This window comes from Rhopalosiphum padi, chromosome 4 (assembly GCF_020882245.1).
Source record: "Rhopalosiphum padi isolate XX-2018 chromosome 4, ASM2088224v1, whole genome shotgun sequence".
NCBI classification, from domain to species: Eukaryota; Metazoa; Arthropoda; class Insecta; order Hemiptera; family Aphididae; genus Rhopalosiphum; species Rhopalosiphum padi.
In genome coordinates, this window is record NC_083600.1 from 46,978,914 (window position 1) to 47,051,002 (window position 72,089).

Here is a 72,089-nt window from a genome sequence, read left to right on the forward strand (position 1 = left end):
TTATGGTTTTCTGCTAGGTACAGTTTTGGGACTTTTATTGTTTATTTATTGTATACATAAATTTTAGATATTTGGGACTTGAATGTTCTATTTTCTGTATTGCCAATGACACTACGATTCTAATTCAGTTTAATTAAATTTAATTTAATGCGTAAAGCAACAAAACTTCTTTCATTTATTAATGTATAGTTTAATGTAAACTCTCTGGAAATACATTTTAATTAAACAATATGTAATATCTTTTTTTCCATACAAAAAGTTAACAGTCTTGATATTAATGAACCCGTTAAAACATATGATGACACATATCAAAGATATACATCTGGTAGGTACTCATAATTGTAATATTGTAATTATGTAGAAATATAAGAGCCAACAGGTGCTGAATCAGTGATGTATTTGGGTATCACCATCGATTAGTTTTTAAAATAGAATTTTTTTATAGATTCGTTGATTAAAAATTAAGGAATAAGTTTGGTAGAAATAAAATATTAAACATTATACTTTATCGTCAAAGAATATGAAAACGGTTTTCTGTGCTATTTTACAGGCACTATACGGAATGTGTGTATGGAATGATACCTTCGATAAATATATAGATCAGAACTATAATAAACTCATCACCCAAAATTGTACAATGATATATTAAAATGCAACGTGTTTGGTAAATGTTTATTTAACCTACGACGTAATAATAGTTATAAATTAAATGATTGCCTAATAGCAATATTAAAAAAACCTTATATTAAATATTATACATATATACTGATTTAAATTTACAAGATAATTAAATATAAATTAATTAAAATATAACATTTCCAATGATCTTTTTGACAAATATTATATAGAGTGATACTTATTTTTCCTATTTTAAAATTCGGAATGGATCAATAAATGTTTTGGTTTTAAGATGATGTGTGTATGTGTGTATTTTTATTATGTGTTTGTACTACATCGTTAAAAGTCCTGGACTAAGTATAGTTTGGTTGGTTTTACGTCAAAATCAACTATTAATACAATTATTAAAATAATCTATTATGAACAAAACCATTTATCAATTTTCTCTATAAGTGGATTGCACTCGAGATATTACAGTAACTTATCAATGGAGTATTTATGTTCGTTATGTATACTAACTACTAAGGGTAGGTTAAAAAATGATTATATTAATCATTGGTGACAAGGTAACGAGGAGCCGTAGATCAGCCAAACAAAGAGAAGCAACGATAGGCCGTAAAGTGGAAAAGGCCGCTGCCCGCTGGACAACTGAATTATTGAACTGATTAAGGCGGACGAGCGTTATTGGTGACAATATACTAGCAGGTGGAGGGGACGATACGGCCGGTTCACAAACGTATATCGGCTGGACTTTGGTATCGGTGCACGAACAATATTATAATAACTGATCAATGAAGTATTTATGTCCGTTATGTATACAAAGGAAATGCTAAAAAAAGATTATTAACCATGCTTTTCAAAGTAAAATTCCTCAATATTTTAGTTTCTTATGGTAAATTTATTATTTTTATTAATATTTTCATTATTTTAATGTAGGTGAACATAAAAATGTATAACTGAGTTATGTGTATTGCATTAATTGTAGGCTGCTATATCTTTGTAATTTATTTTTAGTCATAATCTACTATATATCAATCGCTAAAATCGGATTTATGATATATTTTTAAGGTAATTAAATAATTATAATACCCAAATGTGTAATTACAGACAATCAATTTATTTTTACTTTTTAACTATACTAAGATTGTACTTAGTGAATCTTTTTTTTTTTTTTATTGAACAATTTGAATTGAATGCTTTTTATAACATGAAACAAGTAAAGTTTTTATAACAAAAAAAATATTTTAATATTTTATATATAATCTATATATATTTTTTTTAAATTTTCCAAAAATTTTTTTTGTTATTTTCCCTTAAAACTATTTAGCATCCTATGCCTTTTTTACTAGATTGTGTATGGTTTAGTTACTTGCTTAGTTTTAAGTCCATAATATACATATCTAAACTTAAATATACAGAATGACACACTCATCAGTACAAACATATTTTTATGTGTATTATTAAGTTATTTACAAATAACGACAAAAAAACTAAATTTTATTTTGAAAAAATAGATTTTGTTGAAAAATTCTATTCCATTTAATTATATAAAATAGAAATATAACATAAATCTAAATATACAAAAATATATTTTTTTTTTTATTGCATTTTATTTACAAAAATGATTCTTAATTAGGTAATGTATTTTTCTTTGATTGTAAACATGTAATATTTAAAGTTCTTATACTGGATAATAAGGATAAAGGTACTCAATAGAACATAAATTTAATTTAATTATTTAAAAAAAAAAAGTAAAATATGGACTACATATTTCATTAAATAAAACTTTTTCTTGAAAAGAAAGTTTCATTGACACCCGAAATAGTCATCATCACATCATTGCGGTACAGGAAACATCGCCGTAACAACCGCTTCAAATTTTGCTTTATAATAGTTTTTTTGAATCACACCATTTTTTGAATTGTAAAAAATACAATATCTGTTCACTAGGCCTTCTATGGATTGTAATACTAAAAAATTTATTTGAAATAGATTAGTTGAAAATTTACCAAAATAATATCTTAAGAATCGTTTATATACAAATAATATGAACGTAAGGCTTTATCTCAAACTTTGTATTATTGTATTCAATACTTCGTCCGAGCAATAATTCTGGGATCACAGGTAAAGTCAATCACTACATTATTCCGTGGCCAATACTGATTCAAATTATTTGTATATATTTGATTATTACTTGAAAAATATAAATACAAATTATAACAGAACCCAGTTATAATGTTGCAATAAATCATATCATCACAATATGTACAGTGGATTCCGCTTAATGTGGGCACGTTGGGACCAACTCTGTTTTCCCACATTAGGGGTTGCTCATAAAAACCGCAATTGTTTTAAAAAAATATTTAATAAAATATTCAAGTGAAACTACCTCTAAAAGTTGATCGGGGGTTATTTTGGGCTCAAAATTAGTTTATGATATATTTCAATAAATATTATACTTAAAAATCTATACTTATTTTTAAAATATTCCGGACAAAAAGTACTACAAGATAGTATTTTTGTTTACCTAAGATTTTTCATCCGAAGTTCACAATTTTACCGCAAGGTAGATGTACCTTACATCAAAACTATTCGCCTTTTTGTGTCGAAACTGGCGGTGTATGTAGTAACGTTGTAACATTGTTTTCAACAATAGAAACTACGAAAAACTTATTTGTGCCGTTTTTCTACAATATACAGAAAAGGGTTTTACGGTTTAAATGGTAATGCTTTTTATTACTTTCGATAAACACAATCTCATAGATAGGTATGACGAAACCCGATAAAATTAGTCGTTTTTAAATACATATGTGTATATTCTAACACTATGATAAAATAAAAATTGCCTATATAAACTGAATCGAGTGTCCATATTTTTAACTTTGTTAATATACATTTTTATTGGGACCAGACCATTTTGCACATATTAAGCGGATGCCCATATTAACCTGTGGGCACCGGTTATCCACTATACTACATTTAGCCATAGGTAATATTTTGGTTGTAACAGTTTATAATGCTACACAATTATACATACATGGTTCATTTTTTATAGAATTGATATTAGCTTTGTAATCCTCTGCCATAGCTGTTAAAAATAAAAAAAGTTATGATAATTATCTAAGTATTTAATGGTATAAATATTGTATATAAGTATACAACTAAACAAATATCTGGAAAATTGATATACGGGATAATAGCAACAAATAAATATCTAGATATAAAAAGGAGGTGATATAATTGAAGTTTGTCCATATAAAAATAACAACATAATCACATATTTTACAATTATACCAATACCACTATTCAAAACTATATAGTTGATTGCATTTTTAGACTTTATTATTATAAATTTAAACAATTACACCGTAATACGCATACTTAATTGATCAATCATACATTTTAATCCATATTATTTACATGATCTTTACGAAATAAAAAACCTAAACTTCCATATAAATCTTGCCTATGTATTTACCTGCAGTCAATGACAATACATATAAGGATTCCTATACATAGCATAGTTTTCCAAATATTATAACTCTTATTGAGATTAGCATTTTTCAATGTATTCCTATAAATATCATTAAAAATGATTCCTACAGTCAAAAATCTAAAACATGTAATTCAATATCGCAAAAAAGTTATTTTATAGGCTTATTAAAATTAATTTAAAAAAAATAGATGCAATCTATCTCTATAAGTAAATATTGACAATCATTATTTTAAAAACACTTTTGCAGTTGAAAAATTATAAAATGTGAAATCTTTATATCCGGGGCTTGATTGTGAATAGAATACGAAGTTTCTCAGAAATAATTTGAATAATTATCTTGATAATATTTTTTCCAACTGATTGACACGTACGTTAATAACAATAATATTAATGTACAATATCATATAATAAATATGAGTATAATAAATACATGTATACATAACACAACAAATGATGATATAATTGCGAATAAAAATTTAACCAACCTACCATAAAACTCATAGTATAATAAATTTACGAATAGTAATATTAAAAACAATATACTTAGTAATAGGCTGACAGATCGCCAAAGATCACAAAAGATTTTTGTATGTCATTGATTTGATATTTAACGCTATACCATCATTGTGACTCACTCAAGTAAATATATTTTATAATTAAACAATTACAATTTAAACATGAGTGTTTGTGAGATGATTTATTTATACAAATCAAAATATTCTGCTATTTAATAGAATTTATTTTATATTTTACATACGTTTTAAATAGATGAAATAAATTCAAAATTCAAATGCATATTATTTTTTAGATATATCAAAGTACAAAACGCACTTTAATAGTTATAACTTATAAAATATATATTTTATACACACTTAAATTAAAAACGTACGTACCCCATACTACTCCAACTAGAAAAGAAAAATTATAAACTGTCATTTTAATGTGATATTATAATATGTGTGTGATTCTAACATAAATCAAGTATAGAAAATAAACGAAATGTACACACACACACACTTTTAAAATGTTCTGTATAATACTAATTGTAAAGATTCATAATCATTATAAAAGTTATATCACACATATTTCATAAATTTAGCTAGAAATATCCATATATGTTTTAAGTTTATAAATAGATATTACACTTACTTGTAAACTCTAGGAATAAAATCAATAACATACTAATTAATACATTGTGTTAATATAATATGTATATATTAATATATTTATAACATATTATATATTATATATTTAATAATATAGACAATTTAAATATAATTATGTTCTAGTTTAAGATCAAAGTTGCAATCTATTTTTTAAATTATTTGTTAAAAAATATAACTAAATACGCACGTTGTATTTCTGTAATAATATATAAAAAGTAATATATAATTGTTACAAAATATTTATGATTTTTCTATTATAAGGTAAATTATTACTATTGTATTAATAATAATGTATAAAAATCGAGGTCATCAATATTAATACAATTCATGAACTATAAAAATTTCATAATATTCAGTAATTCCGTAGGAAAGTTACTTAAACTTCAAACTTTATAATATCTTCTTTTAAATTAAATACAGAATACACAAATATTAATTAGTAATTAAGAAGTTCTACGGTAGAAATATTTGGTTTTTAATAATTTTTTTTCAATCAGTGAGAACATTTTTAAACAGCATATATTTGTATGTTTCCAGAGAAGCATGCAAATTTGGTAATGCAGCAATTCAAAATATTGAACCGTCAAATAAATATTAAAATATATTACATAATGAATATATAAAAATAATTTTTGGTAATCTCTGATTTATTTAACCATTTTAATATTATAATTTAGAACCAAACAGTTCTAATTAAGATCATAATTAAAAAATAACGGTATTTAGGTGTAAACAGTGATTTGGTGAACTAATTAAATAATAAATATTGATTTGAAAATTATTACTGGCTGCAGGTAGTCCTGAAAAAAAGTTATTATACATTTTAATAATAAATTTATATTAAATATATAGAATGAATTAAGGTGTTTTATAAATTATCGTAATTTAAAAATATTTAGTATGAGATAATTTTTAAAATTTAGCGATTTATTAGTTTTAATTAATCGGTACAGTTTAATTTATAAATTATAGCTACATAATATTTTATCGGTATCAGTGCTGAATGATAAAAGAGTAAACCGATGATTCGGTGTACCGTAATGTATTTATCAGAATATTGAGAAAGAAGCATTTTTACTATTTCAATCAATGAAATAAAAACCACATAATATTTTCTCATATCAAATAAAACATTGTAGGCCATATGTCTTGCAAAATATCATAAATTTATACGAAAAAAAAAAATATAATAACACATACCTGGGGCAACTGCAGGCAATAATTTTTAAGTTAATTTTTAATATGTACAAAATATATACTTTATACAGAGTTGTTATTTTATTGAAAAATAAACATTTTATAAAATGTATTATAGTTTTTTAAAATATTTTTTTACATAATTTTCTTTTGAAATACATGATCTAAAAATTAAATTTTTGGAATTACAGCAGTCATATTTAATCTTATATTTTGGAGAGATACACTATTTGGAGTATTTCGATGCATCAAAATAGATAATCGAGCGAGTATTTGTTGAGTAGAGTGAAATGGTACAGGATACATTGTAAAATATTGTTCTATTACTCTGCAAACTTTAATTTGAAATACATAATGTACCGGAGCTCAAAACTTAATGCGTTTGCATATTTTATTGGGATATAGGTAGGAGAAATAGTATTCGATACTTATTTATTTTTCGATAAAAATATTTCAAATTTCAAATTTTTTATCGCATATTTTAGGTTTTATTTTCTTCGTATCATAATAAAATATGTATATGAAAATAGGTTTAATCTTTTTTATTACTGCATATTATATAATTTTTAAATTTAATTAATAAGATAAACGAAATCATAATATGATATAATTTATAATTTACTCGTCTGAAAATCGATTTTAAAGTATCAAAAGACAGTTGAAATAAAACTTATTAATAATATGTTGTTTTATTCTCTGGAAATTATGTAAAAAAATATTTTCTAAAACAATATTGTACATACGAAAAAAATTATAAAATACTAATAATATTTACTTACAACTCATTTTTGCTAAAAAAATATAATTTAAATATTGTTAATAATAATGAATGATATGTATAAGGATTTATGAATTAGCTAAATTTCAAAATATTCAGTTATTCCTTAGTAGAGATACATTCACTGCAGACTGAGTGGAGACAATAATATGTTTAAATTTTACTATGAGAGATGAATTTATTGATGTTACAACAATGTGTACGTTCTTTATTGATTATACTATTTTTTGTATCTATCAACTGTTACACAAAGAATTATTTTAATATTCAATAATTTGAAAATGTATAAAAGGTTCCATTTAATTTTTTCATACAGTTATTAAGACACAAATTCTAGCATAAATTAAAAAAATTGTTATGAATTTTATAACCTGCTGATTTTAATATTGTAGTTTAAAATATAACAGTTCTATTTATTTTAAATAATTGCATATTGGATAACAAAAAAAATCAGCTTTGTCGAAAATTGATATTGCGTAAATATTTTTATTTATCCACTTCATGTTTAATACAGTGAAACCTATATAAAGCGGACAATTGGTTTATATTGAAATATTAATTTATTATTTATTTTATAATATACAATATTTATGTAGTAAAAAGGTGAGTATAAAAATATTTTATGATTATGCACAATTAAAAAAATCAGTAATCTCTTTTTGTGTACATTTTATCTGCTCTTCATAATGAATTTGCAAATTGACTACCATTAAAAATGTGATCTCATCTTCTTACCTAACACATAACCGAACCAATTGTCATTTTTCAAATAGGAAAACCATTAAGATAAGATTATATATAAAAAAAAAGGTATAAAATAAAAATATAGTATTTTTATTACTTAAACATTTTCGATATGTACATGTAATATTGTGTTAATTGATGGGAGGTCATTTTTAATTTTAGTACCAATTTGTAGTGTCCACGTCTACTATTAGGAGTGTCCACTATTAAAAGGTTAAATTTTCTAATATAAACATACAGTTTTGCGGGGAATTTAAAAGTGTCCACTATGAAGAAGGGTTCACTATTGAGAGGTTTCACTGTAATACAAAGTATTTAAAAAAATAAAACTTATTAAGAAATTTAAACAGATACGTCCGAATGGACCGACTGTATCGGTAATTAAAAAGGCGTACGTCTAGTTTTTATTTATTTTTTAAAATTAGGCGAAAGTAGCGTCGCTATCGCGTCGGCCGGGCTTATGCAAGTGAGCCGATGAGGGCGATAATTCTCGGGTGTGTCCGGATGAATTTGTCCGATCCAATTTACAAATGTGGGCTTTAAGAAAGGGACACAATTGAAAGGCATGGAGTTGATCACCGGCAGCGCGTAGCTTAAGCAAGCGGCTACTTGACCGGCGAACCGAACTCGGCAGACGGCGCAACATATATCGATTACTTAGACCGTTTTATATCGTAGGACGACTGTTCCGTTACAAAATATGTTGTTTTATTCACTAGAAACTATGTAATAAACAATTTCTACAACAAAATTATACATACAAATTAAATTTATTAAGAAAATACTAATAATATTTACGTACCTTTAATAATATTGCCTAATAAAAAGTAATTACAATTGCAAATGAGTTATCAATAATAAAATAACTATTAAGAATAATTAAGATTTATGAATTATCTAAAATTTTCAAATATTCAGTTATTTCTTAGTAGAGCTACATTCACTTCAAACTGGGTGGAGTCAATATTCTTGTATAGCAATCCGAGCGATGAATATATTGATATAGGAACGATGTGTAAGTTTTTTATTTATTATATTGTTTTTTTGTAATTCTAATTAATAAATTAAATTAAATTAAAATAACACGTACCATTGAAATCTGCAGACAATAATTTTTGGTTAATTTTTAATATGTAAAAAATATATACTTTGTACTCAATAATTATTTTATTAAAAAACAATTATAATTTAAATTGTATTAAACTTTATAAAACTTTTTTTGTTTTGTTTAGGTATATAATTTTTTGTGAAAGTAACATATTTAAGTTATATTTTTTAAATAACAATGTAATATTTTAATATTATATTCTGAAGCAGAATATTTTTCAGGGTATTTCGATAAATCGAAATTGATTACTGGACGTGAATTCGATGAGTAGAGTGAAGTAGTACATGATAACCTGTAAATTGTTGGTCTACTACTTAGCAGACATCATTTTAAAATGCATATTATTACCATCTGATAAGATGATCAAGATTAATGGTGTTGTAGGGTGCACAAAATGCAAACTTAAAAAATTACAATCAGTGAGAGCAAAAAGAATATGAATATTATACAAAATATATGACTTTTTAAATATCGTGAAGATAAACAAATACGCACGTACCTATAGCGTCCGAGAAGCCCAATTCGAAACAAATCGATATCGAGATTACAATGATAATAATTTCAACAAGACTACCTAATAGTTAAGTTCAAATTTTTAAATATTTAGTTATTTCTTAGTAGAGCTACATTCACTTCAAACTGAGTGGAGACAATATTCTTGTATAGCAATCCGAGCGATGAATATATTGACATAGGAACGATGTGAAAGTTTTTTATTTACTATATTGTTTTTTTTGTGTCTAAAATCACTTTTTATTATATTATATAAAAAATGTTATATTTATAAGTTTGTGACTAGTTTCTATTTGAAAATTGGGTCGGTAAAGTCGCTTGTCGGTACATTATAGAAAACGGTTATGGAAAGACAAAAAACGATTTTCTTATTTTTTTGTAGTTTAATAACGAATAACCATACGTTTTACTAAATATTTATAATAGAATTTCCTATAAATGATAATATTTTCAATAAAAAAAATCCTTTAAAATATTAACATACAAATAAACTGTTATATATTGTTTTAAGTAATTATGATTTTAAATATTTCTGTTGAAAAATATTATTATATCAGTCAAAAATTTAAAAACGTATCAAAAGTCCGTTTTAATTTTTTTATACTGCTATTCAGAAATCAGTTCGATCATAAATATAAAAAAAAAGTTATGAAGTTTATAACTTCCCGATATTAATATTGTAGTTTAAAATCGAATACTCCTTTTTAGATCAAATGATTTCATGTTGAATGACAAAAAAAATTAGCGTTGTTAAAAATTGACGTTGTGTAAATATTCTCATTTATCCATTGTTGTTTCATTAATTTTAACTACAAACTTTACTGGCTAGATAACTGCATGTAGTAAATAAAATAGGACAGAACAAATTATCTAAAGGTAAACAAATTACTGCAAATTCATATCATTTTTTAAAAGTACACGATTAATTCTAATTAATAAATAAAATAAAATAAAAATAACACGTACCTCGGACATCTGCAGACAATAATTTTTGGTTAATTTTTAATATGTAAAAAATATATATTTTGTACTGAATAATTATTTAATTAAAAAACAATCATTATTTAAAATGTATTAAACTTTATAAACCTTTTTTTTTTTTTTGTTTAGGTACATCATTTTTTGTGAAAATAACATATTTAAGTTATATTTTTTATATAACGATATAATATTTTAATATTATATTCTGAAGCAGAAAATTTTTCAGGGTATTTCGATAAATCGAAATTGATTACTGGACGTGTATTCGATGAGTAGAGTGAAGTAGTACATGATAACTTGTAAAATGTTGGTCTACTACTTAGCAGACATCATTTTAAAATGCATATTATTACCATCTGATATGATGATCAAGATTGATGGTGTTGTATGGTTCACAACATGCGAACTTTAAAAATTACAATCAGTGAGAGCAAAAAGAATATGAATATTATACAAAATATACGACTTTTTAAATATCGTGAAGATAAACAAATATGCACGTGCCTATAGCGTCCGAGAAGAGCAATTCAAAACAAATCGATATCGAGATCACAATGATAATAATTTCAACAAGACTACCTAATAGTTAATTTAAAATTTTATAAATTGGTTTCTTCGTTTAGCCTATACAAAAAAAAAAACTGGATTTAAAAAAAAATCAAATTCACAATTTTTTTTTTTAAGCACACCCATTTTGTTAATGTACATTTGAAATTTTATAAAAAAAAAATAGAATAATACTAATAATATTAAATTTACGTACCACTAACCAGATCTAAAAAAATTTAATAATAATCAATATATTAATTAGTTATAATAACCAATAACTTTTGAAATGTATTAAAAATTATGATTTATTATCGTTTCAAAATATTCTGTAATTTTATATAGCAAATCTGATCAAACTTCACACAATAATATTTTTTTTTAAATTAAAAAAAAAAATGTCAGTTAAGAATCAATAAGTTCTACGGTGGAGTCATTTGCTTGTTAAATTATTATTTTTTGCTTGGTTAGAACTTTTTAAATGTATATTTCTAGAGAAATAAGATCTGGTATTTCAATAATTAATAATTTTATATTGAACTCTTTAAAAGGATTTCGTTATTTACATAATGAATATAAGGTATTTCTAATATATTTTACTATGTAGATAATACCTAAAGGAATTGACACTGTGGTTATTAGAACCAAAAAATTATAATTAGATTACAATAATATAATAGCTGAGTTAAATATCAATTAAAAAAATACACATGTACATACTTAGGTTATCTACAAAAATAACGTAATATAATTGTTAGCGATGATGTAATAAATGAAAAAAACAATAAACTTAAAATGTACATAATAGATAAGACAAGATGTTTTATAAATATATTATCTACCGAATTTTAATTGTGTATATGGTTTTAATAATTTTTTTTTACTCTTAATATATTAAAAAAGTTCAAAAGGGTATTGTCCAACTAAGAAATTCATGATTTTGATCTTTTATTATAAGTAAGTACCATATTCCTACTGGATGCAATTCATTTTACTACAGTTCTATTATGTATCAGTTTCCAATGTGGTAGTATTGCGTTACTGGCCATAAACTCTACTCCATATTTGTGTCTACCATTTTCCAATTCATTATAGAAATTCATGCGATTCTCAGATTACCGTATAGTTATCGTAGTACTACAACAGGGAATATGTACTTTCGTATTTAGTCTGTAACACTTTCATAGCACCCTATTTAAATAAATGTCTAGTATTACATATACAGTATTTAATAAATTAACAATATTGAACCAGAAAAATTACTAAATATTACATTATTAACTAAAAAAATATATTATATAACTCTTTGCTGACTTAAACACATTTTAATATATATATATAACTTATTTGAATTAGCATTGTACTTTAGAACCAAACAGATTTATTTAGATCCGGTGATTTATTGTTTTCTAAGATCATTTATCATTTTTTTCGAGAACTAGCGTTACGTAAATATCCCAATGTCTTCGTCGTTGTAAGGTTAAATTTCATCCCAAATTATTTCAGCTAAAATCAATGTAATAAACTTCAGCAATTTTATAAAAAAAAAAATCCCAGAATGTTGCAGTTAGAAGAATTTTTCTGTACCGAAAAATAAAATATAAAACACACATTTTTCAAAACGATTCACTTATATTCTAAATTTTTAGGCCTTGTTCAAGTGAAATATCTTTATTATATACAAAATAAAGAAATAATACTTACATCGCCTATCTGAGGACAATAATATTTAAGATAATTTTTAATGTGTACAAATATAATATTATATTCTACAGACAATGTAGTCCTGCCCAGTCATGTGACCCATAACTTATACATAAATAATCCTGTTGGAGGTAGATTATGTTGAGCCACTGATAACCAGTTTTGTTGACATAATGGATAGATTTATCTAGATTCTAGAATATTGAGACTTTTAGATAGATTCTTATTTATTTTTATTAAATCAATGATATCATTTTTAAAAATTTAAATTAAAATGTATTAATTAATAATTAATAATTTTGTGCCTTTTATTTTAAGTAAACATCTGTTATTATAATTATAATTTAAAAGCTTTTCTATGTTTTAATTCTTATAAATATATCTTCATTGTAAAAATCACGTAATGATATTCATCAAGAGAAAAAAAAATGGAAAAACAAAAAATAAATATTTACCAATCTCATCTAAAAAAATTAAGTATAAAGTTAATATCAAAGTATTAATAAAATTGTAATATTATATAAAACTAAATTTACAATAGTGTTCAAAATGAAGAACTAAATTCTGAACGTTAAAAAAATACATACCAAATACCACTAAAAAAAAAAAAGTTTATGGATATATTAAAATGATTTAAGCAATTCGAAATAGTGAAATTACTATTTTGAACTTTAAAATATAAAAATGGCTCAAGACCAGCATATCTGTTTTTTAAATTTATGTAGTTTACTGTTTTTGATAAGTGATTATTATTTATAAAATTTCTAACGAGAAACGTATCAAATAAAAATATTTATATAATATATTATTTATATAATGCGCAATGCAATGATTTATAACAAAGAAATTACGCACCAAATAATTCAGCTAAATAAAATAAAAACATAATGTAGGTATGATTAATTCATTTTTATGGTTAATATAATTTATTGAAATAAACCTTATTAAACAATATTATTGAAATTTAACTTACGTGATAAATCTATTAAAAAAAATTAAAATATTTTATTATCAATACCATAATAACATAATAAAAATATAACTTATCATAATATACATTATAGTTATAATATATAATATCGAATAGAAACATGCCATCTAGCAGAGATAGTATTAAAAATATATTATTTTATTGATGAATTAAATACATAAGATGCAATAAACGGGTGACACAAAAAATTCGGATTTTGTAACAACTTTATCTACGGTATGTCAAATACTAAGACTTATGGAAACACGCCACTACAAAGTGACACGTATATATATATATATATATACAGGGTGCTTCTTTTATCATAAAAACTCATTATTTCAAAAAGTATTCATGTTTTGAAAATATTTTTTTATATAGTTTCAAATTGTTAAAAAAAAATACGTTTTTATTAAAAAATTATATTTTTAAATATTTTTACCCTTATAATTTTTTAAGTTTTTTACTTTTTTGAATGACAACATAGTGTTTAAATTTCATATTCCAAAGCAGAAAAATTTTCTGAGTATTTTGATACACAAAATTTAAATTTAGTGTGAGTAGTTTATGAGTTATACTTATTTAATGATTATTTGTGTGGAGTGTTGTGGTACGGGGTTACCCCGCAAAATGTTTATCCACTACTCCGATTGTCTAAACTTTAAATAAGTATAACTCATAAACTACTCACCCTAAATTCAAATTTTATGTATCAAAATATTCAGAAAATTCTTCTTCTTTGGAATATGAAATTAAAACATTATGTTGTCATTCAAAAAAGTAAAAAACTTAAAAAATTATAAGGATAAAAAATATTTAAAAATATAAATTTTTAATAAAAACGTTGTCTTTTAACAACTTGAAACTATGTAAAAAAATATTTTCAAAAACATTAATACTTTTTGAAATAATGAGTATTATTTTATAAAAGAATCATCCTGTATATTATATTGCCAATATGGACTGTCTATGTACAGAATCTAATTGACACTATAAATTATAATACACCAATCCCAATCAAAGATATAAATGTAGACGAGAAGTGATAAAAATATTTACTAAACAATAATACAATATATAAATATGAGATGGAATATAAAACTATTTTTTGCTGCGTTAATCGGTAATCCTTTTCCTTCATCTGAATTTATGTACTAGATATTCTCAAGATTTTTAACCGTCACGTATCGAGGTCAAATGACAATAACTTTATTTAAAATTTCTATTTCAATTTCAGTTACGAATGCAAGATATACATCACAACAGTAGCACTTAATACTCTCAATTTATAATTAAAATCAATAAATCAAAGTATAAAAATTTTAAAAATTTACTTGGCCTTTCTTCATCACCTATAAAAAAAAATATATAATTTCTTATTAATAGAAACATTCTATTACACCAGTATTTTTTTATGAATGATTATATTAAATAAATTTAAACTAATTAGACACGTCGATATAAAATGTATATGAAAAACAAATACTCACTAAATGCAGCATCTATAAAATTAAAGAGTCATGTATAACTTTTAAAATAATTATTACTAATAGTGAAAATAAATTAACGTTATACCGTTATAAGAGTATACAACTATAAAAAGTGTGTCGACATCAAAAATATAGACCCAAACCGAACTATATCAGAACATTTTAACATATCATGTCAAATATTTCTCGAATTAATTATTTTGAATATTTTTGAATTTCAAAAGCTCATAAAAATTATTTATGTTATTCAGTTGATTTTTATTTTATATAAACTTGTAGGTATAAACAGAATTTCTCATCTAATTCTAATTACAACATTGTATTTTGTGTTATCACCGAAAATACAAGTTTTTAAGAGTTCCAAGTTTAAATGCCTAGAAAAAAATATTGTCACTAAATAATGTTGATCTTTTTTAATTCATAAATTAATCACTCGTTTGAATCTTGTATTCAGTTTTTTAGGAGGTACAAACTAAATCCAATCTGCTATAAAAATACTCCCAAATTTATATCTTACAACCAAACACACATTCTTGTAAAATAGCAATAATGCAAATACGTTGAATTTAAAATTAATAAACAAGCATAAAATAACAGCGTATTGATTAAAAATGAAAAGGCAATAGAAAAAACTATAGAAAACATTTCTTTTGTTTATTATTTTTTGCGTTAGAAATTTGTATGGAATTTGAACTATGCTGGAATGGATTAATTATAAATTTTCACTCTATTTTTCTATTCGATATAAATTCGATTTTTATAATTTAAACTAGATTCGTCTTTTAAACTCAAACTAAACGCCTTAATTTCAAACCGATTTTCGGACATTGAATAGTTCTATTCACTTCTAATGACTATCATACATGTTTGTTACCAATAGTCAAAGAATAATGTTGTAGTAAATGTCAACAATTTTAAACTCTCTAAGTAATGTAGATTATGATGTGGCTTTATATAAATTAAAAATCGAAAATAGTTTATGGTTAAAAACATTATTTTAATTAACTATGAAAAATTACACACATTATATTAATATTTAATTAAAAAGTGTCATGAAATCTGAAACGGTTTAAAGACTACTTGTTCGTTATTTGTCACAGTTGATGAATTTAATATTTATTAGCTTAAATAGTAAAGTTACGATTAAAAACAGAAAACTCTAAAATATGTATAACATTTTATTTTTAAAAATTTTTGTCGATTTATATTTTCTCAAATTCGGTAATCTACTTCATCGATAAATTTTAAAACTTACAATCTTTTAACCGTTACAGAATTACAAAAATCCTATTTAACTTGTTGAATAAATAAAACTTAATTAAAAAAAGAGAAAAAATCACAGACAATACATACTTATAGTGTCTAAAAAAATACAGATAAAAATTATTATTTTCAACTCTTGAAATATGTGTGCCCCTTCAATACTTTTTTTGTCCAATAATATATGTAAATATTTATTTGAACTCAAACGGCACATTTTTATCATATTATGTCGAAAAAAATTTTATATTCTCGAATCAAATATTTTAAATATTTTTGAATGTCAAAAGCTCATAAAAATAAATTATTTGGTTGATTTTTATATTATATATCTTGTAAAACTTGTAGTTATAAACAGAATTTTTCATCTAATTCTAAAAAATAAATTATATTTTGTGTTATCCTGAAATTAAAAGTTTTTTTAAAGTTCTTAGTTTAAATGCAGAAATAAAAAATTAAGACTAAAACAAGTTTATAATTTTTAATTCAGAAATTAATCACTCGTTTGAATATTGTACTCAGTTTTTTAGGAGGTACAAACTAAATCCAATCTGCTATAAAAATACTCCCAAATTTATATCTTACAACCAAACACACATTCTTGTAAAATAGCAATAATGCAAATACGTTGAATTTAAAATTAATAAACAAGCATAAAATAACAGCGTATTGATTAAAAATGAAAAGGCAATAGAAAAAACTATAGAAAACATTTCTTTTGTTTATTATTTTTTGCGTTAGAAATTTGTATGGAATTTGAACTATGCTGGAATGGATTAATTATAAATTTTCACTCTATTTTTCTATTCGATATAAATTCGATTTTTATAATTTAAACTAGATTCGTCTTTTAAACTCAAACTAAACGCCTTAATTTCAAACCGATTTTCGGACATTGAATAGTTCTATTCACTTCTAATGACTATCATACATGTTTGTTACCAATAGTCAAAGAATAATGTTGTAGTAAATGTCAACAATTTTAAACTCTCTAAGTAATGTAGATTATGATGTGGCTTTATATAAATTAAAAATCGAAAATAGTTTATGGTTAAAAACATTATTTTAATTAACTATGAAAAATTACACACATTATATTAATATTTAATTAAAAAGTGTCATGAAATCTGAAACGGTTTAAAGACTACTTGTTCGTTATTTGTCACAGTTGATGAATTTAATATTTATTAGCTTAAATAGTAAAGTTACGATTAAAAACAGAAAACTCTAAAATATGTATAACATTTTATTTTTAAAAATTTTTGTCGATTTATATTTTCTCAAATTCGGTAATCTACTTCATCGATAAATTTTAAAACTTACAATCTTTTAACCGTTACAGAATTACAAAAATCCTATTTAACTTGTTGAATAAATAAAACTTAATTAAAAAAAGAGAAAAAATCACAGACAATACATACTTATAGTGTCTAAAAAAATACAGATAAAAATTATTATTTTCAACTCTTGAAATATGTGTGCCCCTTCAATACTTTTTTTGTCCAATAATATATGTAAATATTTATTTGAACTCAAACGGCACATTTTTATCATATTATGTCGAAAAAAATTTTATATTCTCGAATCAAATATTTTAAATATTTTTGAATGTCAAAAGCTCATAAAAATAAATTATTTGGTTGATTTTTATATTATATATCTTGTAAAACTTGTAGTTATAAACAGAATTTTTCATCTAATTCTAAAAAATAAATTATATTTTGTGTTATCCTGAAATTAAAAGTTTTTTTAAAGTTCTTAGTTTAAATGCAGAAATAAAAAATTAAGACTAAAACAAGTTTATAATTTTTAATTCAGAAATTAATCACTCGTTTGAATATTGTACTCAGTTTTTTAGGAGGTACAAACTAAATCCAATCTGCTATAAAAATACTCCCAAATTTATATCTTACAACCAAACACACATTCTTGTAAAATAGCAATAATGCAAATACGTTGAATTTAAAATTAATAAACAAGCATAAAATAACAGCGTATTGATTAAAAATGAAAAGGCAATAGAAAAAACTATAGAAAACATTTCTTTTGTTTATTATTTTTTGCGTTAGAAATTTGTATGGAATTTGAACTATGCTGGAATGGATTAATTATAAATTTTCACTCTATTTTTCTATTCGATATAAATTCGATTTTTATAATTTAAACTAGATTCGTCTTTTAAACTCAAACTAAACGCCTTAATTTCAAACCGATTTTCGGACATTGAATAGTTCTATTCACTTCTAATGACTATCATACATGTTTGTTACCAATAGTCAAAGAATAATGTTGTAGTAAATGTCAACAATTTTAAACTCTCTAAGTAATGTAGATTATGATGTGGCTTTATATAAATTAAAAATCGAAAATAGTTTATGGTTAAAAACATTATTTTAATTAACTATGAAAAATTACACACATTATATTAATATTTAATTAAAAAGTGTCATGAAATCTGAAACGGTTTAAAGACTACTTGTTCGTTATTTGTCACAGTTGATGAATTTAATATTTATTAGCTTAAATAGTAAAGTTACGATTAAAAACAGAAAACTCTAAAATATGTATAACATTTTATTTTTAAAAATTTTTGTCGATTTATATTTTCTCAAATTCGGTAATCTACTTCATCGATAAATCTTAAAACTTACAATCTTTAAACCATTACAGAATTACAAAAATCCTATTTAACTTGTTGAATAAATAAAACTTAATTAAAAAAAGAGAAAAAATCACAGACAATACATACCTATAGTGTCTAAAAAAATACAGATAAAAATTATTATTTTCAACTCTTGAAATATGTGTGCCCCTTCAATACTTTTTTTGTCCAATAATATATGCAAATATTTATTTGAACTCAAACGGCACATTTTTATCATATTATGTCGAAAAAAAATTTTATATTCTCGAATCAAATATTTTAAATATTTTTGAATGTCAAAAGCTCATAAAAATAAATTATTTGGTTGATTTTTATATTATATATCTTGTAAAACTTGTAGTTATAAACAGAATTTTTCATCTAATTCTAAAAAATAAATTATATTTTGTGTTATCCTGAAATTAAAAGTTTTTTTAAAGTTCTTAGTTTAAATGCAGAAATAAAAAATTAAGACTAAAACAAGTTTATAATTTTTAATTCAGAAATTAATCACTCGTTTGAATATTGTACTCAGTTTTTTAGGAGGTACAAACTAAATCCAATCTGCTATAAAAATACTCCCAAATTTATATCTTACAACCAAACACACATTCTTGTAAAATAGCAATAATGCAAATACGTTGAATTTAAAATTAATAAACAAGCATAAAATAACAGCGTATTGATTAAAAATGAAAAGGCAATAGAAAAAACTATAGAAAACATTTCTTTTGTTTATTATTTTTTGCGTTAGAAATTTGTATGGAATTTGAACTATGCTGGAATGGATTAATTATAAATTTTCACTCTATTTTTCTATTCGATATAAATTCGATTTTTATAATTTAAACTAGATTCGTCTTTTAAACTCAAACTAAACGCCTTAATTTCAAACCGATTTTCGGACATTGAATAGTTCTATTCACTTCTAATGACTATCATACATGTTTGTTACCAATAGTCAAAGAATAATGTTGTAGTAAATGTCAACAATTTTAAACTCTCTAAGTAATGTAGATTATGATGTGGCTTTATATAAATTAAAAATCGAAAATAGTTTATGGTTAAAAACATTATTTTAATTAACTATGAAAAATTACACACATTATATTAATATTTAATTAAAAAGTGTCATGAAATCTGAAACGGTTTAAAGACTACTTGTTCGTTATTTGTCACAGTTGATGAATTTAATATTTATTAGCTTAAATAGTAAAGTTACGATTAAAAACAGAAAACTCTAAAATATGTATAACATTTTATTTTTAAAAATTTTTGTCGATTTATATTTTCTCAAATTCGGTAATCTACTTCATCGATAAATCTTAAAACTTACAATCTTTAAACCATTACAGAATTACAAAAATCCTATTTAACTTGTTGAATAAATAAAACTTAATTAAAAAAAGAGAAAAAATCACAGACAATACATACTTATAGTGTCTAAAAAAATACAGATAAAAATTATTATTTTCAACTCTTGAAATATGTGTGCCCCTTCAATACTTTTTTTGTCCAATAATATATGCAAATATTTATTTGAACTCAAACGGCACATTTTTATCATATTATGTCGAAAAAAATTTTTATATTCTCGAATCAAATATTTTAAATATTTTTGAATGTCAAAAGCTCATAAAAATAAATTATTTGGTTGATTTTTATATTATATATCTTGTAAAACTTGTAGTTATAAACAGAATTTTTCATCTAATTCTAAAAAATAAATTATATTTTGTGTTATCCTGAAATTAAAAGTTTTTTTAAAGTTCTTAGTTTAAATGCAGAAATAAAAAATTAAGACTAAAACAAGTTTATAATTTTTAATTCAGAAATTAATCACTCGTTTGAATATTGTACTCAGTTTTTTAGGAGGTACAAACTAAATCCAATCTGCTATAAAAATACTCCCAAATTTATATCTTACAACCAAACACACATTCTTGTAAAATAGCAATAATGCAAATACGTTGAATTTAAAATTAATAAACAAGCATAAAATAACAGCGTATTGATTAAAAATGAAAAGGCAATAGAAAAAACTATAGAAAACATTTCTTTTGTTTATTATTTTTTGCGTTAGAAATTTGTATGGAATTTGAACTATGCTGGAATGGATTAATTATAAATTTTCACTCTATTTTTCTATTCGATATAAATTCGATTTTTATAATTTAAACTAGATTCGTCTTTTAAACTCAAACTAAACGCCTTAATTTCAAACCGATTTTCGGACATTGAATAGTTCTATTCACTTCTAATGACTATCATACATGTTTGTTACCAATAGTCAAAGAATAATGTTGTAGTAAATGTCAACAATTTTAAACTCTCTAAGTAATGTAGATTATGATGTGGCTTTATATAAATTAAAAATCGAAAATAGTTTATGGTTAAAAACATTATTTTAATTAACTATGAAAAATTACACACATTATATTAATATTTAATTAAAAAGTGTCATGAAATCTGAAACGGTTTAAAGACTACTTGTTCGTTATTTGTCACAGTTGATGAATTTAATATTTATTAGCTTAAATAGTAAAGTTACGATTAAAAACAGAAAACTCTAAAATATGTATAACGTTATTTTTAAAAATTTTTGTCGATTTATATTTTCTCAAATTCGGTAATCTACTTCATCGATAAATTTTAAAACTTACAATCTTTAAACCATTACAGAATTACAAAAATCCTATTTAACTTGTTGAATAAATAAAACTTAATTAAAAAAAGAGAAAAAATCACAGACAATACATACCTATAGTGTCTAAAAAAATACAGATAAAAATTATTATTTTCAACTCTGGAAATATGTGTGCCCCTTCAATACTTTTTTTTGTCCAATTATATATGTAAATATTCATTTGAGTCGTGTGATCGGACATTTCAAATAATTACCTTAAAGTCGGGTTGGTGTTTTTCGATGCAAGAGTGAGCGCAACGCCTACTTTCATGTCATAGCATTTCGGAAATTAGCGAAAATATACCGAAATCGATGGTGGGTCATTATTTTCAAATACTATTTTATTATTTTACTTATAATTTAAATATTTAGCCCTTTACAAATTTTTTAACCACTAAATTTTTGAATAAACGTTTTTACATAATTTTTTTTATAAATGCATATAACAACTTTTTTTGGAGAATATTTAAGTAATTTTTACAACATCTCAGCATATATTTTAGGGGATATTTAATAGTTTTTTAGAGCATATAAATCCTAACCCTATAGTCATTAATAACGAAACTGAACTGCTTTATAGAGATTGGTACGAGATATATGCGAATTTATCCATCAAGTAATGATCAATTCTTCCCGAACGATCCCAAGTGACCTTACCCGACGTCTAAAGCGTAGCTGGTGTTGTGAGTTACTAATCGACTTAACACTCTCACCCATATAATGAAGTACTATTATTAAATAGTTTCTTCAATTAAGACAACCAGGCCTTTTTTTTTATCTAAATCCCACCTATTTTGCTTGTTGTAAACAATTTGTATACCAATTGTAAAAACAAAAAAATGTGTTGATCATATTTAATCGGACTGATCTGAGAATGGACTGCAATGATTTCGTTTCATACGCTACCCGTATGCGTGTCCCCTAACTGATTAATCGTAAACGATCGTCAATGAAACTAAATTAATTTCACAAAATCATGGAAATTCACTATGTGGAAATGAAATTATAAGAACGAACCACCATGACGAAAAGACGCATGCTTTAACTACATTTATAAACTCCGTAAAAATTGATCATTTTCCCTTAGCATTTGCTAAATCTATATATACATATAAATATATATATATAAATGTATAAAATAATTTCAACTATGTTAAATTTCCTTCAAAAAAAGATTTAAATAAACTAAATATTACTACATCATACATTAAAATTACTTACTACCTAATCCAGCAATATATACTAGTATATCTGTTAAATTTTAAAAATATTTCAATTCAATATTTATAAAAAAAACTATACTCGAGTATCATGGAAAATTGATTAATAAAACGTTTCAAAAATAATAAATTCACTAATCTTGTTTTAACGATAATTACGATAATAAATATAAAGTGCTGAGCTTACTTTTGATTCATTAATTATCTAGATTCAATTTCCTATCAGAAACTAACCTTACAATTGAACATCAATCACATTTTCAACTTTTTATTTTTTAAAGAAACACATTAGTAAAAACAGAAAACACATCGTTGTAAAATCAATACTTCTCTCTCTCCTTTCTGAATCTAATATACCATACATTATTTTGTCTGTTTTTAGGTTATGCATTTAACTAGTATATACTAAAATACACTTAATTTAAATTATATTTTTTTAGAAATATTTGATTTTTTCGGTATAAACAATAAATGTGTTAAAAAATTAATACGGACAGTAATCAATAAATTGCACACTTTATTCAACATATATTATTAATCTATAAAAATTTAAAAAAAAATTGTCCATTTTATGAATTCGACAAGTTAACTTCAAAATAGAAAATAACGTCAACGAACAACACGATAAATCCGAGAACTATGATTTTGTGAACGTTTCATTTAAGATATCCGTCAGAAGTCTTGACCATCATTGAAGGATACACAATATAATAAATATTATTAACGTTTTAATACTTAATATTAAGACTATTTTAACTTTTAAGTTACCATATGTATACTAATAATAAGTTAAAATATATTACATTTACAAGCAGCTGAAAAAAGTAATAAAATGTGTAGTACAGATGATAATAATATACATTTTTTCACATAAGACTAGAAATAATTCAACTATCTATCCGATTAATATGAATAAACTTGTTTGACTTAAGTCAGATTCAATAACATTTTGATGTGTCAAACATAATTTGTATATAATACAATAATAGAAAAAAACTTAATTATAAGCAAAAAAAAAAAAATTATTATACACAAAGACATTTTAGCATACCAGCATCATCCGGTACAAAATAATCTATAATAGCTCTATTCATTTCTAAAATTACAAGAATTTATATAAGTTATGTACATATATAATTATTATTATTAAATATCGATAAATATGAACATACCAATAAGATCCATGCGAATTAATTTAAAGCGATATGATTCTCGAAAAGCAGTTGTTGGAATAACCAAAATTGCGAGAACCACAACTGTAATAGTTATAAAAAAATGCTTAGTAAAATGCATTTCAATTATTTGGTACGCACAACGAATATAAATTATGTGAACACTTTAAAAAATGAATTGATAATAAAAATAATTCTCAAGTTATTTTATAACTGATTCCTTCATAACCCACCACGCAATACAAAATAAATAAACAATTTACAAATATTTAACAACAAATATGCTATTACGCCAACAACTATTCTTTATTTCTTATTAATTGTTGATATTATATTGCGTAAATGTTATATTAACCTAGTTTCGACGAATTTATCGTTGTTGTGTCGTTACAAAAGTTACAACAATCGATTGTTTGTATAATTATTACAATATGGTATTCTTAATATAATTTTTAAATCATACTATTTCGTTTTGCTAGTAAATTCATATGTATATTTTTTATGTGAACAAAATTTAATATATTTATAGTATGTATTCACATGTTATACAATAAATAAATTTGATGAGATTTGACTAACAGAAGGGAGAATTCACCCAATGAAGGCATACCGGGGAAAGTGAAGTTAATGAGTTTTGTCCCAACAAAATTTTTCGTACACTATTTTTGTTCCAATGATAAAGTGTGGTACACGAATTGTGTCCCCCAACTGTTTTATGATGTTTTACACATTAAATTGCATGCAAATAAATTCAAAATCAATATTTTATACAAGAATAAAATATGTATAAAATGTATAAAAAAGGTATTATTTAAGTTCTTGTCTACATGAATATTTCATATTAACACTTTCAGACCCAAAAAAGGTATTGAGGAGGAAATAAAATATTTTTATATAATAAACTGACTATACCTATAACACAGTTTGTCTATCAGATTAGTTTTTTTTTAATCTATTAAATTAACTAAGTGTAACCATAGAAAAATTAAGGTACTCAATTCTTGTAATTCGAAAAAAAAAAGGACATAATAATTCAGTATTTGAGACACTACTCGTCTGAAGCCATTTAAAGCTTAATACAATACGCCCTTTACTTGTAGAATTGGACAACAGAAAGATTTTTACAGTAAGAATTAGAATAAATCTAAAATATAAAATTCGAGATATCGACTGTAAATCGTCGTCAAAAAACCTTCCCCAATCCTAGGATTTTCAAAATTTTGAATATTCCGTCTTGGTTATTGTCGCGTTCTACGTCTTTCATCAATACTATTTTCCTCTACGATCCACGATTAATATCTTAATATCTTATTTTTTCGTGTAAATGAAACACTAAGAAACTGTAAAAGCTAATATTTTAGCGTTCTGATAGGTACAGTCTTAGTACTTTTATTGTTTATTATATACATAAATGACCTTCTTTGTTTAGATCTTAACTGCTCTATATTCCGTATCACCGATGACACTCGGGTTCTAATTCAGATTAACTCAATATTATTTAAATGCATTAAGCAACACAATTCTGTCACCTATTAAATATTCGTTGAATGCAATCTCTTTGGAAATAAGTTTTATAAAACACGTTATATATCTTTTTCCGTATTAAAAGTTAAAAGTCTTGTTTATGTTTTGTCTATGATTTCGCAGCCAAGCCGAATTGCGGTGTATTGGATCGTCATCTGTCTTGAGTCACTAAGGATGACGAGTGGTTAAGTTTTGTTGGTTTAGGGAGAAGTAATTATTGGATATTTCGTTGACGAATTTCTGTTGTATAATTTTGAGATATCAGCAAGAAACTCGTTAGTCAAGCGGTTTGGTACCTGACTCACATTTTTTAACACATGTGTAAACAATCACATGGTTATATTTAGTAATAAAATACTGCAAACTGGGTTAACACGTTTAGTGTGCAATGACTCAAATGTATTAATTATACTCTTAATAACGTCATATTTCAATGTATAAAAAAATATACTTTTTTTATTATCTAAGTAAAAAAATTTTATTGGAGATATCCCATGCTAAAGAAGTACTAACAAATCTGAATTTTTATAAATATGGAAGTGTCAGAGCTTCGACCATAATTATTCTACCCATCAAAAAATTTACAATGTTCATACATAAAAGAAATATAATACTGAGTTTGGGAAAAAAAATCCGTTTAATATAGTTTTAGGTGGTTGGGAGAAAATTGTTACGATGTTGGTTATCTAAAAAAAAATTTTCCATTTTTTATCGATTGATTTTTTGTAACTAGTTAGAGCTTTATGTTTAAGGTTTTTATCAATAATAAGACATGTTTGGCTTATAAATCTTTAATATAATTATAGTCAAAATAATACTTGTATTGTGCACTGATAGAATTTTAATATTAATAACACGTAATATCACTGTATCAATAACCTCAACAAACTATAATTATAAATACAGTGAAACCTCCTCTAAATAACGAACACCTTTAAATGCTTGACACTAACTTTTGATTTTAATATCGTAAATTTGCGGAATTATAAAATGCATTAACATACAAAATGACTTCCTGTCAAAATACGAAACAATCTAAAGTAGCTATGGGTCACCAATTGGCGGACCTTGGACACTTATATTATCACGAACCCTTATCCGTGGAGTATGTTTAAAAATTATAGATTCTAAAGAAATCTATATTTTTAATATATGTTTTAATTTTTATATTATTAATTTTTTTTATCTTTTTACCTTTGAATTTTTTTAAATACATAAAAAATAATTAAATTTATTATGTACCTATGTATATGACATTAGTATAAATCAATTTAATTATAATTTCACTTTTTTTTTTCCTTATTTATTCCTCTAAATACCTTTCAAATAAAGGACGATATTTCAGCGACTTAGGGTGTCCAGTATTTAGAGGTTTCATTGTATTATTATCAGATTTATTATTTAGGTCCTTTTAATTATTTTTAGGCCCATTATAATTTAAATACCTACAACATTTCTAAACTTTATTCAGACAAGTCTATAATTGATTTAGATCACCATGGAGTTAAAATTAACTTGGATATAATTAGCAGTGGATATTGAACATATTGAATAATAACATAAATATAAAATTAATACTAAATGCAATTACAATGAGTGGTGTACTTTTTTTGTTATTAAGTTTTGGATAGCCGAGCATAATAGTGACCAAAACTATAGAATATTACCATAATATTATGCCGTATTTTTTTGAAATAGAATTTTCTTTTGTTAATTTAAAAGTACCTAACTGATTTAAAAATTTCATTTTTCCATATTACAAATGAACAATGAATTATTCTAAATCGTCAGGTTTGTGTAAATGCAACACTAAGTAAACTTGGATAGCTTATATTAATGTGTTCTGCTAGGTACATTATTGGGACTGTATTGTTTATATAAATGACCTTATTTATATGGGACTTGAATGCTCTTTTTTCTGTATCGTCAATGACACTACGATTCTAATTTAGTTTAACTAAATTTAATTTAATCCTTAAAGCAACAATAATTCTTTCATCTATTAATGATTTGTTCAATGTAAACTTTCTGGAAATATATTTTAATAAAACATGTAATATGCTCTTTTCCATACAAATGTTAACTGTCTTGATATGAATGAACCCGTTAAAATACACGATGACACATGTCAAGTGATATACATCTGGTGAGTATAGGATAGCTAAATTTTTAATATAGGTGTAAATAATATTACATAGTTATATTTAGCAAATAAATATTGCAAACTGGGTTATCACGTTGATTGCGTAATGAAGCTAATTTATTCATACTCTTAAAATCGTTATATTTCAATTTCTAAAAAAAAAATAAACTTATTTTTTAATATCAAAATAAAATAATATTATTTTAAAATCAATAGTATACAATTATATTATGTTCAAATAAAATATTTTCGTCAAAAATGTACTCCACTAACTGCGATGGTATTTAATAGTTGTAATTTTTCTATATGGGACATATACTGCTGTATATTATGTACTTTTTACATAATAATATGTGTAAATGGTTGTATTTTTAAATTTAGTAACTAATATTGCAAACTAGGTTTATTACTCTACAACCCACGACTAATATCTATTATTTATATTATATAATTTTTATTTAAAATAATGGCATTACATATTTTATTATGTACATAATAATATTTTATTATTTTATTTATAATAACTGCCCTATTTATACATATATTATATTATATGTATATGTGTTTACCTATGTAGATGGGCATCAAAGATTTTTTTATTCAAAATTGGTGGTCTACACAACTAAAATGGTCAGGAACCAATGATATAGATAATGAAGAATATACCAAATCTATTGGTTAAGATAGCTCAAAAAATTTTGGTTTCAATTTCTAGTTATATCACCCACATCCTACTATTTACCATTTTTTGGACGTACAGAATGGATTTCAAACAGAACCTTTGATTAAAATTAAAATTTACCAATAAACATCTTAAAAAACGAAATTCTTCTAAGATTAAAAAGCAGTTGGAACTTTTCAACAAATATACTAAGACTACAGACAAAATAGAATTGACAAAAATGGCTTAGTTTCATCATTGAGCTAAAAGTATAAAAGAAAAGTGAGTAATCTATGTATCATAAGTAGCTAGGTATTTTATTTCAAAAATTATGTTATATTAGAAAAATAGTACATACTAAAGGAAATTTTACTTATTTAATATACATGGAGTTTGTTTTACGTATATACATTTATTTATCATTATAATATTAGTAACGCTAATTACAATTTGAATAAGGTGAACAATGGCATAAATTCAAAATTTAGATTACATTATGCATTTTTATTTAGTTTTTTTTTAATTTCATTTAACGCAAATTACAAACTTCAAAAGTGGCACAAATTATCAAAATACATTTTTAGATGTGGCGCAAATGACATGTGTATTTTTTTTTTTGGTTGTTTTTGGCGTAAATTACATAGCTATAACACGATTCCGCAAAATTTCCACCGAATTACATAAGCCCAATAAGATTCGTTGCGTGCACCAGAGCAGGTGTGGCGAACCTTTTTAGGGTCAGTTTCCAAATTTTTCCAGTACAGTTTTTGAAAATTTTTCACGTGCCCAAAGGAAATTGTATTTTCTACGAATAAAAAAAAGTTACAGATTTATTATATATTATTTTATTGTGTAGGCATACATTTTTTATAATTATAATTTTTAAAATTTATTTGTTTGAATTCCTTATAATAGTTTTTATCAAAACTCTACAAATAGCTTAATTTTTAGTATTTTCAATTTTTTCAACATTCCACCTTCGTCACCCGTGCTATAGGTTTGCCACCTCAGGTTTAGGTTGTGGTAATTATTGGAAATTTCGTTCACGGATTTAGGTTGTATAATTTTAAGCTCTCAACGAAAAACTTGTAAGTCAAGCGGTTTGCTACCTGACTCACATTTTTTAATACATGTGTAAACAATCACATGGTTATATTTAGTAATAAAATACTGTAAATTGGGTTAACACGTTTTGTGTGTAATGACTCAAATTTATTTATACTCTTAATGACCTCATCTTTCAATATATTAAAAATATATACATATTTTTATTAGCTAAATAAAAAGTTCTAATTGGAGATATTTCTGCAAAAGGAATACTTAAGAAATCTTTATTTCTTTAAATTTGAAAAGGCCAGTTTCTGCTATAATATTATTCTTTTTGGACCCATTTCGCCGAAAACCCATCTCGCCGAAACCTATCTCGCCGAAGCATAGTAAAATAGAATTTTGTTTCATTACAATATTAATTTAAAATATATAGTCAAATAAAATGGTGAAATAGGATGTAAATACAATACAATTACTATCCCAACTTTACGCGCAAACGCAATGAAACAGTTGAAGGACCACTCGACTGGTTAAAACCGAGAATTATCGACAACTGAGAATAAAACTAAAAAAATGATCGGGATAGACAACTCATATGCCACACTCAAGTGACGAGACACAATAGACAACCTAGCACTACACGACGACGACAATTTCTCAGGAATTCTAGTACTCTGGTACCAGTCCCGACATCGGGCCAACAATCGAGTTTCATGGTGATTTGGTAATCGGCGGTTTGGTGACGAAGACAGGATGAGGAACTGATGAATAATTTTATAGGGCATAGGTACTCACTAATATGGATGATGTTAATATGTTACTGACGATGATATTCGGCACTCAATGTTTTGAATGGTTGCAGTCATCGAACAATGTCATCGACTAACGGAGTTGTTGAAATAATTACAACATCGATTTCAAGTTGACGTAATATGTCATAAGAAATTCCTTAAAAAAAACGACAGAGTTCTCGTGGAAAAATGACGATACAATATATATATATATATATATAAACAGGATTGTTGACTACAGTAGCCAACGAATGGCAACGAACGATATATATTATGCATAATTTATGATACCTATATTGAAGTTAGAGAAATCTCATGCAAAAGAAGTGCTAAGAAATCTGTATTTTTATATATTTGAGAGTGTCAGCTGATTTAGTCGTATCCACGTGTATGGTTTCGCAGCAATGCTAAATGGCTGTTTATTGGATCGTCATCTGTCTTGAATTAATTAAGATCAACAATTTGTTAAGTTTCGTTGGTTTAGGAGGAGATAATTATTGGATATTTTGTCTACGGATTTTCGTTGTATAATTTTGAGCTCTCAGCGAGGAACTCTTCAGTCAATTGGTTAGCTACCTAGCCTATATTATTTTAACACATGTGTTAACAATTATTTAGTTATATTTATCGAAAAAATACTGGAATCTGGGTTAACAGGTTGACTGCTTAATGGCGCAAATTTATTTATACTCTTAATGACCTCATCTTTCAATATATTAAAAATATATACATCTTTTCGTTTAGGCAAATTAATTAATAAATTATACAGAGATATATACAGGGTATGATAGTGAAGTAACATACTTATAACTATTTATAACTTTTTAAAAATTAATTTTAACAACACACAAAAAATCAATATATCACGTAAAAATACTAAAGAAAAACAAGACTATACATTAAAATCATGGGAAGTATATCAAACCGGAAAATAAACAATAATCGATTATAATAAAAAAAAAATGGGAATGAGATACCATGCTTATTATTAATTATTATAATTAGTTAGGATTTTAAATACATTATATTATTACGATAATTTGTATAAGAATATAATACATTTTATTAAACAAATGGACATATGAGAGACACCATGCTAATAAAAAAAAAATTAGTTAAGATAATAACAATATAATACATTTTTAACCATACCAGTAAAGTTAACTGAGAGTCCGAAGTCTCTAAAAATATGAAGGAAAACGTATTATTTTAAACACATTTTTATAAAAATATATTTATATAACTCACTCAAACAATGTATTAAATAAATTAGTGTCCCGTGTAAATTTCGATATGTGTAAATTCGCCCAAACTATATGTTATTTTGAGTCATTCGTCCAAATGAAAATCACCCGAAAAAGATTCCTTTAATATAATTTTAGGTGGTAGGGGGGGAATTGTTACGATGTTAGTTATCCAGAAAAAGATTTCCATTTTTTATTAATAGATTTTCTGTTGCTGGTTAGAACACGATGTACATATGAGGTTTTTATCAATAATTAGACATGTTTGGCTTATTTTATATCTTAAATATAATGATATTCAAAATAATACTTGTAATGTGCACTGAAAGAATTTTATTATTAATAACACGTTAATAAAAATAGTACATACTAAACGAAAATTTACTTATTTAATATACATGGAGTTACACCTTTAAATGCTTGACACTAACTTTTGATTTTAATACCGTACATTTGCGGAATTATAAAATGCATTAACATACAAAATGACTTCCTGTCAAAATACGAAACAATCTAAAGTAGCTATGGGTCACCAATTGGCGGACCTTGGACACTTATATTATCACGAACCCTTATCCGTGGAGTATGTTTTAAAATTATAGATTCTAAAGAAATCTATATTTTTAATATATGTTTTAATTTTTATATTATTAATTTTTTTTATCTTTTTACCTTTGAATTTTTTAAAATACATAAAAAATAATTAAATTTATTATGTACCTATGTATATGACATTAGTATAAATCAATTTAATTATAATTTCACTTTTTTTTTTCCTTATTTATTCCTCTAAATACCTTTCAAATAAAGGACGATATTTCAGCGACTTAGGGTGTCCAGTATTTAGAGGTTTCATTGTATTATTATCAGATTTATTATTTAGGTCCTTTTAATTATTTTTAGGCCCATTATAATTTAAATACCTACAACATTTCTAAACTTTATTCAGACAAGTCTATAATTGATTTAGATCACCATGGAGTTAAAATTAACTTGGATATAATTAGCAGTGGATATTGAACATATTGAATAATAACATAAATATAAAATTAATACTAAATGCAATTACAATGAGTGGTGTACTTTTTTTGTTATTAAGTTTTGGATAGCCGAGCATAATAGTGACCAAAACTATAGAATATTACCATAATATTATGCCGTATTTTTTTGAAATAGAATTTTCTTTTGTTAATTTAAAAGTACCTAACTGATTTAAAAATTTCATTTTTCCATATTACAAATGAACAATGAATTATTCTAAATCGTCAGGTTTGTGTAAATGCAACACTAAGTAACTTGGATAGCTTATATTAATGTGTTCTGCTAGGTACATTATTGGGACTGTATTGTTTATATAAATTACCTTATTTATATGGGACTTGAATGCTCTTTTTTCTGTATCGTCAATGACACTACGATTCTAATTTAGTTTAACTAAATTTAATTTAATCCTTAAAGCAACAATAATTCTTTCATCTATTAATGATTTGTTCAATGTAAACTTTCTGGAAATATATTTTAATAAAACATGTAATATGCTCTTTTCCATACAAATGTTAACAGTAGGATGAAATAGTATGTTCTGGATCACCTCCCCCTTAAATTTTACATGTAAAAAGATAGCAAAAAATTATAGCCAATTCGTAGTACACGCACCTCCCAAGCACCTCCGAAACTAGCAATAATTACTCAATATAGGCAACCCGTAACACACATTGACCTAATTGAATCACAACCGCTACCTGATCCGACACGTAACCGACATATATTTTACCCCTTCCACATAAAATACATTACCCCCCTTATTTCCCCTTCGAAAAAAAAAATATAATATTCTGGTGAAAATTTGTATTAACTAAATCACACACTTGACTGACATATATTTTTCCCCTTACCAATATTACCACCCTTTTTATTTAGACACACACGCACACGCACACACACACATAATATACCTACATTAATATACGATTATACGAATAGACACCCACCAAAGCATATTATGCTTTTTACATTATATCTCACCTACATACGCTTTTCACATAAATATCACCTACATATACACATATTCACGTTTATAATACATATGCATACCTACATATATACAACCTTACATATTATACAGTTTACATATCAATAAGACATAGGTATCGCACAGCATACGTTACATATAGTACACAAGTTATACATAGTACACACTTATAAATACCTTGACCATACATCAGAATTTAATATAGTATAATACATAATCTATTTATATAATTACACACACACACAGTGGCGCCGAAACCATAAGTCAAGGGTGGCGATTGCCACCCTTCTTTTAATGGGTGGGTGTCTGAGCCACTGAAGAATGAGGTTGATAACTTGATTATAATTTATAATAATATATAAAGTATAAGCTAATGTTCTATAATTTAGCTTATTAATTATTATAAAGATAAAAACAGTATATACGCCGTATGGTATACACGTAGTATACGTCATACACTAGTCCATTGACTATTATATATTTATTATATATTTATATTATTATATTATATGTTTTGTAAAGGGGGGGGGTGGTGGTGCGTATAAATTTTAACCAACCAATGGCCCACCTTGTTAAAATATGGTTCGACGCCACTGCACACACACACACACACACACACACACATAGTCACAATTACGCACATTCCAATCTATACCTGTCGCCCTTTCCCGACGCTGTTGACCACCGCATTATACGTTTGTTTGACAACAGACCTGTAGAGACATGTCCGAGTATTGTCGGTGATTACTAGCAAGAAATTAGTGCATATAGCAAAATTTAATTAGTCCGTGTACTGCCGTCTATATGTATTGTCGTCCGAGTTCTAAAGTGATTTTAAGTGTATTCAAATATTTTTAAAAGTATCATCTTGATACACCATAGTTCGTTTTTCGTCCGTTAGTTTACTATTGTACTCCGTGGCTATTAAATCGTTTAGATTTCACTGTTATTCACACTTGACTGACATATATTTTTCCCCTTACCAATATTACCACCCTTTTTATTTAGACACACACGCACACGCACACACACACACACACACATAATATACCTACATTAATATACGATTATACGAATAGACACCCACCAAAGCATATTATGCTTTTTACATTATATCTCACCTACATACGCTTTTCACATAAATATCACCTACATATACACATATTCACGTTTATAATACATATGCATACCTACATATATACAACCTTACATATTATACAGTTTACATATCAATAAGACATAGGTATCGCACAGCATACGTTACATATAGTACACAAGTTATACATAGTACACACTTATAAATACCTTGACCATACATCAGAATTCAATATAGTATAATATATAATCTATTTATATAATTACACACACACACACACACACACACACACACATAGTCACAATTACGCACATTCCAATCTATACCTGTCGCCCTTTCCCGACGCTGTTGACCACCGCATTATACGTTTGTTTGACAACAGACCTGTAGAGACATGTCCGAGTATTGTAGGTGATTACTAGCAAGAAATTAGTGCATATAGCAAAATTTAATTAGTCCGTGTACTGCCGTCTATATGTATTGTCGTCCGAGTTCTAAAGTGTTTTTTAAGTGTATTCAAATATTTTTAAAAGTATCATCTTGATACACCATAGTTCGTTTTTCGTCCGTTAGTTCTACTATTGTACTCCGTGGCTATTAAATCGTTTAGATTTCACTGTTATTTAAAATACATTATATTTTACTATATTTCATTACTCATCTATTCGTTGAAGGGTAAAGTATTGTTTCGCGAGTTCGACTAGTGTTCTTCAGTATTTAACGTAATCATGTTCTCATGTAGTATATGCGATAAGACCTTTACTAGGATCTGCAGTCTACACAGACATGCCAAGTCACATGATGTACCTGTTAAGATTTCTTGCAGTATATGCTCAGAAATATTTACACGAAGAGATAACCTCATCAGACATAGCAAGGATAAACATCGTAAGTATTTTTAAATACAATAAACAAATTTATTAGATACAATATATATATATATAAAACCAAGACTATGTTTATTTATAATTTCTAATTATTACATAAATACAATTATATATTACTATAATATACGTTTTAATGTAATATATAATTAAGGTGTTAAACAGAGTTTAATTTGTTCGGCGGATTATTTTTCAGGTACAAATATCGTATTTCAACAACAACCAACCATAACCAAGCGAGAAATTCAAGATTTTTTTAAACCAGCTGAAAACATTTACGATTATAATGGTAAATATACGATTCATAACTTTAGATAAATATAATATACATAACTTACTTATATTAATTTATAAAAAAAAAAACACTTCATGTAGGAATATAACTTTATCGATTAATTAAAATAAATATTGCTTTATACCTTTTAAAATATTTAAAAATAAAAAATGCTATTAGTTTTTTCTTCAAAATCGCATAAGACAATACATATACAAATGTAATTGTCTTAGTGAAAATACATCAAAACATACGGAAATATCATCACTTCTTAGTAAAAAATAGGAAAAAATATCATAATTTAGATAAAATCCTGTACAATTATCATAGTTAACCCTGTTAAGAGCATACATAAGTATTAAGAATGTTCGTAAAATTGTTGAATAATTCTGATAAATGTAATAATATCTTAAATTCATTGAAAATATTTTCAAACGATTATTTTCATAACGTTATTAAAAACATACACAAATAATTTTAATTTATTATATATATTTTTAAGTATAGACATAGATATTTTGATAAATATATTTGACCATATACGTACATAATAATACAATATGAATATCTTATTTTTCTATGAAAAACATATACACATTTAATATAATACCAATAAAAACATAAATAGGCATACTATTTATCTAAAGATCTTAATAAACTATTACGAACGCCAGCGTATATACATCTTACTATTGTTTCATGCCACACAAAAGAACGTTGTGTATTATTACTATAACTGAGAGCTCTATATCATAGTTGTTTTTTCTCTTACATATATATAATGTATATATATACATGTATGTAATACTAGAACTTGACACCTACCTCATTTTATTAATGTTTATTTTTAAAAAAATCGTATTTTCTATATTATGATAAACATACCACAATCATTTTTTTTTAAATTCTTAATTTTTCTTCAGATATTTTTACTAAAAAACGTTTATATTTATAACAACAATTTATCTTTTTACACATCTTTTCTACTCATTTAAAACTTTTATAGATTTTCAACATGTAACATGCATTTCTATAATGTTTAGCAATACAATAGTAATCTTTTTTTTTTCAGTCCAATCTCACAATGGTCTTAAGCGTGCACATCATGTGGAAAATTCAAACGAAGCAGTAAATGCTAAAAAAACACGTATGAGCATCGTCAAGACACGAGGATTCATTAAGACAGGCACATCGTCATCGAATAAAATCAATTGGTTTTACGTGAAAAATACAGATAATTTGACCAACTATAGAACATTTTTAGAGTCAATAAAAAAAGACTTAATAGAACTACTCAAATCATTATCAACAAAACAACCAATCAAATATAATCTTAAACTAGAAGCATCATATGAACGCCCGAACGTAGAAAATTCAGCAGAGAATAGAGCATTTAAGACCTCAGCCAAGGAAATGTTTATGGATACAGATATTGAAGCTAAAATCACTCTAGATTTTGCCAATCTTTTATTTGAAGAAGAAATTTATACTTCTAAAGGAAGTGGATTTACGTTACAATCAATAGATGGTTTACTGTTGGGAGTATATAATTATACGCCTATGGGTGGTTCGTCTTATATTCCGCTACCAGAAGACATAAAAAATAAAAAAGCAATTATCAACCCTCAAAACTCAGACCAACAGTGCTTCAAGTGGGCAATCCTAGCAAGACACGTTTCAGGCAATAACAAAAATCTTGTGGCTGAAAATTATACTTCACTCGAAGAAACATATAACTTTTCCGACTTAACATTTCCGACACCCATCACAGAAATAAAAACATTTGAAAAAACTAACACGAAAATATCAGTCAACGTTTTTGGATTAAAAAAAGAAAAAAATAAGAAACATATTGTTTATCCACTTAAGGTTGTGGATGAAGAAAAAAAAGATCATTTCGATCTCCTGCTAATTACCGACGGAGATAAAAGCCACTACACCTATATCTCTAATTTTTCGAGGCTTGTGAGATCACAAAAAACATCACACACCGAAAATGTTGTATTTTGCAAACGCTGCTTCACATCATTTGATAATCAACCCAGGAAAAATGTACTAAGCGGACAAGCAGCACTTGATCAACACACTCGGATATGTGGAGCATACAAACCAATTTTACCTAAGATGCCTGAGCCCGACACATTGTTACAGTTCGATGGGTGGAGTAACGCTCAAAGACATCCGTTCGCGATATATACCGATTTCGAGGCACTCATTGTTAAATGCGAAGAAAGTAAAGGCAAGAAAACAACAGCTATCCAAAAACACGAGCCGATGAGCTATGGGGTATTCGTGAAGGCTACAGAAAACGTCCCCATCGATTTGCTTAAGAAATATGAGATACTAACATCACCTATTATTTATCGCGGAAGCGAGTCACATCAGGATGTAGCCAAGCGTTTTGTTAATGAAGTGACAGAGATCGCGAGAAAAGTTCAAGATTTACTTACAACAAATAAACCCGTCATAATGACAGAAAAAGAGCAAATAGCACATGTTTCGAAAAGTACATGCAATCTATGTGAATGTAATTTTTCTGTTAAAAACCAAAAGGTGGCAGATCACTGTCATCTATCGGGAAAATTTAGGCAAACTTTATGCAATACTTGCAACCTGAAACTCCAAAAACCTAACTTTGTTCCATGCTTTCTACACAATTTATCTAATTACGATGCTCATTTCATCGTGACCGAACTCGGAAATGACACTAAATCAATCTCGGTAATACCAAATAGTGAAGAAAAATACATTTCATTTTCAAAACACGTTACCAACAACTTTTCAATTCGATTCATAGACTCTTGTAGATTCATGGCATCAAAGTTATCAACACTCGCAGAAAATTTAATAACACCTGGGTTCGAGAAGTTTAGAGAAACAGCAAAAACATTCGTACCCAAAGATATGAATCTCGTCACACGTAAAGGTGTTTACCCTTATGAATTTACCGATAGTTGGGACAAGTTAGATAAAACGAGTTTACCTCAAAAAGAAGATTTTTATAGTACATTAACGGAATCACATATAGATGATAAGGAATACGAACACGCAGTGACAGTATGGAACCATTTCAATTGCAAAAACCTAGGAGAATATAGCGATCTTTATCTTAAAATCGATGTTTTATTGCTGGCTGATGTGTTCGAGAATTTCAGAGACATGTGCATTTTGACATACAATTTGGACCCTGTATACTACTATACAGCTCCAGGTTTTAGTTTTGATTGTATGTTAAAATATACTAACGTCAAATTAGAATTACTATCTGACTTTGACATGCACTTATTTTTCGAAAATTCAATCCGCGGTGGCCTCACACAAGCAAGTATGAGGTACGCCAAAGCTAATAATGAAAAAACCCAAGATTATGACCCAACAAAGCCCAAATCATGGCTAGTTTATCAAGATTGTAACAATTTGTACGGTTGGGCAATGTCACAATACATGCCATATGGTGACTTTAAATGGGTCGAACCGAAGTTAGACGGATTGGATGCTTTATCACCTACCTCAGAAATTGGGAGAGTGTATGAGGTAGATATATCATACCCTAATGATCTCCATGACTTGCACAACGACCTTCCATTTCTTCCCGAGAATAAATTTCCTCCTGACTCAAATTTATTTATACTCTTAATGACCTCATCTTTCAATATATTAAAAATATATACATATTTTTATTAGCTAAATAAAAAGTTCTAATTGGAGATATTTCTGCAAAAGGAATACTTAAGAAATCTTTATTTCTTTAAATTTGAAAAGGCCAGTTTCTGCCATAATATTATTCTTTTTGGACCCATTTCGCCGAAAACCCATCTCGCCGAAACCTATCTCGCCGAAGCATAGTAAAATAGAATTTTGTTTCATTACAATATTAATTTAAAATATATAGTCAAATAAAATGGTGAAATAGGATGTAAATACAATACAATTACTATCCCAACTTTACGCGCAAACGCAATGAAACAGTTGAAGGACCACTCGACTGGTTAAAACCGAGAATTATCGACAACTGAGAATAAAACTAAAAAAATGATCGGGATAGACAACTCATATGCCACACTCAAGTGACGAGACACAATAGACAACCTAGCACTACACGACGACGACAATTTCTCAGGAATTCTAGTACTCTGGTACCAGTCCCGACATCGGGCCAACAATCGAGTTTCATGGTGATTTGGTAATCGGCGGTTTGGTGACGAAGACAGGATGAGGAACTGATGAATAATTTTATAGGGCATAGGTACTCACTAATATGGATGATGTTAATATGTTACTGACGATGATATTCGGCACTCAATGTTTTGAATGGTTGCAGTCATCGAACAATGTCATCGACTAACGGAGTTGTTGAAATAATTACAACATCGATTTCAAGTTGACGTAATATGTCATAAGAAATTCCTTAAAAAAAACGACAGAGTTCTCGTGGAAAAATGACGATACAATATATATATATATATATAAACAGGATTGTTGACTACAGTAGCCAACGAATGGCAACGAACGATATATATTATGAAAACAAAACAAGTGAATTCAAATGTAATAACAAATAACAATATTAAGGGCGTTTCAATTAATTTATTATTATTATAAAGAACACACAACTTGTTGATATATTTTGATATAAGATTTTTTCATTAATTTTTATAATGAATAAATACCATTTCTACCTATCCGAGAATAGTAATTTACATTTTATTGAATCAACAATGTAAAATAAAATAAAAATTAAGAAAACCTGATATTAAATTACGTTATTTATGCACTTGCATTGTGCACTGATAGAATTTTAATATTGATGACACTTATCACTTTATCAACAATCTCAACAGATTATGATCATTAATATTATTGTCAGTATTAATATTTAGGATTGTTAAACAATTTTAGGCCAAGTATAATTTAAATTTTAAATACAATATACATTTATATTCTATACATTCTTCAGATAAGTGTATTTAGACCATTATGGAGATTAATATATAACTAATGGTCTACCTTTCACAATTATCTAATATAAAAAAATATAATCATATTGACTCAGCGATTAAAAAATAAGGAGTATATTTGGTAGATTTAAGATTAAATAAAATTTCATCACCAAACAATATAAAAATGATTTTCTTTGCTATTTCACAGTCTTTATACGTAATGTGTCTATGAGGTTGTACCTTCAATAAATATTTAGGTTTGCTCAGAACTACAATAAACTCATCACTAAGGATAGTATTATGCAACCTTTTCATTTAAATATTGATATACTATATTGCATAATTTATGATACCTATATTGAAGTTAGAGAAATCTCATGCAAAAGAAGTACTAAGAAATCTGTATTTTTATACATTTGAGAGTGTCAGCTGATTTAGTCGTATCCACGTGTATGGTTTCGCAGCAATGCTGAATGGCTGTTTATTGGATCGTCATCTGTCTTGAATTAATTAAGATCAACAATTTGTTAAGTTTCGTTGGTTTAGGGGGAGATAATTATTGGATATTTTGTCTACGGATTTTCGTTGTATAATTTTGAGCTCTCAGCGAGGATCTCTTCAGTCAATTGGTTAGCTACCTAGCCTATATTATTTTAACACATGTGTAAACAATTATTTAGTTATATTTATCGAAAAAATACTGGAATCTGAGTTAACAGGTTGACTGCTTAATGGCGCAAATTTATTTATACTCTTAATGACCTCATCTTTCAATATATTAAAAATATATACATCTTTCATATACATCAAATCATGGGAAGTATATCAAACCGGAAAATAAACAATAATCGATTATAATAAAAAAAAAAATGGGAATGAGATACCATGCTTATTATTAATTATTATAATTAGTTAGGATTTTTAATACATTATATTATTACGATAATTTGTATAAGAATATAATACATTTTATTATACAAATGGACATATGAGAGACACCATGCTAATAAAAAAAAATTTAGTTAAGATAATAACAATATAATACATTTTTAACCATACCAGTAAAGTTAACTGAGAGTCCGAAGTCTCTAAAAATAGGAAGGAAAACGTATTATTTTAAACACATTTTTATAAACATATATTTATATAACTCATTCAAACAATGTATTAAATAAATTAGTGTCCCGTGTAAATTTCGATATGTGTAAATTCGCCCAAACTATATGTTATTTTGGGTCATTCGTCCATATGAAAACCACCCGAGAAAGATCCCTTTAATATAATTTTAGGTGGTAGGGGGGGAATTGTTACGATGTTAGTTATCCAGAAAAAGATTTCCATTTTTTATTAATAGATTTTCTGTTGCTGGTTAGAACACGATGTACATATGAGGTTTTTATCAATAATTAGACATGTTTGGCTTATTTTATATCTTAAATATAATGATATTCAAAATAATACTTGTAATGTGCACTGAAAGAATTTTATTATTAATAACACGTTAATAAAAATAGTACATACTAAACGAAAATTTACTTATTTAATATACATGGAGTTACACCTTTAAATGCTTGACAATAACTTTTGATTTTAATACCGTACATTTGCGGAATTATAAAATGCATTAACATACAAAATGACTTCCTGTCAAAATACGAAACAATCTAAAGTAGCTATGGGTCACCAATTGGCGGACCTTGGACACTTATATTATCACGAACCCTTATCCGTGGAGTATGTTTTAAAATTATAGATTCTAAAGAAATCTATATTTTTAATATATGTTTTAATTTTTATATTATTAATTTTTTTTATCTTTTTACCTTTGAATTTTTTAAAATACATAAAAAATAATTAAATTTATTATGTACCTATGTATATGACATTAGTATAAATCAATTTAATTATAATTTCACTTTTTTTTTTTCCTTATTTATTCCTCTAAATACCTTTCAAATAAAGGACGATATTTCAGCGACTTAGGGTGTCCAGTATTTAGAGGTTTCATTGTATTATTATCAGATTTATTATTTAGGCCCTTTTAATTATTTTTAGGCCCATTATAATTTAAATACCTACAACATTTCTAAACTTTATTCAGACAAGTCTATAATTGATTTAGATCACCATGGAGTTAAAATTAACTGGGATATAATTAGCAGTGGATATTGAACATATTGAATAATAACAAAAACGTAAAAATAAATACTAAGTACAATTTCAATGAGTGGTGTACTTTTTATGTACTATTATGCTGATTTTTTTTTAAATATAATTTTCTCTCGTTAATTTAAAAGAACCTAACCGATTTCAAATTTTTTTTCTATATGACAAATAAACAATTAATTTTTCTAAATTGTTAGGTTCGTGTAAATAATGTACTAAGAAACTTAAATAGTTTATATTATGGTTTTCTGCTAGGTACAGTTTTGGGACTTTTATTGTTTATTTATTGTATACATAAATTTTAGATATTTGGGACTTGAATGTTCTATTTTCTGTATTGCCAATGACACTACGATTCTAATTCAGTTTAATTAAATTTAATTTAATGCGTAAAGCAACAAAATTTCTTTCATTTATTAATGTATAGTTTAATGTAAACTCTCTGGAAATACATTTTAATTAAACAATATGTAATATCTTTTTTTCCATACAAAAAGTTAACAGTCTTGATATTAATGAACCCGTTAAAACATATGATGACACATATCAAAGATATACATCTGGTAGGTACTCATAATTGTAATATTGTAATTATGTAGAAATATAAGAGCCAACAGGTGCTGAATCAGTGATGTATTTGGGTATCACCATCGATTAGTTTTTAAAATAGAATTTTTTTATAGATTCGTTGATTAAAAATTAAGGAATAAGTTTGGTAGAAATAAAATATTAAACATTATACTTTATCGTCAAAGAATATGAAAACGGTTTTCTGTGCTATTTTACAGGCACTATACGGAATGTGTGTATGGAATGATACCTTCGATAAATATATAGATCAGAACTATAATAAACTCATCACCCAAAATTGTACAATGATATATTAAAATGCAACGTGTTTGGTAAATGTTTATTTAACCTACGACGTAATAATAGTTATAAATTAAATGATTGCCTAATAGCAATATTAAAAAAACCTTATATTAAATATTATACATATATACTGATTTAAATTTACAAGATAATTAAATATAAATTAATTAAAATATAACATTTCCAATGATCTTTTTGACAAATATTATATAGAGTGATACTTATTTTTCCTATTTTAAAATTCGGAATGGATCAATAAATGTTTTGGTTTTAAGATGATGTGTGTATGTGTGTATTTTTATTATGTGTTTGTACTACATCGTTAAAAGTCCTGGACTAAGTATAGTTTGGTTGGTTTTACGTCAAAATCAACTATTAATACAATTATTAAAATAATCTATTATGAACAAAACCATTTATCAATTTTCTCTATAAGTGGATTGCACTCGAGATATTACAGTAACTTATCAATGGAGTATTTATGTTCGTTATGTATACTAACTACTAAGGGTAGGTTAAAAAATGATTATATTAATCATTGGTGACAAGGTAACGAGGAGCCGTAGATCAGCCAAACAAAGAGAAGCAACGATAGGCCGTAAAGTGGAAAAGGCCGCTGCCCGCTGGACAACTGAATTATTGAACTGATTAAGGCGGACGAGCGTTATTGGTGACAATATACTAGCAGGTGGAGGGGACGATACGGCCGGTTCACAAACGTATATCGGCTGGACTTTGGTATCGGTGCACGAACAATATTATAATAACTGATCAATGAAGTATTTATGTCCGTTATGTATACAAAGGAAATGCTAAAAAAAGATTATTAACCATGCTTTTCAAAGTAAAATTCCTCAATATTTTAGTTTCTTATGGTAAATTTATTATTTTTATTAATATTTTCATTATTTTAATGTAGGTGAACATAAAAATGTATAACTGAGTTATGTGTATTGCATTAATTGTAGGCTGCTATATCTTTGTAATTTATTTTTAGTCATAATCTACTATATATCAATCGCTAAAATCGGATTTATGATATATTTTTAAGGTAATTAAATAATTATAATACCCAAATGTGTAATTACAGACAATCAATTTATTTTTACTTTTTAACTATACTAAGATTGTACTTAGTGAATCTTTTTTTTTTTTTATTGAACAATTTGAATTGAATGCTTTTTATAACATGAAACAAGTAAAGTTTTTATAACAAAAAAAATATTTTAATATTTTATATATAATCTATATATATTTTTTTTAAATTTTCCAAAAATTTTTTTTGTTATTTTCCCTTAAAACTGTATGATATACTTTACTTTTATATTATTTTATTTTATTATTTGCTATGTATGGCTGTGGGACGCTATTTTAGTATTTGGTAATCGTCGCGGGCTTATCGCACCGACGACCGAGCGATCCCACATCCACTTTTATATATATATATTATATTGTATGTACGGCGTGTGTGCGCGGGGTGACCCGACGTAATATTCTATAAATATTATTTGTCAATTATTATTTTATAATATCTTTTACTGTCGTAGTGTCGTAGTCAGTTAGTTCTCCGCCGCACTGCTAACATGTCTTGTTAAAGTAGAATAAAGAGACGCACATTGATGTGTTACTGCATTTCGTATGAACCTTCTTTTTTTTTATTTACTCCATCGGCCTTCCAAGAGTTTTGACTCTTACAGTTTTCAGAAGTGGGATTCACGAAATGCCAATGTTAACACGGAATGCGAGTAAACATTGTGCGACTACCACAGAATGTAATGATTTGAATGTTAATGAATTGGAGGAATCGAACGAAATGAATGTACCGGAAGTAAATTTATTGGAAGAAAATAATAAATCGAATGAAACTGACAATATGAATGAAGAGAATGGATGTACGTCAAACCCTCCCACGTGTTCAGTAGATACGAACACTTTAATCGATACACTCGTAAAACAAAACAGTATGCTTATGGAACTATTGAAAGGACAACAAAACAGTAATAAACCATCGAACGACATAACTATCGCACCAGATCTGAACAAGTCGATACCGGTATTCAATGGATTGTGTACGGGTTCACAAGCTCTCGATTGGTTACGGACGGTAAACAGTGTTGCAAATTTGCACCGTTGGCCAGATAATTTCAAACTTCAATCTGTGCGGGCCAATTTAGAAGGCGCGGCTCGACACTGGTTTGCATCTCGAGAAATAGAACATTGGTCAGATTTTGAGAGACAATTTCATAAAACTTTTATTGGTGTGGTTATGATTGGCGACCGTTGGAAGGAAATGTCGCGGCGCGTTCAGTTACGAAACGAAAATATACGTGAGTACTACCACGAAAAAGTATTTTTATGTCGTCAAGTCGGTATGTCGTTTTATGAAAGTAAAATTCAGATACTGGAAGGGTTATATTCGAAAGACTTAAGTGTGTATTTGCTCGGACGTAATCATGTGGATGAAGATGATTTATTAAGCGATATAGTCGAGTACGAACGGCTCGATATATCCCGTTCTACACGTGTTCGGCAAATACCAAGCGTTAAAGAAAGTGTGTCACAAAAATCGACTACACTGCATGGTCCAAACAATGTCGTGTCTATTAAACAAGAAGATACGAAAATGACCGTAGAACGAAAGGACGAATCGTCGCGTTTATGTTATAATTGCGGCTCAAAATTGCATTTATCACCGCAGTGCCCAAAACCTAGACGCGAAAAGGGAGCATGTTACGAATGCGGGTCGACGACGCATCAACGAGGTTCGTGCCCAGCACTCAAGCGTAGGAATGACGAGGGGAAGAAAGAAAAATCGGCCAGTTTGATGAGTATCGACGTCGCACGAGACCACCAGGATCCGCTCGACGAGTATTCAGCACCGTACGAGGTACAATGCCAATTCAACGTTCCGGTGGAGGAGTCCGAGTTTTGCTGCATTTCCGTCAATGCTGTAGTCGACACGGGAAGCCCGATCAGTTTGATCAAGAGTGAGTTGGTTCCAAGTAAATTATATACTACGCAAATGGTGAGTAAAAATAACTTTTATGGTATTAACGGCGCGAAGTTAAATGTATGCGGTATATTTGATACGAATGTAATAATTAATAATGATGTTGAAATGTATTTAAAATTTTATGTAGTGTCTAATTGTACTATGAATGCGAATGCTATTCTGGGAAGGGACTTTTTAAATAAACCGGGATACAAAATTGAATTTAAAAATAATATTGTAGACATAGCACAATTAAATACGGGAAATTCGGACGCAACCGATATTAATTTTAAAGAAATATTGTGTATTGATTACGACGATTGTGCGATTAAAAATAATGATAATAAATTGAACGTAAACCCAGTATTAAGTTTAGAATTGAGGAACGCATTTAATGAGTTATATAGTGTTGATTATATTTCGAATAAGAACACACGGGACGAGGACAATAATTTAGACTTTGATATGAAAATAATTCTTAAGCATGAGCAGCCTATTTCATTTCGTCCCCGACGTCTTTCGTATAGCGAACAACGTGATCTACGTGTTATCATTGACGAATTATTGGCCGAAGGTATTATAAGAGAGAGCAACAGTCCGTATAGCAGTCCTATTGTGTTAGTTCGGAAAAAATCTGGAGATTATCGATTATGTGTAGATTATAGGGAGTTAAACAAAATCACGATTAAAGACAATTTCCCGACTCCGCTGATTGACGATCAGTTGGACAGACTAAAAAATAAAAAAATATTCACGTCTATTGATTTAAAAAACGGTTTCCACCATGTCCGTATGAATGAAAAGTCCGTACAGTATACGTCTTTTGTTACACCTTTAGGACAGTACGAGTATTTAAGGATGCCATTTGGCTTAACAAATTCCCCACGAGTGTTTAATCGATTTATTCAATTCATTTTCCGTGAATTAATTGGCCGGGGGGAACTAATGGTATATCTAGACGATTTATTAATAGCGTCAGGTACACCTAGGGCAAACGGACAGGTCGAAATCGTAAACAAGTCTATTGTGCCTATGCTCGCTAAACTAGCGGATGCCGTAAATAAATGGGATCGAGTGTTATATAAGGCTGAATTTGCTATTAATAATACAATACACAGGTCCACGGGGAAAAGTCCAAGCGTGTTATTATTCGGAATTAATCAAGTAGGTGAAGTCAACGACGAGGTACGTAGAACATTGGAAGACGCGGTAACTGAGAACACGGTTGATTTTGAGAGCATGAGATTAGAGGCCGCAAATCGTATTATTAAGACCCAGGAAGCGAATAAAATACAATATGATGCGAAACATAAGGAAGCGACTAGGTATAAAGAAAACGACTACGTAATGATCACTAATACGGACGTGACAGTGGGGCGTAATAAAAAATTGATTCCAAAGTTTCGAGGGCCGTATGTCATAAAGAAAGTTCTAGATCGAGATAGATACGTGGTGAGCGACATTGAAGGGTATCAGGTCACACAACGTCCATATGAAGGTATCGTAGGACCGGATCGTATGAAAAAGTGGGTTAAATAAATTCAATTAATTATTTGTATTATGTTTTCTTTTTTTTTAGTATTATAATACTATATTTTATGTGTATTATACATTAATATTGTTTTGGTTGTATCATTTTTTTTAATTATTATGTAAACATGTTCGAGACGAACAAGTGTCAGAATTGGCCGAACTGTATGATATACTTTACTTTTATATTATTTTATTTTATTATTTGCTATGTATGGCTGTGGGACGCTATTTTAGTATTTGGTAATCGTCGCGGGCTTATCGCACCGACGACCGAGCGATCCCACATCCACTTTTATATATATATATTATATTGTATGTACGGCGTGTGTGCGCGGGGTGACCCGACGTAATATTCTATAAATATTATTTGTCAATTATTATTTTATAATATCTTTTACTGTCGTAGTGTCGTAGTCAGTTAGTTCTCCGCCGCACTGCTAACATGTCTTGTTAAAGTAGAATAAAGAGACGCACATTGATGTGTTACTGTATTTCGTATGAACCTTCTTTTTTTTTATTTACTCCATCGGCCTTCCAAGAGTTTTGACTCTTACAAAACTATTTAGCATCCTATGCCTTTTTTACTAGATTGTGTATGGTTTAGTTACTTGCTTAGTTTTAAGTCCATAATATACATATCTAAACTTAAATATACAGAATGACACACTCATCAGTACAAACATATTTTTATGTGTATTATTAAGTTATTTACAAATAACGACAAAAAAACTAAATTTTATTTTGAAAAAATAGATTTTGTTGAAAAATTCTATTCCATTTAATTATATAAAATAGAAATATAACATAAATCTAAATATACAAAAATATATATTTTTTTTTTTATTGCATTATATTTACAAAAATGATTCTTAATTAGGTAATGTATTTTTCTTTGATTGTAAACATGTAATATTTAAAGTTCTTATACTGGATAATAAGGATAAAGGTACTCAATAGAACATAAATTTAATTTAATTATTTAAAAAAAAAAAGTAAAATCTGGACTACATATTTCATTAAATAAAACTTTTTCTTGAAAAGAAAGTTTCATTGACACCCGAAATAGTCATCATCACATCATTGCTGTACAGGAAACATCGCCGTAACAACCGTTTCAAATTTTTGTTTATAATATCTTTGTCGAGTAGCATGATTTATTGAATTGTAAAAAATACAATATCTGTTCACTAGGCCTTCTATGTATTGTACTGCTAAAAAATTTATTTGGAATAGATTAGCTGAAAATTTATCGACATAATATCTTAAGAATCGTTTATATACAAATAATATGAACGTAAGGCTTTATCTCAAACTTTGTATTATTGTATTCAATACTTCGTCCGAGCAATAATTCTGGGATCACAGGTAAAGTCAATCACTACATTATTCCGTGGCCAATACTGATTCAAATTATTTGTATATATTTGATTATTACTTGAAAAATATAAATACAAATTATAACAGAACCCAGTTATAATGTTGCAATAAATCATATCATCACAATATGTACAGTGGATTCCGCTTAATGTGGGCACGTTGGGACCAACTCTGTTTTCCCACATTAAGCGGTTGCTCATAAAAACCGAAATTTTTTTAAAAAAATATTTAATAAAATATTCAAGTGAAACTACCCCTAAAAGTTGATCGGGGGTTATTTTGGGCTCAAAATTAGTTTATGGTATATTTCAATAAGTATTATACTTAAAAATCTATACTTATTTTTAAAATATTCCGGACAAAAAGTACTACAAGATAGTATTTTTGTTTACCTAAGATTTTTCATCCGAAGTTCACAATTCTACCGCAAGGTAGATGTACCTTACATCAAAACTATTCGCCTTTTTGTGTCGAAACTGGCAGTGTATGTAGTAACGTTGTAACTTTGTTTTCAACAATAGAAACTACGAAAAACTAATTTGTGCCGTTTTTCTACAATATACAGAAAAGGGTTTTTACGGTTTAAATGGTAATGCTTTTTATTACTTTCGATAAACACAATCTCATAGATAGGTATGACGAAACCCGATAAAATTAGTCGTTTTTAAATACATATGTGTATATTCTAACACTATGATAAAATAAAAATTGCCTATATAAACTGAATCGAGTGTCCATATTTTTAACTTTGTTAATATACATTTATATTGGGACCAGACCATTTTGCACATATTAAGCGGATGCCCATATTAACCTGTGGGCACCGGTTATCCACTATACTACATTTAGCCATAGGTAATATTTTGGTTGTAACAGTTTATAATGCTACACAATTATACATACATGGTTCAATTTTTATAGAATTGATATTAGCTTTGTAATCCTCTGCCATAGCTGTTAAAAATAAAAAAAGTTATGATAATTATCTAATTATTTAATGGTTTAAATATTGTATATAAGTATATAACTAAACAAATATCTGGAAAATTGATATACGGGATAATAGCAACAAATAAATATCTAGACATAAAAAGGAGGTGATATAATTGAAGTTTGTCCATATAAAAATAACAACATAATCACATATTTTACAATTATACCAATACCACTATTCAAAACTATATAGTTGATTGCATTTTTAGACTTTATTATTATAAATTTAAACAATTACACCGTAATACGCATATTTAATTGATAAATCATACATTTTAATCCATATTATTTATATGATCTCTTAGAAATAAAAAACCTAAACTTCCATATAAATCTTGCCTATGTATTTACCTGCAGTCAATGACAATATAAGGATTCCTATACATAGCATAGTTTTCCTAATATTATAACTAGGGCTCGGATTTCAATGCATTTGCATCTTTTTTTTGGGATATCTTACGCGATGCTTTCTAAGCTACAAATATGTTTCAAGTACTTCGCAATCTAACCACAATAATTTTTTGGGGCAGTTTTTTGCTTTTTTTGAATTATTAGTGGATTTCATCATTTTTGGGGTATTTTTTGACGGTTTTAATGCATTTTTTAATTTTTTAGGACATTTTTGACCTATTTGTCGTATTATGACTAAAAAATTGACCTCATTGAAATATAAGTACTACAGAGTAGTATAGTACTACGTAATAAAAATTATTTTCATTTTGAACTATTTTAACTAATTTAACATCAGGTTTTCCGGTTTTTACAATCTTTATGTCACACCATCCAATTAGCCGATATTATTGCACACAACTAAACTTTTATCGGATTATTTTCTTATCGAGTGATAATATTATATCGGTGGTGCGCGTGGCCGATTGTCGGACGCTTTCAGTCGTGTTACATATTACGTCGAAGGTACTTACTGCAGGTGTATTTTACATGTTACATATTATTTTATGTATATTATTTAATTCGCATTTTATATTTGTATAAACGAAAATTAAAATGCCTAAAGTAAAGATGCCATATTCGGACCGACTTCGTGGATACGTAAGAGAATATGGTAGTGATGTGTTTTCTACAGATGGTCAAATTTTACTTTGTAAAATATGTGAGGTGAAAGTTGCCGCTGGAAAAAAGTTTACAATTACTCAACATGTATCACGAGATAAGCACAAACAAGGATTACAACGACAAATTTCAGGTACACAAATTCAAAATTTATTAACATTATAAAAATCACCATTCTTTGAAGACTTAACTAATGCATTTCTATCTGCGAATATACCACTGTATAAATTGAATCAACCAACTTTTCGTGAATTTTTAGAAAAATATACAAATAAAAAAATACCAGACGAATCTACTTTAAGAAAAAATTACGTTTGTCAAATGTATGAAAACACACTTATAAAAATTAGACAGTATATACAAAATAAAAATATTTGGATCTCTATAGACGAAACGACTGATGTAGAAGGGCGTTACGTAGCAAACGTTATAGTTGGAACTTTAGAAGTAGATACGCCCGGAAAAGTATTTTTACTATATAGCGATGTTTTAGAAAAAGCGAACCATAGTATAATCGCAAAATTATTTGATAGAACGCTTTAACATTTACGCTTTAATTTTGTGGCCAACAGGAGTAAAACATGACAAGGTATTACATTTTTTGAGTGACGCGACTCCATATATGGTCAAGGCTGGACAATCTTTAAGTTCCTTGTATTCCAAAATGATCCATGTTACTTGTTTGGCATATGGTTTACATTGAGTATCGAAAGAAATACGGGGTCAATTTCAGAAGTGGATCAGTTTATTTAAAATGCAAAGAAAATTTTCTTAAAAGCGCCATCCAGAATGGATACATTTAAAACTATGGCTCCTGGTATTCCTTTGCCCCCTCAACCTATAGTTACGCGATGGAGTACATGGTTAACTGCAGCATTATATTATTGTGAGCACTTTCCGATTATTGAAGCCATTATAAACCAATTTGATAAAGGAGATGCAATTTCAATTGCGAAATGTCAACAATTACTTAGCGGAGATATAAATTTAAAGAATAAATTAATATACATTAAATCAAACTTTAGTAACCTTCCAGTTGCGATAACTAAGCTAGAAACATCAGGATTTTAAGAGAGTCTATAAATATTGTAGCTACGATTAAAAATATTATAAGAAAATCACCAGGTCAAATTGGAATAAACGTAAATTTAAAATTTGACAGCATTTTAAAGAAAAAAAAAAATTAATAATAAATTTTTATTATTATAAAAATAATCAAATAGAAAAAATATGTCAAATATTAGAAGGAGAAGAAGATATTAATCCAGAAAATATTATTCCAGAAGACTTAACACCTAACGATCTGAAATTTTTCAAGTTTGCTCCCATCAACTCAGTTGATGTAGAGAGGTCATTTTCAATATATAAAAACTTATAGGGCAGACAACCGTCAATCATTAAAATTCCAAAACATTAAAGAAATTCTTATTGTACAATGCAATGCAAATATAATTTAATTTTTAATTTTAATTTTTTTTTGTACATTGTCATTTTTTGATATTTTTAGGGCATTTTTTAGAGTTTTTAGGTCATAAATGCATTTTTGAAAGGGCATTTTAATCCGAGCCCTAATTATAACTCTTATTGAGATTAGCATTTTTCAATGTATTCCTATAAATATCATTAAAAATGATTCCTACAGCCAAAATTAATAAGCTTATTAAAATGAATTTAAAAAAAATAGATGCAATCTATCTCTATGAGCAAATATTTGACAATCATTATTTTAAAAACACTTTTGCAGTTGAAAAATCATAAAATGTGAAATCTTTATATCCGGGGCTTGATTGTGAATAGAATACGAAGTTTCTCAGAAATAATTTGAATAATTATCTTGATAATATTTTTTATAATAAATATGAGTATAATAAAAACATTTATACATAACACAACAAATGATGATATAATTACGAATAAAAATTTAACCAACCTACCATAAAACTCATAGTATAATAAATTTACGAATAGTAATATTAAAAACAATATACTTAGTAATAGGCTGAAAGATCGCCAAAGATCACAAAAGATTTTTGTATGTCATTGATTTGATATTTAACGCTATACCATCATTGTGACTCACTCAAGTAAATATATTTTATAATTAAACAATTACAATTTAAACATGAGTGTTTGTGAGATGATTTATTTATACAAATCAAAATATTCTGCTATTTAATAGAATTTATTTTATATTTTACATACGTTTTAAATAGATGAAATAAATTCAAAATTCAAATGCATATTATTTTTTAGATATATCAAAGTACAAAACGCACTTTAATAGTTATAACTTATAAAATATATATTTTATACACACTTAAATTAAAAACGTACGTACCCCATGCTACTCCAACTAGAAAAGAAAAATTATAAACTGTCATTTTAATGTGATATTATAATATGTGTGTGATTCTAACATAAATCAAGTATAGAAAATAAACGAAATGTACACACACACACACTTTTAAAATGTTCTGTATAATACTAATTGTAAAGATTCAACATGTTTTGTTAATGTTAATTTATTTACCAAGTTAATGATAAAAATATTCGTTCATAATTATGTGTGTCAATTTCTTATTGACGGGTTTTATAGCCGTGGTTATCAAGAAAGTTATTATAAATCTAAAAAGGATACCAAGTAATCATTATAAAAGTTATATCACACATATTTCATAAATTTAGCTAGAAATATCCATATATGTTTTAAGTTTATAAATATATATTACACTTACTTGTAAACTCTAGGAATAAAATCAATAACATACTAATTAATATATTGTGTTAATATATTATGTATATATTAATATATTTATAATATATTCTATATTATATATTTAATAATATAGACAATTTACATATAATTATGTTCTACTAAGTATAGTAAATACTTAATATTGTTTTTGTAAAAATATATCAATTTGCTGATATTTACAAAGATTAATCAATAACGTTTATGAGACATTCTTAATTTTTAAACTCTGAGTTGGGTTATGAAAGTATTAGGTATTTACTCAATTACCTTCAGTTAAAAGTATAGTTTTCAACAAAAATGTAAAATATATTATATACAATATTAAAATGAAGAGTTAGATGGTTAAATGTTGACAATCCTCATCGTTTTTTTCAAGTAGTTCATGAGCAGCATAATTTATGTTAGATATTGAATCTTAAAATGCATAATAATTATAAGTAGAAAAAAAAGGAACTTTGAAATTTATGTAACATAGGAGATTTCGACAGTCTGCTTTACTCGAGAATAACGTATACTAAGAAAACCTAAATTTGTGTTTAAGTGATAAAGAAATTAACATTTTAACAAGATTTTTCTCTCTAGAGATGTAACGATATAGCAGTTAAATTGTTATCAACCATATTGAATGATGGATTATTATACGATGCCCCATCCCAAAATTTAAGATCAAAGTTGCAATCTATTTTTTAAATTATTTGTTAAAAAATAAAACTAAATACGCACGTTGTATTTCTGTAATAATATATAAAAAGTAATAAATAATTGTTACAAAATATTTATGATTTTTCTATTATAAGGTAAATTATTACTATTGTATTAATAATTATGTATAAAAATCGAGGTCATCAATATTAATACAATTCATGAACTATAAAAATTTCATAATATTCAGTAATTCCGTAGGAAAGTTACTTAAACTTCAAACTTTATAATATCTTCTTTTAAATTAAATACAGAATACACAAATATTAATTAGTAATTAAGAAGTTCTACGGTAGAAATATTTGGTTTTTAATAATTTTTTTTCAATCAGTGAGAACATTTTTAAACAGCATATATTTGTATGTTTCCAGAGAAGCGTGCAAATTTGGTAATGCAGCAATTCAAAATATTGAACCGTCAAATAAATATTAAAATATATTACATAATGAATATATAAAAATAATTTTTGGTAATCTCTGATTTATTTAACCATTTTAATATTATAATTTAGAACCAAACAGTTCTAATTAAGATCATAATTAAAAAATAACGGTATTTAGGTATAAACAGTGATTTGGTGAACTAATTAAATAATAAATATTGATTTGAAAAATAATTACTGGCTGCAGGTAGTCCTGAAAAAAAGTTATTATAAATTTTAATAATAAATTTATATTAAATATATAGAATGAATTAAGGTGTTTTATAAATTATCGTAATTTAAAAATATTTAGTATGAGATAATTTTTAAAATTTAGCGACTTATTAGTTTTAATTAATCGGTACAGTTTAATTTATAAATTATAGCTACATAATATTTTATCGGTATCAGTGCTGAATGATAAAAGAGTAAACCGATGATTCGGTGTACCGTAATGTATTTATCAGAATATTGAGAAAGAAGCATTTTTACTATTTCAATCAATGAAATAAAAACCACATAATATTTTCTCATATCAAATAAAACATTGTAGGCCATATGTCTTGCAAAATATCATAAATTTATACGAAAAAAAAAAATATAATAACACATACCTGGGGCAACTGCAGGCAATAATTTTTAAGTTAATTTTTAATATGTACAAAATATATACTTTATACAGAGTTGTTATTTTATTGAAAAATAAACATTTTATAAAATGTATTATAGTTTTTTAAAATATTTTTTTACATAATTTTCTTTTGAAATACATGATCTAAAAATTAAATTTTTGGAATTACAGCAGTCATATTTAATCTTATATTTTGGAGAGATACACTATTTGGAGTATTTCGATGCATCAAAATAGATAATCGAGCGAGTATTTGTTGAGTAGAGTGAAATGGTACAGGATACATTGTAAAATATTGTTCTATTACTCTGCAAACTTTAATTTGAAATACATAATGTACCGGAGCTCAAAACTTAATGCGTTTGCATATTTTATTGGGATATAGGTAGGAGAAATAGTATTCGATACTTATTTATTTTTCGATAAAAATATTTCAAATTTCAAATTTTTTATCGCATATTTTAGGTTTTATTTTCTTCGTATCATAATAAAATATGTATATGAAAATAGGTTTAATCTTTTTTATTACTGCATATTATATAATTTTTAAATTTAATTAATAAGATAAACGAAATCATAATATGATATAATTTATAATTTACTCGTCTGAAAATCGATTTTAAAGTATCAAAAGACAGTTGAAATAAAACTTATTAATAATATGTTGTTTTATTCTCTGGAAATTATGTAAAAAAATATTTTCTAAAACAATATTGTACATACGAAAAAAATTATAAAATACTAATAATATTTACTTACAACTCATTTTTGCTAAAAAAATATAATTTAAATATTGTTAATAATAATGAATGATATGTATAAGGATTTATGAATTAGCTAAATTTCAAAATATTCAGTTATTCCTTAGTAGAGATACATTCACTGCAGACTGAGTGGAGACAATAATATGTTTAAATTTTACTATGAGAGATGAATTTATTGATGTTACAACAATGTGTACGTTCTTTATTGATTATACTATTTTTTGTATCTATCAACTGTTACACAAAGAATTATTTTAATATTCAATAATTTGAAAATGTATAAAAGGTTCCATTTAATTTTTTCATACAGTTATTAAGACACAAATTCTAGCATAAATTAAAAAAATTGTTATGAATTTTATAACCTGCTGATTTTAATATTGTAGTTTAAAATATAACAGTTCTATTTATTTTAAATAATTGCATATTGGATAACAAAAAAAATCAGCTTTGTCGAAAATTGATATTGCGTAAATATTTTTATTTATCCACTTCATGTTTAATACAGTGAAACCTATATAAAGCGGACAATTGGTTTATATTGAAATATTAATTTATTATTTATTTTATAATATACAATATTTATGTAGTAAAAAGGTGAGTATAAAAATATTTTATGATTATGCACAATTAAAAAAATCAGTAATCTCTTTTTGTGTGCTCTTCATAATGAATTTGCAAATTGACTACCATTAAAAATGTGATCTCATCTTCTTACCTAACACATAACCGAACCAATTGTCATTTTTCAAATAGGAAAACCATTAAGATAAGATTATATATAAAAAAAAAGGTATAAAATAAAAATATAGTATTTTTATTACTTAAACATTTTCGATATGTACATGTAATATTGTGTTAATTGATGGGAGGTCATTTTTAATTTTAGTACCAATTTGTAGTGTCCACGTCTACTATTAGGAGTGTCCACTATTAAAAGGTTAAATTTTCTAATATAAACATACAGTTTTGCGGGGAATTTAAAAGTGTCCAGTATGAAGAAGGGTTCACTATTGAGAGGTTTCACTGTAATACAAAGTATTTAAAAAAATAAAACTTATTAAGAAATTTAAACAGATACGTCCGAATGGACCGACTGTATCGGTAATTAAAAAGGCGTACGTCTAGTTTTTATTTATTTTTTAAAATTAGGCGAAAGTAGCGTCGCTATCGCGTCGGCCGGGCTTATGCAAGTGAGCCGATGAGGGCGATAATTCTCGGGTGTGTCCGGATGAATTTGTCCGATCCAATTTACAAATGTGGGCTTTAAGAAAGGGACACAATTGAAAGGCATGGAGTTGATCACCGGCAGCGCGTAGCTTAAGCAAGCGGCTACTTGACCGGCGAACCGAACTCGGCAGACGGCGCAACATATATCGATTACTTAGACCGTTTTATATCGTAGGACGACTGTTCCGTTACAAAATATGTTGTTTTATTCATTAGAAACTATGTAATAAACAATTTCTACAACAAAATTATACATACAAATTAAATTTATTAAGAAAATACTAATAATATTTACGTACCTTTAATAATATTGCCTAATAAAAAGTAATTACAATTGCAAATGAGTTATCAATAATAAAATAACTATTAAGAATAATTAAGATTTATGAATTATCTAAAATTTTCAAATATTCAGTTATTTCTTAGTAGAGCTACATTCACTTCAAACTGAGTGGAGACAATATTCTTGTATAGCAATCCGAGCGATGAATATATTGATATAGGAACGATGTGTAAGTTTTTTATTTATTATATTGTTTTTTTGTAATTCTAATTAATAAATTAAATTAAATTAAAATAACACGTACCATTGAAATCTGCAGACAATAATTTTTGGTTAATTTTTAATATGTAAAAAATATATACTTTGTACTCAATAATTATTTTATTAAAAAACAATTATAATTTAAAATGTATTTAACTTTATAAACCTTTTTTTGTTTTGTTTAGGTACATCATTTTTTGTGAAAATAACATATTTAAGTTATATTTTTTAATAACGATATAATATTTTAATATTATATTCTGAAGCAGAATATTTTTCAGGGTATTTCGATAAATCGAAATTGATTACTGGACGTGTATTCGATGAGTAGAGTGAAGTAGTACATGATAACCTGTAAATTGTTGGTCTACTACTTAGCAGACATCATTTTAAAATGCATATTATTACCATCTGATAAGATGATCAAGATTAATGGTGTTGTAGGGTGCACAAAATGCGAACTTAAAAAATTACAATCAGTGAGAGCAAAAAGAATATGAATATTATACAAAATATATGACTTTTTAAATATCGTGAAGATAAACAAATACGCACGTACCTATAGCGTCCGAGAAGCCCAATTCGAAACAAATCGATATCGAGATTACAATGATAATAATTTCAACAAGACTACCTAATAGTTAAGTTCAAATTTTTAAATATTTAGTTATTTCTTAGTAGAGCTACATTCACTTCAAACTGAGTGGAGACAATATTCTTGTATAGCAATCCGAGCGATGAATATATTGACATAGGAACGATGTGTAAGTTTTTTATTTACTATATTCTATTTTTGAGTCTAAAATCACTTTTTATTATATTATATAAAAAATGTTATATTTATAAGTTTGTGACTAGTTTCTATTTGAAAATTGGGTCAGTAAAGTCGCTTGTCGGTACATTATAGTAAACAGTTATGGAAAGACTAAAAACGATTGACTTATTTTGTTGTAGTTTAATAACGAATAACCATACGTTTTACTAAATATTTATAATAGAATTTCCTATAAATGATAATATTTTCAATAAAAAAAATCTTTTAAAATATTAACATACAAATAAACTGTTATATATTGTTTTAAGTAATTATGATTTTAAATATTTCTGTTGAAAAATATTATTCTATTAGTCAAAAATTTAAAAACGTATCAAAAGTCCGTTTTAATTTTTTTATACTGCTATTAAGAAACAAGCTTGATCATAAATATAAAAAAAAAAATTATGAAGTTTATAACTTCCCGATATTAATATTGTAGTTTAAAATCGAATACTCCTTTTTAGATCAAATGATTTCATGTTGAATGACAAAAAAAATTAGCGTTGTTAAAAATTGACGTTGTGTAAATATTCTCATTTATCCATTGTTGTTTCATTAATTTTAACTACAAACTTTACTTGCTAGATAACTGCATGTAGTAAATAAAATAGGACAGAACAAATTATCCAAAGGTAAACAAATTACTACAAATTCATATCATTTTTTAAAAGTACACGATTACTTCTAATTAATAAATAAAATAAAATAAAAATAACACGTACCTCGGACATCTGCAGACAATAATTTTTGGTTAATTTTTAATATGTAAAAATATATACTTTGTACTGAATAATTATTTAATTAAAAAACAATCATTATTTAAAATGTATTAAACTTTATAAACCTTTTTTTTTTGTTTAGGTACATCATTTTTTGTGAAAATAACATATTTAAGTTATATTTTTTAAATAACAATGTAATATTTTAATATTATATTCTGAAGCAGAATATTTTTCAGTTTATTTCGATAAATCGAAATTGATTACTGGACTTGTATTCGATGAGTAGAGTGAAGTAGTACATGATAACTTGTAAAATGTTGGTCTACTACTTAGCAGACATCATTTTAAAATGCATATTATTACCATCTGATATGATGATCAAGATTGATGGTGTTGTATGGTTCACAACATGCGAACTTTAAAAATTACAATCAGTGAGAGCAAAAAGAATATGAATATTATACAAAATATACGACTTTTTAAATATCGTGAAGATAAACAAATATGCACGTGCCTATAGCGTCCGAGAAGAGCAATTCGAAACAAATCAATATCGAGATCACAATGATAATAATTTCAACAAGACTACCTAATAGTTAATTTAAAATTTTATAAATTGGTTTCTACGTTTAGCCTATACAAAAAAAACTGGATTTAAAAAAAAATCAAATTCACAATTTTTTTTTTAAAGCACACCCATTTTGTTAATGCACATTTGAAATTTTATAAAAAAAAAATAGAATAGTACTAATAATATTAAATTTACGTACCATTAAGCACATCTAAAAAAATTTAATAATAATCAATATATTAATTAGTTATAATAACCAATAACTTTTGAAATGTATTAAAAATTATGATTTATTATCGTTTCAAAATATTCTGTAATTTTATATGGCAAATCTGATCAAACTTCACACAATAATATTTTTTTTTAAATTAAAAAAAAAAAATGTCAGTTAAGAATCAATAAGTTCTACGGTGGAGTCATTTGCTTGTTAAATTATTATTTTTTGCTTGGTTAGAACTTTTTAAATGTATATTTCTAGAGAAATAAGATCTGGTATTTCAATAATTAATAATTTTATATTGAACTCTTTAAAAGGATTTCGTTATTTACATAATGAATATAAGGTATTTCTAATATATTTTACTATGTAGATAATACCTAAAGGAATTGACACTGTGGTTATTAGAACCAAAAAATTATAATTAGATCACAATAATATAATAGCTGAGTTAAATATCAATTAAAAAAATACACATGTACATACTTAGGTTATCTACAAAAATAACGTAATATAATTGTTAGCGATGATGTAATAAATGAAAAAAACAATAAACTTAAAATGTACATAATAGATAAGACAAGATGTTTTATAAATATATTATCTACCGAATTTTAATTGTGTATATGGTTTTAATAATTTTTTTTTACTCTTAATATATTAAAAAAGTTCAAAAGGTTATTGTCCAACTAAGAAATTCATGATTTTGATCTTTTATTATAAGTAAGTACCATATTCCTACTGGATGCAATTCATTTTACTACAGTTCTATTATGTATCAGTTTCCAATGTGGTAGTATTGCGTTACTGGCCATAAACTCTACTCCATATTTGTGTCTACCATTTTCCAATTCATTATAGAAATTCATGCGATTCTCAGATTACCGTATAGTTATCGTAGTACTACAACAGGGAATATGTACTTTCGTATTTAGTCTGTAACACTTTCATAGCACCCTATTTAAATAAATGTCTAGTATTACATATACAGTATTTAATAAATTAACAATATTGAACCAGAAAAATTACTAAATATTACATTAATAACTAAAAAAATATATTATATAACTCTTTGCTGACTTAAACACATTTTAATATATATATATATAACTTATTTGAATTAGCATTGTACTTTAGAACCAAACAGATTTAGATCCGGTGATTTATTGTTTTCTAAGATCATTTATCATTTTTTTCGAGAACTAGCGTTACGTAAATATCCCAATGTCTTCGTCGTTGTAAGGTTAAATTTCATCCCAAATTATTTCAACTAAAATCAATGTAATAAACTTCAGCAATTTTATAAAAAAAAAATCCCAGAATGTTGCAGTTAGAAGAATTTTTCTGTACCGAAAAATAAAATATAAAACACACATTTTTCAAAACGATTCACTTATATTCTAAATTTTTAGGCCTTGTTCAAGTGAAATATCTTTATTATATACGAAATAAAGAAATAATACTTACATCGCCTATCTGAGGACAATAATATTTAAGATAATTTTTAATGTGTACAAATATAATATTATATTCTACAGACAATGTAGTCCTGCCCAGTCATGTGACCCATAACTTATACATAAATAATCCTGTTGGAGGTAGATTATGTTGAGCCACTGATAACCAGTTTTGTTGACATAATGGATAGATTTATCTAGATTCTAGAATATTGAGACTTTTAGATAGATTCTTATTTATTTTTATTAAATCAATGATATCATTTTTAAAAATTTAAATTAAAATGTATTAATTAATAATTAATAATTTTGTGCATTTTATTTTAAATAAACAACTTTTATTATAATTATAATTTTAATGCTTTTCTATGATTTAATTCTTATAAATATATCTTCATTGTAAAAATCACGTAATGTTATTCATCAAGAGAAAAAAAAATGGAAAAACAATAAATAAATATTTACCAATTTCATCTAAAAAAATTAAGTATAAAGGTAATATCAAAGTATTAATAAAATTGTAATATTATATAAAACTAAATTTACAATAGTGTTCAAAATGAAGAACTAAATTCTAAACATTAAAAATAATACATACTAAACACCACTAAAAAAAAAAAAAATTATGGATATATTAAAATGATTTAAGCAAATCGAAATAGTGAAATTAATATTTTGAACTTTAAAATATAAAAATGGCTCAAGACCAGCATATCTGATTTTTTTTAAATTTATGTAGTTTACTCTTTTGATAAGTGATTATTATTTATAAAATTAAAAACGAGAAACGTATCAAATAAAAATATATACATAATATATTATTTATATATTGCGCAATGCAATGATTTAGAACAAAGAAATTACGCACAAAATATTTCAGCTAAATAAAATAAAAACATAATGTAGGTATGAGTAATTCATTTTTATGGTTAATAAAATTTATTGAAATAAACGTTATTAAACAATATTATTGAAATTTAACTTACATGGTAAATCTATTAAAACAAATTAAAATATTTTATTATCAATACCATAATAACATAATAAAAATATAATTTTTCATAATATACACTATAGTTATAAATTATAATAAATAAGTATAAAACTCTTTTATATTTACTTTGCCGTAGTGAACCACCTATAAAAACAAATATATAATTTCTTATTAATAGAAACATTCTATTACACCGGTATTTTTTTACGCATGATTATATTTTGTTTTTAAAACTAAATCATTGTACCAACATTCTAGCATGAAATCTTGTAATAGTTATTAGTTATTTAAGTATATTTTATCTTGTAGCTTTAAATCTTTTGTACCTATTTAAAAGTAGTAATCATAATGTGCGTCTACACGGAATTTCAATTCTCATTGAAGATCTATCTTGATCGATCAAATCATAATCGATGACTTACAAACATAGAGAGTCTATAAAACTATATATTATGTACTAAAGAACTTTTTAAAATAAATTTAAACTTATTAGACACGTCGATATAAAATGTATATGAAAAACAAATACTCACTAAATGCAGCATCTATAAAATTAAAGAGTCATGTATAACTTTTAAAATAATTATTACTAATAGTGAAAATAAATTAACGTTATACCGTTATGAGAGTATACAATTATAAAAAGTGTGTCGACATCAAAAATATAGACTCAAACCGAACTATATACAAAAATCCTATTTAACTTGTTGAATGAATAAAACTTAATTAAAAAAAGAGAAAAATCACAGATAATACATACTTATAATTCCTAAAAAGGTACAGATAAAAATGTTTATTTTCAATTCTGAATATATGTGTGCCCCTTCAATACTTTTTTTGTCCAATAATATATGTAAATATTTATTTGAACTCAAACGGCACATTTTGATCATATTATGTCGAAAAAAATTTTATATTCTCGAATCAAATATTTTAATTATTTTGGAATGTCAAAAGCTCATAAAAATAAATTATTTGGTTGATTTTTATATTATATATCTTGTAAAACTTGTAGTTATAAACAGAATTTTTCATCTAATTCTAAATAATAAATTATATTTTGTGTTATCCTGAAATTAAAAGTTTTTTTAAAGTTCTTAGTTTAAATGCAGAAAAAAAAAATTAAGACTAAAACAAGTTTATAATTTTTAATTCAGAAATTAATCACTCGTTTGAATCTTGTATTTAGTTTTTTAGGAGGTACAAACTAAATCCAATCTGCTATAAAAATACTCCCAAATTTATATCTTATATCCAAACACACATTCTTGTAAAATAGCAATAATGCAAATCCGATGAATTTTAATTTAATAAACAAGCATAAAATTTAGTGTATTGATTAAAAATGAAAAGACACTAGAAAAAAATGTAGAAAATATTTCTTTTGTTTATTATTTTTTACGTTAGAAATTTGTATGGAATTTAAATTATTCTGGAATTGATTAATTTTAAAGTTTCACACTTTCTGTTTATTTGACTTTAATTCAGTCCTTTTTATTTTATACTAGATTTTTTTTTCAAACTCGAATTAAACGCCTTCATTTCAAACCAATTTTCGGACATTGAAGAGTTCTATTCACATCTAATTACTATCACACATGTTTGTTACCAATATTCAATTAATAATATTGTTGTAAATATCAACAATTTTAAACTGTTTATGTAATGTAGATTATGATGTGGCTTTATATAAATTAAAAATCGAAAATAGTTTATGGTTAAAAACATTATTTTAATTAACTATGAAAAATTACACACATTATATTAATATTTAATTAAAAAGTATCATGAAATCTGAAACGGTTTAAAGACTACTGGTTCGTTATTTGTCACAGTTGATGAATTTAATATTGATTAGCTTAAATAGTAAAGTTACGATTAAAAACAGAAAACTCCAAAATATGTATAACATTTTATTTTTAAAAATTTTTGTCGATTTATATTTTCTAAAATTCGGTAATCTACTTCATCGATAAATTTTAAAACTTACAATCTTTTAACCGTTACAGAATTACAAAAATCCTATTTAACTTGTTGAATAAATAAAACTTAATTAAAAAAAGAGAAAAAATCACAGACAATACATACTTATAGTGTCTAAAAAAATACAGATAAAAATTATTATTTTCAACTCTGAAAATATGTGTGCCCCTTCTATACTTTTTTTGTCCAATTATATATGTAAATATTCATTTGAGTCGTGTGATCGGAAATTTCAAATAATTACCTTAAGGTCGGGTTGGTGTTTTTCGATGCAAGAGTGAGCGCAACGCCTACTTTTATGTCATAGAATTTCGGAAATAACGTCGGGCGTGAGCGCGGTCGAAAATACAATCGTAATACGAACACAGAAACGCTTGCTCACGGTGTCATTGTCGATTTACGTCACGCATACTTGACATTTTCGGGACGCAAAAACGCGATTTTATTTACACGCGGAGAGAGAGGCGTATACACAACAATACATACAAGTACAATATAAAATAATAAGTACAATTAATATAATATGAAAAAGGGTTCTAGGGTTTTTAAGCGCGGCAATTTCGGCGAAAGATATTTTCGGCGACGCTGATTGGGTGATAAAGTCAAAATACAATTGAAAATTAAATATTCAATTAAAATATTATAATGTTTAAGTTAATTATGAGCATTTTCAAATAACTATTTAATATTTTTCATACTCATAACTCACCTAAAAGTTAAAATATCGTAAAAAGAACCAACGAGAGAATACAGATAATATTACCTAAAAGTTTAATAATAGGTCAATTCACTCGACTATCAAAAATAAAAGCATGGTATTGAAGCTGGTGAACTAAAATTTACTATGTCATACATTTATTATATTACATTTATTTATTATTTATATTGTTAAAATGTTGACTCCTAATGTTAGTTATAATAAACAGTTGCCAGAGGAGTCAATAGCCGGTGGAATCGATATAATAACAAATACAGATAACATAATTAATCTAAAAATCACTATGATACAAGTTTTAATACTGATAAGTGTATAACAGTATGTAGTGTTGTGTCCTGCGACGTGCCTTAAAAATGGCATCGATTGAAACGAAACGTAATCGTCAAATTTTAAAAATCGATTGTTATATTATTGATAAATTTAGTGCAAATAGTAAATTGAAATTTTGGAAATGTCGAAGAAAAGATATTTGTCCAATGAGAGTGCACATTAGTATAAATAATTTATAGATTATCAAACTTCCTACCAGAGAGCACACGCACGATTCTGAAGCTGTAGAAATCGAAGCTGATATTGAAACGATGGAGACAACTTCTACTATCATAAATAAATGTGTTAATGGTTTAGTACAGACAACAGAAGTAAGTATTTAAAATGTATTTAAAAAAAATAATTGAACAGTTCTTATTAAATGGTAGTGGACAGGAACCAGATAGAGTACTAATATTTGGCCGACTTGGTAGACTAAAAATATTAAAATATTTCCGAATCTGGTATTGTGACAGTACGTTTAAAATTTATCCATTACTATTTTCTAAAGTTTATATTATTTTGGCGGAAGCATTAGGGTGTAAACTCGATAATGTATGCACTACTTCCAAGCAAAAAGGCTAATTTTAATGAAAAATTATTAAAAATGTTAAAAACGCTTGAAACGGATTTAAATACAACTTAGTCGCTTATGACTTCGAACTAGCTGCTTTTACATCTATAAAAATATACATGACCTGTACGATTTTCTACGGGAATGTGATATTTATACGCACGTGAATTGACAAATAAAGACCGTACTAATAACCAAGCTGAATCGGAGAAGCGGTGATTAAATCAGTTAATGACGAACAAACCTACAATTTGGGATTTCATTAATGCGTAAAATACAAGCGGGGACGGATACACAGTACAAACATTTGTTAACGACTAATATTCTACGGAAAAAGTTAAAACAATTTAGAGACACGGATAAAAGTATTCTTAAATTAGTCGATAGAAATTATAAAAAGGATACCGCCAGGTTCATTAGGGATAACATCTAATAATATAGCATTAAAATAAAATATTTACTAAAATTGTAACATTTTTTTTTTTTAACATACTTGGCTTTATTTATTTTACATAAACTGGTATTGTTTTTTTTTATGTATATTATTTTTTAGAATTTGCCACAGAATAACCATTAAGCGCATCTTATGAGAACACGAAAATTAGTAAATTGTTATGTCTATCAGTGTAGACAGAAAAATGTAAAATTAGAATATAATAAATATAATAAAATATAACATATAAGACATAACAACTTAATAAATAATTTTGATGTTATACATTAACTATAGAAATGTATAAATCCACCATTAGTGCTATTAAAATTTACATTTAATTATTTTCAAATAATTACCTTCATAATTCAAGGGTGGATTTTGTTCCACGTCACCTGTACATTTATAATATTACTGTAATATAAATCATTAGTAAATTTAAATTTATAATGCAGTGGTTTCCTAATATACTTCTAGAACAGAAACTTTTACATTTAGTACATTTTGATATACACTATCTATCTCTTTAATATCACTAAGGTACTTAAACATTATAAAAAAATAAAAAAAGGAATGTTATTCACCTTTTCTAAGTGCAATTTTAATTATATTTTCCCAAATATAAATATTAAATATGTATTATTTAATACAAAATACACATAATATTTACACATCTTTTTCATAGAATTCAATAATACATATGATTGTATTCACACGTTTTAGTTTATATCAATATTACAACCATATGGAAATTAAGAAAATATCCTGAAATAAATTTGTTATTTCTTTGGATCATTTAGATATGTTTACACGTCATTCATTTCTTAGAAAAGTCCAAACTCGTAGTTTACAGGCATAGATACGAACTCATAAAATTACTAAAACTTATGTCAATCCCCTAACTGATTAATTTTAAACGATCTTCTATGAAACTAAATTCATTTCACAAAAAATCAAAATTCACTATGTGGAAATGAAATTATAAGAGCGAATCACCATGACGGAATTGTTTGAGCTACATTTATAATCTCTAAAAAAGTGATCATTCTTTCTTTGCTTTCACTCCCTCTCTCTCTCTATACTCTATATATATATATATATTAAATTTGTATATAATTGTCTCAACAATGTTAAATTTCCTTCAAAAAATGATATGAATATAATAAATATTAGTACCCAATACATTATAAGTACTTACTATTAATTCCAGCAACATTTGCTATTAAATCTATTAATTTTTTAAATAATTTAAATTCAATATTTATAAAAAAAACTATACACGAGTATCATGGAAAATTGATTAATAAAACGTTTCAAAAATAATAAATTCACTAATCTTGTTTTAACGATAATTACGATAATAAATATAAAGTGCTGAGCTTACTTTTGATTCATTAATTATCTAGATTCAATTTCCTATCAGAAACTAAGCTTACAATTGAACATCAATCACATTTTCAACTTTTTATTTTTTAAAGAAACACATTAGTAAATACAGAAAACACATAGTTGTAAAATCAATACTTCTCTCTCTCCTTTCTGAATCTAATATACCATACATTATTTTGTCTGTTTTTAGGTTATGCATTTAACTAGTATATACTAAAATACACTTAATTTAAATTATATTTTTTTAGAAATATTTGATTTTTTCGGTATAAACAATAAATGTGTTAAAAAATTAATACGGACAGTAATCAATAAATTGCACACTTTATTCAACATATATTATTAATCTATAAAAATTTAAAAAAAAATTGTCCATTTTATGAATTCGACAAGTTAACTTCAAAATAGAAAATAACGTCAACGAACAACACGATAAATCCGAGAACTATGATTTTGTGAACGTTTCATTTAAGATATCCGTCAGAAGTCATGACCATCATTGAAGGATACACAATATAATAAATATTATTAACGTTTTAATACTTAATATTAAGACTATTTTAACTTTTAAGTTACCATATGTATACTAATAATAAGTTAAAATATATTACATTTACAATCAGCTGAAAAAAAGTAATACAATTTGTAGTACAGATGATAGTAATATACAAAATGTATAAGACTGGAAATAATTCAACTATCTCTCCAAATATTTTGGATACACTATTCAAATTTTAAACATTTATATTATTATATTAATTTTATTCTAAACCGATATAACATTGTATTTATATTGCTTGACTAAAGCCAGGTTCAATTTTGATGTGTCAAACAAATTTTTATATAATACAATATTTGAAAAAACGTTTTTATTCTTATTTATTAATAGTGTATACATATTTAAAGTAATGATCAGTATAAGTTATTTTTGTCTCTAGTCAATAGTAAAACTTTGTCTCAATTTATATTTAATTTATTAACGGTCTTGACACTATTTTATAGTACAGCATTTGTATACCGATAAAATACAAATTTAAAAAAAAAATTATTATACACAAAGACATATTAGCATACCAGCATTTTTCGGTTCAAAAACATCTCCAGCTCTCTTCAATACTAAAATTACAAGAATTTATATAAGTTATGTGCACACATAATTATTATTATTAAATATCGATAAATATGAACATACATTCAAACTCATGCATATAGCTTTCATAGATTAAACTTTGTCGAAAAGCATCAGTTGTTGGAATAACCAAAATTGCGAGAACCACAATTGTAATAGTTATAAAAAAATGCTTAGTAAAATGCATTTCAATTATTTGGTACGCACAACGAATATAAATTATGTGAACACTTTAAAAAATGAATTAATAATAAAAATAATTCTCAAGTTATTTTATAACTGATTCCTTCATAACCCACCATGCAATACAAAATAAATAAACAATTTACAAATATTTAATAACAAATATGCTATTACGTCAACAACTATTCTTTATTTCTGATTAATTGTTGATATTATATTGCGTAAATGTTATATTAACCTAGTTTTGACGAATTTATCGTTTTTGTGTCGTTACAAAAGTTACAACAATCGATTGTTTGTATAATTATTACAATATGGTATTCTTAATATAATTTTTAAATAATACTATTTCGTTTTGCTAGTAAATTCATATGTATATTTTTTATGTGAACAAAATTTAATATATTTATAGTATGTATTCACATGTTATACAATAAATAAATTTGATGAGATTTGATTAACAGAAGGGAGAATTCACCCAATGAAGGCATACCGGGGAAAGTGAAGTTAATGAGTTTTGTCCCAACAAAATTTCTCGTACACTATTTTTGTTCCAATGATAAAGTGTGGTACACGAATTGTGTCCCCCAACTGTTTTATGATGTTTTACACATTAAATTGCATGCAAAAAAATTCAAAATCAATATTTTATACAAGAATAAAATATGTATAAAATGTATAAAAAAGGTATTATTTAAGTTCTTGTCTACATGAATATTTCATATTAACACTTTCAGACCCAAAAAAGGTATTGAGGAGGAAAATATAAAATATTTTTATATAATAAACTGACTATACCTATAACACAGTTTGTCTATCAGATTAGTTTTTTTTTAATCTATTAAATTAACTAAGTGTAACCATAGAAAAATTAAGGTACTCAATTCTTGTAATTCGAAAAAAAAAAGGACATAATAATTCAGTATTTGAGACACTACTCGTCTGAAGCCATTTAAAGCTTAATACAATACGCCCTTTACTTGTAGAATTGGACAACAGAAAGATTTTTACAGTAAGAATTAGAATAAATCTAAAATATAAAATTCGAGATATCGACTGTAAATCGTCGTCAAAAAACCTTCCCCAATCCTAGGATTTTCAAAATTTTGAATATTCCGTCTTGTTAATTGTCGCGTTCTACGTCTTTCATCAATACTATTTTCCTCTACGATCCACGATTAATATCTTAATATCTTATTTTTTCGTGTAAATGAAACACTAAGAAACTGTAAAAGCTAATATTTTAGCGTTCTGATAGGTACAGTCTTAGTACTTTTATTGTTTATTATATACATAAATGACCTTCTTTGTTTAGATCTTAACTGCTCTATATTCCGTATCACCGATGACACTCGGGTTCTAATTCAGATTAACTCAATATTATTTAAATGCATTAAGCAACACAATTCTGTCACCTATTAAATATTCGTTGAATGCAATCTCTTTGGAAATAAGTTTTATAAAACACGTTATATATCTTTTTCCGTATTAAAAGTTAAAAGTCTTGTTTATGTTTTGTCTATGATTTCGCAGCCAAGCCGAATTGCGGTGTATTGGATCGTCATCTGTCTTGAGTCACTAAGGATGACGAGTGGTTAAGTTTTGTTGG

At 25.9% G+C, this 72,089-nt stretch overlaps 2 protein-coding genes across 2 annotated transcripts; one reads left to right on the plus strand and one right to left on the minus strand.

Annotated features, from left to right (window-relative positions):
- Positions 1–2,273: 2,273 nt before the first annotated feature.
- Positions 2,274–24,452, minus strand: LOC132931045 (uncharacterized). Its single transcript, XM_060997241.1, has 3 exons — positions 24,294–24,452; positions 3,656–3,706; positions 2,274–2,588 (listed from the first exon to the last, which is right to left on the minus strand). Exons 1-3 carry the CDS (start codon positions 24,412–24,414, stop codon positions 2,455–2,457), a joined length of 306 nt encoding a protein of 101 aa, XP_060853224.1. The 5' UTR covers positions 24,415–24,452; the 3' UTR covers positions 2,274–2,454.
- A 21,239-nt stretch (positions 24,453–45,691) lies between these two features.
- On the plus strand, positions 45,692–48,502 carry LOC132930015 (uncharacterized). Its single transcript, XM_060995675.1, has 2 exons — positions 45,692–46,973; positions 47,205–48,502. The coding sequence occupies exons 1-2, from the start codon at positions 45,692–45,694 to the stop codon at positions 48,500–48,502; spliced, it is 2,580 nt and encodes an 859-aa protein (XP_060851658.1).
- The last annotated feature ends 23,587 nt before the right edge of the window (positions 48,503–72,089 follow it).

Excerpts from the sequence above, each read along its gene's own strand:
- LOC132930015 (XM_060995675.1), top strand. The coding sequence starts at position 45,692 with ATGCCAATGTTAACACGGAATGCGAGTAAACATTGTGCGACTACCACA. Across the intron at positions 46,974-47,204 it reads CAAGAGTGAGTTGGTTCCAA|ACATAGCACAATTAAATACG; the intron begins GTAAATTATATA and ends ATAATATTGTAG.
- LOC132931045 (XM_060997241.1), bottom strand. The coding sequence starts at position 24,414 with ATGCATTTTACTAAGCATTTTTTTATAACTATTACAGTTGTGGTTCTC. Across the intron at positions 3,707-24,293 it reads AATTCGCATGGATCTTATTG|CTATGGCAGAGGATTACAAA; the intron begins GTATGTTCATAT and ends TATTTTTAACAG. Across the intron at positions 2,589-3,655 it reads TTCTATAAAAAATGAACCAT|TATTACAATCCATAGAAGGC; the intron begins GTATGTATAATT and ends TAAATTTTTTAG.